Below are 66,184 nucleotides of genomic sequence, written 5' to 3'. Positions count from 1 at the left end.
ATAACTCTGTTTCTTTTTTCCAAACAATGATTGCTAGACTTTCATATAACTTATGCTCTTCATAGTGAATTAGCCCTTAGATGACTGTCAATCCGATTAATTGGACTTTCATTACTCTATAAAGTGATACACATATTTGTTCTCGACACAATGTCCTAAAAGGGGTTACAAAACTGATACAAAGGGAAAAAAGGAAAAAATAGTGGCATGCTGGTTCTTTGTATGAAGCTTAAGCTACATAATAAAATGCATATTATGATCATGGCATTACTTTTTATGAGGCAATTAATTAACAATCAAACGATATTTGAGTCACAATGTATCAGTGTTGAATGGAATTTGGAGTGACGAGATTCATACTCTTTTAATTTTCGCTATTAATTAACTTTGTATCTCATGGTGAAGCTAAAATAGGGCTGAATGGCCTTAAGATTATTGTATTTGCATGTCTCGCAGTTGGTCAGAAAGAAAGCCTTAAATTAATCAGCACCATTCTAATAGAGGTCCCTGTCAAGTATAAGCATTTTAATTATTTGTTAATATTAATATAACACTCCTTTTTCTCAACACTTATTTAAGCTGTTTTGTGTTATGAGCTGTAATAATTAGTTTCTTTTTTTAAATTTCTCTAATGGTTAATCCGGCTCATCGAGCCAGGTAGGACATAAATGTTGCAAAAAAAATTTGGAGTTCACCCAAAAAAATTTAGACTTAACTCTAATTATCTCTTTGAGATGAGTTGGCTCTCCCCAATATCTCCATAAACTTCGACTTTTTGTGCCAGCTATGAAACTAATCTAGAGTGCGGTGCGGATAAAAAATGAAGATATTTAAATCCCTCCAAAAGTGACATGTGGGGATTAAGCCGATACCCTTTTCTTTTCACTTACTCAACTGATTGCTACCAAATGACCTACCCCAATTTACTTAACATATATAATAGAATATATAGGACTCGAACTCGATGATACAAACCCATGATCCCATGAATATGTAACTGCACTTCCATGTTTTCTATATTGTTTAGTTGGGTAGTTATTCTCCATATTGTTTAGTTGGATAGTTATTTTCCATTTTGTTTATTAGTTGGGTAGTTACTTTCTATTATGTTTCTGCTTCAGTTGTAATTTTTATTTAAAGACCCATTATGAATGAAAAAATATTAGAAAATTGTTTCATTTAATTGATTTTTAGAGAATTCCTTAAGCTTAACTTTTTTTGGCTAAAAAGTAACCTATCACTCGAGGAGGTTAAGGAGGAACTAACAATTAATTTTAATTTGCTGTTCTTATCAACACATGGCTGAAGAGAAGTCATGGGTGGAGGTCACCTCACCTATCCACAAAAACCATCTCTTTCAGTCGGCCTGTGACTGTGCTGCTCGACCAACCACGTTGTATCGAATATTCGGTGAAAAAAAGTTTAAAAACGAAAACCAGTGCCTAGCTAAAAGAACACAGCTACTCCTTATTATGATTATTAGTACACTCCCGTAGAGAAAAAGTGTTAACTGTAATAAACACATGGTATCTCGATCTTTGTCGGAAAGTGTTTTGTTTATCATGGGCCAACCAGGAGCGTCCCCGTTTTAGGGATGCTATAGCTTTTGAAAAATGAAGACGGAGTGGGAGAGGGAAAAAGTATGATGAACAAGGCTAAGCAATTAGTGCAATGGTTGACTAACGATAAAACAAGGTTCCTTTTTAAAGAACCATGATAATGATACCCATGATGATGGCAATTGGCAAGCAGCTATGCATGAGAAGCAAGGATAAGGAAGGAAAAAAGAGTCCAGCCAGTACTCACATTCTAAGGATCTATCCAACTCAAAACAGAGGAGGAGTATGCGTGCACATATATCCTTGTTTACTCATCGATCGATCTCAGAAGTCAAAATATATAATAATAAAACAATTCAAGACAATTGACTATCTCTAACTAGGATGCTCTTTCTTAATAAGTCACTAGCGACAAGAATTAACATTTTAAAAAGTTACCGGGATATATTTAAGGATCCAGAGCCGATCCCGTGGATTGCATGAGAAATAGAGGAGGAATTCAATTAATTTTAAACTCAAACCTTGCAATTATATCATGGAAAATACATCTTCCAAAACTCCGTTTCAAAACTTACAAGGTCTATAAATGGCAAAGTTGGTTTTTATTCAGTGAACGCCATATGAAGAAATATTCTTTCCTTATCAAGCTGTGTCTCTATAGCTTTTGGGTCTTGAAAACCCCCCACCCTAAAATGATTTAGTTAATTACTTATAGGGTTAATATTTTCTAACGTTACATGAGAAAATATTTTTTTTCCTATACACACAATTCAAAAAGTAGAGCTCATTCTATATTTTTTCTCACTCATTTATTCTCTTTCCTCTCTCTTCTATTTGTTAGTTTAGGAAATTAATCTTTTCTCATGTAACATGAGAAAAGATTATCCCTTACTTATATAAAATAACTATTAAATATTTTGTGTATTGTATGAGAATTTTAAATTTGTGCAAAGGTTTAAAATTATCAATTAAAAGATTTTTGACAAATTATAAATTGCAAATATATGCACCGAAGGTGTGGATTGTTGTTCGACCCAGGATTGCATTTTATGTAGATAGGTAGTCCACCACTATGAATCAAACTCTCTCCGATCTAAAGGCCTCTCGGGTTCCTAGAGTTAGGCAAGTCTATGAATCTTTTGGGAGATGATCATTCTCCGTTGAAACCAATGAGCTTTACAGTGCAATCTTTGGGGTCGTCCTTATCCTAGTTGAGCTTCTTGAAAGCGTCCTAGAATAGGATCTCAAACGAGTTGCCGTTGTCCATCTACATCCTCCATACCTGACAATTAATCAGGTTATCAGTGATGACAATGACGGTCTTCGTGGCCTAGTATTGTGAATACCGCAAGTATACAGATCATTTCCAACTAATAAAGTGATGAAAGAGTATCGTTACACGACTAATTATAAGCAATAATTCACTATTTTTATCTAAGTTAGACAATTCAAAAGTTGGTTTGAGAAAAATAATTTCTAATTGATGAAAAGCCAATTAAAGAAAGCAATTAAAGTTGAGTTGAAAATCAAAAATGAAAAACGCAATTAGAGTTTACTTAACCTCAAATCCCCCTTAAGTAATTTAACTTAATTCAATAATTATAATCCTATTGTTGCCAAACAATTCATTATCTAAGTGATAATTGGCTAAATCTCCAATGCCTTAGTTGTTTAACCCTTTAATCTAATTAGAATCTTAGTTGTTTGAAAAAAAAATTAGATTAAGCCTTACGCGCGATGAATCTCACACGTTTATAATTCCTACAAGCCTATGTCTATAACATGGAAGAATTGGTGTTTATCCATGTCTAGGTTAAGATTCCAATATCTCAATTTAAAACCCCAACCCTCTTTATTCCTATATGAGTGATCAGATCATTCAAGAATTTAAACAAGTAATTCAAGATAAACACATAACAATTTGAGACATATTTTATTGAAAAGAAAATTAAATCAACTTAAAGTTTCACGTTGGATTCGTAACCCTAACTACAAAAGAAAACTAGCCTAACATAGTGGAATCTAGAACACAAGAAATCCAGAAAGCTTCCCCAAATTTCATTGGTATGATGGCATAGCGGATCTTCAAGAATTCCAGCATAATATTGCCTCCGGCTCATTTTCGGCTCTCAAAAGAATGAAGAGCATGTTTCTCCGACGAAAACTATGCCTCCGATATCAAGTTGTCAAGAACTCGTGAGGAATAAGCTTAAATACACATTGGAATTCTTGTTTTAGGTGAAAATCACGTAATGGCCTTAATTGGGTCGCAAACAGGCGTTAAAACTCACCAGAGCCTGTTAAAATGCACTATTTTTTATAGCAAAAATATGATTTCGTATGTTGGGCATAACTTGAGTTATACTTGTTTGATTGATGTGATCTTGATCTCGTTGGAAAGATAAAAGAGACATCTACACCTTCTATGAAAAATAAAAGATCCAAATAAATCATCTTTGATACAAAAAAATTGGACAGAAGACAGCTTCAAGGAGATTTTCACCAAATCGTTGCTCCTCATCTATAACTTTAAGTAATTCTAGCTTAACCATTGCTCCAATTCAACTTAATAGTCCTACAAAATAAGCAAAATTCATTTACATGAGTTAATAATTCAAAGTTAATATTTTCTAGCCAAATAACTCTAAGTTCTCATACTTTTGACTGGATATAAGAGTAATTTTTTTTTTTTTTTTGATAACAATATAAGAGTAATTTTAGTCAGCTAAAACATGATAAACTATGAATTTATCACCTGGTAGCACTCTTTCTATGTCTTTTTTAGTGAAAACTAGTGATTAATTAATTAGTACATGGTCATCCTGGGGATCCTTCGTTTCATCATACTAAGTCAGGTTAGGTTAGTTCCAACTTTGGGGGGAAGGGCACTATCATCACGCGTTCCGTAAGCGAGCTATAATCTTCTTCATCCTGGCAACGCTGGTGGTAGGCTCTTGTGTTTTGGTTTATTTCCTTCCAACTTGGCCTTGCAAATCATCTTGGCCCCCTGTTGTGCTCACGGCAAGTATACCGATCGAACAAGTAATAAAGTAATGAGAAAGATATCGTTCCTACGAGGATTAGGGACTCCAAATACTATTTTCATTATTCCCCTTAATTTGAACAAATCAAAAATTGGTTTGAATAGAGTAATGATTAAACTGAATGAAAGAAAATTATAGAAGAAACAATTAATGACTACTAAGTAATAACGAACGCAAACATGCAACGAATTAAAGGATGGATTAAAAATTGTTAATGAAAACTGTAGCTAGGATCAACTTCGCCTTTGATTTCCCTTAAATTATTTAATTCAATTCAACAATATTTTATACCAATTGTTTCAAACCATTAATCATCTAAGAATTAATTGGTTAAATCCTAATGTCTTAGTTATTTAACCCAATTGAAACCCTAATGTCTTAGTAATTCCCTATGGATTAAGCCTTAGGCGCGATGAATTACACAAATTTGCAATTCCTATAAGCCTATGTCTAAATCATGCAAGAATTGGTGCTCTATCCCTGTCAAGGCTAAGATCTCAATATGTCTATTGTGAACCCTAACCCTCTATATTTTTATATGATTTATCAAGTCATACAAGAATTTAAACATGCAATTTGAGGTAAACACAAACAATTTGAGATTTCGTGTTGGACCATCCGGAGGGAGAGGAAGAGTTTGGTTTTCGACAAAGTTCATTCTTCCGAGTATGCAGAGATGCGAAGAATTGTTTGCTTTAAACAATCACTAGGCTTTTTTCACCCAAAAAATACATATAATCGTCCAAAGATATATAGGAAGAAGAAAAACATTAATTGAAATGAGTTTATCCCTTCCAGTGTTGTCAATTTATAAGGCTTAATTTCAAAGTGAATATTATATTTTTCATTAGTAATAGGTTCAAAATATATACAAGAAAAACAAATCTTATAAATATGAAATAGGTTTGTACTTTATTTTTAAGTAAGATTGTAAGTTGAGATTTGTAAAACAGAAAAAAGGAGATATAAATAATTACGGCTGTAAATGAGTTGAATTATTTAAATTTGACTTGTTGAATCCTCCACCGTAGCTAATTTAAATTTACTTCAAGTTGCATGGAAGATTCAAGATTGTGCTAGGTTGTATTAATTATAGCCAATTTTAAAAATTGTCAAGATTTTTGGCAAAATCAAGCTAATTACCGCTTTGTGCGCTGACCCGGGGGCGAGGGATTAGTCTCATGGCTATCGGCTGTGGGGATACCCGGATGTAATCCAAAAAAAAAAATTTGTTTGCTTGACCAATCCAATGAACCGCTAGATAACAGCAAAAAAATTAAATATTATTATTTTAATAAATAATTACGAATACATAGCTGTTTCGAAACTATCTACGGATCTATTGCACTCATTCACGCCCAAATTAGGCGTCACTATTCACGCCTAGGTTAGGCGTGACTCCCAAGGGATTTACGCCTAATTTAAGCGTGACTCGTCTCTGGTATTGACACGTGGCACAAAAAATTAATAGTTTAACTGTAAAACTTTATAAAGCCATAACTTTTGACTCGGGTATCTGATTGAGTTAATTCTTTTTTTGATTTCACATAACTTTTCGAGATCTAAGCAATGACATCTCATTTGATATATTTTATCTCTCACAAACACAATTAAATTTGCAACAATGATACTATAAAGATAGCACCAAAGTGAATTAACTCATCTATAAATAAGATGGCACCAAATTTCTTATTAAATACAAAACGCAATCAGCTTCTATTAAATACAAAACGCAATCAACTCCTATAACATTAAATTCAAAATTCAAATAACTTCCAGCAAATTTATTTGAATCGGCGACAATCTGTAACCAACTCATAAAATTACAACGCAATCAGCTCCTATTAAATACAAAACACAATCAATTACTATTAAATATAAAAATGCAATCAACTTATTGGAGGTTATTTGAATTTTGAATTTTGAATTTAATGTCATAGTACCATTATTGGGCGTGAATGAGTGCAATATATTCGTAATTAGATTCAAAACGGCAACTTATTCGTAATTATTTATTAAAAAAACAATATTTTAATTTTTTTTGCCTCTAACAAGTGTTTGAAAAAAAATAGTGTACAAGATTATTTATTTAATTATTAAAATATATACAAATTTATATAATATTCTATCAAGTGTTTAGAATATTTATTTAATTATTTTCTTTATTAATACAGATTTTTCATATTGATTTTTGAGTTCAAATCACAAATTAAATCTTTATTTTGTTTTTCTTATTAATAATAATTTTTTAAATTTTTGGGTAATACACTATATAATACAATTATTACAAATTTGAATTGTGTTTGTGAGAGATAAAATATATCAAATGAGATATCATTGCGTAGATCTCGAAAAGTTATGTGGAATCAAAAAAAGAATTACCTCATTCGGATACCCGAGTCAAAAGTTGACTTTTACAGTTCGTAAGTTGACTTTTTTTTGCCACGTGTCAACACCAGATGATTCACGCCTAAATTAGACGTAAATGCCTCGGGAGTCACGCCTAATTTGGGCGTGAATAGTCACGCCTAATTTGGGCAGGAATAAGTACAATAGATCCGTAGATAATTTCGAAACATATTCGTAATTATTTATTAAAATAGTAATATTTTAATTTTTTGCCGCTAGATAACACATAATGTCTAATACATTTTATATTTAAATTATCTTTATTGATTAAAAATTTAAATTTTGATAATTTATTTTTTAACATCTACAGTATTAATCACATGATTCTTTTTAATAAAAAGTTTATTATTCATTACCACAACTTAAATTTATAACTTCTCTACAAAATTCCAATCTCATCCACCTTTACTTAGTTCAAGTAGCTCAATAATATATAAATTAAGCAGTTCAATATTCCAGCTAACAAACATAGTCCGGCTTTCTTCATTGGTGAGATTGGGTGAGTTGCTTGCTACAAAATGAATTGGCAAATTAGACTGGCTAGAAGTAGAATTAGTCTTGGGCTTTTAAGAGTCTAATTCGCCTCATAAAGATAATCAAAATTAGTATAAAAAAAAAAAAAAAAAGTTTGTGAGGTAATCCCGGTTTGGCATGTTGTTCTCGATTGATAATGGAGTTTTTCCAAAAATTTAGCTTGGCCTTCATTCCTATAGAGCTTACATGTGTCGACTTTTGGGTTTTAAGACATTCTCGAATAATTTTTAGGTGCTCATATTTTTAATGTGTGATAAATATAGCTTAAGAATGCTAAAAAAATTCCATTTCCAATAGCAATTATCAATTTTTACAAGTTAGTAAATACCATACCAAACTTGACGCAAATCGCGAGAAAGTCCTGATCCAGCAATTGATTTCAAATGAAATCATACATGCATCACGCTTCTCCAGTTATTAGGTACATGCAAAGTAGTCATCAGCATACAAACAGAGAATCCGACCAAAAGTAAAGGTCTTATTCTAAAGTCATTGCATGGCAGTGGTGAGCCTAACGTGCAGTCATGTGTCAAGTGAAACAGTGCTCACATAGCAGGCTCCATAATCCAAATATAATCCACGTAATTAAGCCAAACCAGAATCACATGTGGCATATGCATCATGAGACAGAAATCAAAATCACAGCTTCGAATACTGCCATATGTGCAGGGGAAAATGGCAAGACATAGCCCAGCAATCATGTCCACACAGTGTCATGATCTCATAATCAGGTGCATAAGATCAGTTTCCGTAACTTAAAACAGACATACAGGTTAATCCATAATGCATTATAGGTTTCAATTCACTCCCAGCAACCATCAGTAATTGCCATAAGTAAGCTAATCAAAATGTACCCATGCATGGACCAAAATCCAAATACAATCATGTCTCAAGTGTATAGCCCTCAGTAGGTACAACTCATGCAAATCAAAGAATCCACCCGAACCCAAACATCCATTCAAGACACATGCAAATCAAACCATTCGGAATGATCATTGAATCAGTAATAGCAGCACACCACAATGACTCCTGGGTATTCAATTCCATGTGCAACCCACCAACTTCATCAAAATAAGAAAGAAATCACCGAAATCCCCAAAATTGGTAATTAAAAACCCTAGGTTTCAATTTATAAGCTTTAAGCACAAACGTTCGGACAATCAGCCAATTAAACATGATTGCACAATGGTAATGCATTCCAAACAATAGCAAGCATGCTTAATTTCATAAAAAAAATGCACCAAAAATAAAACCCCCAATTGAAACCTTAATCTCACATGTTAAGAACCCTAGGTTTACAATGAGAATTCTGAAATTACCAATGCCCGAATCAAGATACCACGGTCATTCTAATATGTGTGGGCTCAGCCATTTCAGAATAAAGAGCATGGGAGAGAACTTACCTTTGGTGCTTCGTGTAGAGAGAGAGTGACGAAGGTTGAGAGAGATGAACCCAATGAGCTCCTTCGGTTAAATGGAAAAATGGGATGTGGCAATCCCTTGAGTTTTCAAACTTTCTAAATAGAAACAATTTTTTTAAAAATTAAACAAAATCAAACTTTCTAAACTTTTCACACTGAAAAAAGAGTAATTATCCTGTGAAACTTTATTAAATTATTTTTTTCTTTTTTTAAATTAAAAACGTATCTTAAAAATAACTGGCTTGATTATAAATAAAATCTTTTCTATCTTCCTTCCTAATTTTTAAATTTTATCAAGAATCAAGTTCGAAGAGTTGAGGTATAAGCTGGGAATGTTGAATATTTAGGGTGTGCATGGCAACAATTCTGTTCTCTAGAAAAGAAACAATTTTTTTCTATTTTTGCGCCTTGAAACAATTTTAGAGAAAAAAAAGTGTTTGATAACATGTTTTATTTTTATTCCGAGAATGAGAATTGTGTTTGATAACACAACAAATAATAGAAGAAAAAATCTTTGCTATTAAGCATAAAAAAATTTCGGATCATCACTTTTCTTTTCATATGGTGTGGTGGTGGTGGTGGTGGCAACAGCGACGGCGGTGGTGATGGCATGGTGGTGACGACGATGGCAATAGTGGTGATGGTAGTAATGGCATGGTAGCAGTGGCAGTGGCAATGGTGACAGTGGCGGTGGTGGTAATGGTTGCATGGTGATGGTAGTGGTGTGATGGTGGTGACGGTAGTAGCAGCGACGATGGTGGGGAGTTGGTGGCGGTGATGGTAATAGTGGTGGTGGTGGTGATGATGGCGGTGACGCAAAGGTGGTGGTGGTGGCGATGGTGGCAGTAGTGATGGTGATGTTGACAACATGGTGGTGGTGGCGGTGGCGATGGTATAGTGGTGGTGGCGGTGGTGGTGGCAATGGCGTGATAATGTTAGTGGTGGCAGCGGCAGTGGTGGTAATGGTAGCATAGTGGCGACGGCGGTAGTGGTGGTGGCGGCAGTGGCTGCGACGATGGTGATGATGATGACATGGTAGTGGCGGTGGCGGTGGTGTAGTGGTGGCGGTGGCGGTGGTGTACTGATGGCGGTGGCGGTGGCATGATAATGGTAATGGTGGCGGCGGCGGTGGTAATAATGATGGTGGCAGCAGCGGTGGTGACAGTAGTGTCTATGACGATGGTGGGGTGATGGTGGCGGTGATGGTAATGGTGGTGGTGATGATGATGGCGGTGACGTAGAGGTGGTGGTGATGATAATGGTGGTGGCAGTAGTGATGGTGATGTTGACGACATGGTGGTGGTGGCGGTGGCGATGGTGTAGTGGTTGTGGCGGTGGCAATGGCGCGATAATGTTAGTGGTGGCAGCGGCAATAGTGGTAATGGTATCATAGTGGCGACGGCGGTAGTGGTGGTGGTGTGACGGCTGTGGCTGCGACGATGGTGATGATGATGACATGGTAGTGGCGGTGGCGGTGGTGTAGTGGTGGCGGTGGCATGATAATGGTAGTGGTGGCGGCGGTGGTGATAATGATGGTGGCAGTAGCGGTGGTGGTAATGGTGGTGGCGGTGGTGACAGTAGTGTCTATGACAATGGTGATGGAGATTACATAGTGGAGACGGCGGTAATGGTGGTGGCGGTGGTGCAGAGGTGGCGGTGGCAGTGGCATGATAATGGTGGAGTTGGTGGCGGTAATGGTGGTGGTGGTGGCGGTGGCGACGATGGTAGTGGTGGTTGTGGTGGTAACAACAGTGTCTACGACGATGGTGATGGAGATAACATGGTGGCGACGGCGGCAGCGATAGCGGTAGTGGTGGTGGCGATGACAGTGGCTATGATGATGGTGGTGATGGTGATAATGACGGTGGTGGTGACGTGGAGGTGGAGGTGATGGTGCGATGATGGTAGCGGTGGTCGTGTCAGGATGGTGATGACGGTGGTGATGATGGTAGTGGTGGAGAGTAACTGTGAGAGATAAGTGTTTCTCTTTTTATGCCCAGGAACAAAAAAAGTATAAATTTTTTTATTCTTTTTTCTGCTCCCCCGTATAAAAAATAAACTGGTTCATCCCGGGAACAAAAAATTAAACCGATTTTACCAAACGAATTTTTTATCCATTTCTATTCTTGGGAGCAGAAATAAATAAATAAAATTCTGGAAAGGTTATCATGCACAGCCTTACTAGCCAGCTTGAGGGAAAGTGGTATTATATATTTCTAGAAATGTAGAAGATTCTATTTCATTATTTCTATATTTTTATTGTTCCCCAAATTATAGTGATTAGAATAATTTGTTAGTCAACTAATTAATTGGGCGATTACAATCCTCTCTTACTCAACTAATTAATTTATTTCCATATTTTTATTATTTATGTTTTTAGTTCCTAATTTTAAGGTATTTCATTGAAATTGATCAATTCGGTACTAGGGAGAAAATGTGATCCATTTGTGGACTCTGCACAAAAATAATAGGCTAAATTACATGAAAGCAATTTATAGTCAAGCGCTCTTTCAAAAAGCCACCATTTACTTCCAATTCAATCAATTAACTCCCTTATACTTTCAAAGGGTCACAATTAAGCATATTTATTAGTTTTAGGACAAAAATACCCTTATTCTTATTTTATCATCCGCCCTTGCTATTGCAGACCTCTACCCATTTTGGTGTTATGTTGGTTTCGTTAGTGTTTCCGCCACCTACTAATATGCAAGTGTTATATGCTGCTACGCACGGACACACAACTTTTTGAAAAATATGCGTGTCGGACACGTGTCTGACACGTTCCGACACGCGATCAATATTCCGACTTGTTCTGACACATTTTTTTTTACAACTAAATTTTATTTTATTAATTAAACATGAAAAAATAATTTCTAAATTAATTTTTTTCTGTTATGATATGTAACATGAAAAATTAACAATTTATGAAAAATTATTTTTGCTTATATTTATGTTATAGAATTTGAAAATTTGATTGATTAAATGACTTATTATGGGCTGTTATATGTATTAAATATAAATTATATTATATATACTAAAAATATTATTTAACATGAGAACATGTCCCAACGTGTCAAAATATGACATTTTTTAGAATTTACGTATCGGCGTGTCGTGTCGTATCGTGTCGCGTGTCCTGTGTCGGTACATCATAGATTATATGTTCACAGGATTGCAATAATACCGGTGACAGATGAGAGAAATCTCAAGTATGCAAATGTAATAATACTCACCAATATTGCAATATCAAAATATCCAAAACAGTGAATTTAAATCAACAAGGCAGAGAAAACAAGATTGGACGAAGCAACTTCATTTAGTAGATTTAAAACTGGATCAAGTTAATGCATGGTTGATGTTAGATGCAACACAGTAACTACAAATTAGAACCAAAACATACAGTTAAACAACAGTCAATAATACAGAAATTTTTTGAACAAGATTAGTATTTTATCTCAAATCAATTTTACAATATTGCCAAGTGTTGATATGGATGAACTGCAATATTGAAATGGCAGGGTAACTAGTATATTAAACCAACTCAAGATACACGAGAATTTAGATTGTTCAGCGATTAACCAAAAATTCAGTTTTGAGAGTACAATAGTTAGCCCAATATATCCAAGTGTATGATATAGATCAAAATCTAAATTGTGTAATGAAATATATACAACATTAAGGACAAAACGAAGGTACTGTTTTAGCTGTTATATTGTGCAGAAATTATGCTAAAATCATAATTCAATGATAAGCGATGCTAGTTGACAGATTCAGAACTTGATATCCAATTTCGAGTTTCACATTAAGAAGAAAAATGTATAACTTTGTTTCAGCCGCCAACAATCCAAATCATTTCCAATAAAAATCATCCCTTGCAGCTAAACCCTGAGCTCATCTTTGATACAATAGTAGTATGTACTACAGCCATTGAAAATTAAACACTTGTTTTTAATATATATTTTTTTCTTTTCCATGTCATCAATCAGCGTAGGTGTTTAATTTGTATTGGAAGGATGTTTAGAAAAGTGGGTAAGACAGTAGTATTGTAGAAATTTCCCTAAACCCTGCTTTGTTATAGCTCCGCTCATGCGTGGCACTTCTTGATGGGTTATAGCAAATTCGAATTAATTTAAAATTTTCCCGGTGAGGGACGACTGGCAGCTAACAATGTGTAGTGGACAATAATAGATGGTGTCTGAGGGTGATTGTTAGTGGGTGACGACATTACCAATGAGTGATGGCAGCGGCAGTGGTCAATAAGGATGGTGGGATGAGATAGGGATATTTCGATCTTAAAATTAATAAATATGCTTAATTGTTAGTATTTGAAAGTGTAAAGGGGTAAAAAATTTCAATTGAAAGTGAAAGGTGGTTTTTTATAAAAATACATAATTTTGAGGTGATTTTATGTAATTTACCCAAAATAATATTTTGTGTAAAAAGGTAATGTAACCAGAAGATAAAATGCAAGTTTTTTTTTAAACAAATGCAAGCTCTTTTAAAAGCTACACTCTGTTTAGCAAAAAAAAAAAGCTACACTTTTTAGTTCTATTACAATATATATTTACCTTAGGTATTCAACACTAAAATTTTAAAATTAGTATAGATATTTTTAATTCAATAATAAAGAAATTAATTTGCCGACGTGTCATTTTATCCTTTAATTTCAGCTTTGTGTTCACGCTTGAAATCATTTTGAAATGTTTCATCTTTTAGTAACTTTTAAAATTCGAATTTTAAAAATAGGGGGTGAGAAAAGATTTCAAAATTCTGTTGTGGCAGATAGCTGTACTACTTTCTATATGCGTAATAGTTAATTAAGGATATTAATTGTTAGAACCGATTATGAACCGTTTAAAACTGATTCGGTTCAATTTTTGTTAAAACCGATTATGAACCGCTCCATGCACATCCCTAGCTGATACAACATCTCTTTTGAAGCTTAAAAGAAATACAATCCCTCAAATTGAGATGGTGGGACAAAAGGCTCAAAGGGTTGCGGTGTCCAACATATGAAAGGAAATACTTGTATAGAGCAAACATATTTTACTATCTGTATATCTTTAACATACCATAACTTTCCAATCTATCTTGAAATATGCCAAAAGTTTCAATAATGAATCCTCACACATATTCATATGAAATTATTTTGTAACTCTCCATCTTAATTTGCTTTCCATAAACATTGATTTGTATATGAACCGTTGAAATCATTTCACATGAACTTATGTCACGATAGACGTTATTCTCATATTCTATTAAAAGAAATGATCATTCAATGTTTTACAATATATCATTATTTTACTGAAGTAGTATTTACTCCAAAATTTACTTTTCCTATTCTAAGTATTATTTTCCCCAAAATTCTCTTTTATTTTCTCTTTGATTTTCACTCAATTTTGTTTTAAAATAATGAGGTATGAGTCATTTCCCTTTATTTATATGGAAAACAACATTATCATATCAATGATAAATATAATAATATAATAATAAATTATTATCTACATAATAATCATTAAAAAAATATTAACATGTGTAATATCTTTGTAATAAGTTATAATTTATGTTATGTTTATTGAAATGTTATTTATAGTAATATACCATTATATGATATTTCTTGTGGTGTAATTTGTAATAATTTATAATTCATGTTATATTTGTTGTATTGTTGTTTGCTTATAATATGTCAATAATATTGTATAAACAAACAACAATAATATTCTTTTTCAAAAAAAATGGCAATAATATTCGTAATTATTTAATAAATACGAAATCATTTATTTTATACAAAATAAATTATAACCACTTATTTTATATTATTTTAATGTAACATGAGATTTAAATAATATATATTTATATATATAATGTCTAAAAAGTAAACCAAGAATACGTCAAATTCTTGCTATAATTAGAAAAACACTCAATTTTGTTCATATTTTTTTAAAATATTTTAATTGCATTAAAACATAATGTTTTTATATAAAAAAAATATTCGCCATTCAATATTAATTTTGCGTCATTTATCCGTTCTCTTTACAAATTCAAAAAGATGCATGTCTATATTATTAATGCATCATTTATTTATAATTTAATTATAAATTAATTTCTATAAAGACGGGATGTCCAGGTGCAGCTCCTCACCACGCGTCGTTCCTGCTTTAGAATAAATAACTTGTTTTCCGTAGTTTTGCTAGTTTTGAATGTTTTGCCACATGATCGGACGGCGAAAAAGTAAAATAAAATCGATTGCGCGTCATACCGTAGTATTTATGGAGATGACGTAATTAACAATTTTTAACGAAAAATCTCTTTAGCCTTCGGAACATGCTACGAGATTGGGCGGTGAAGAGATACCATCAAAATTTACCTCAGATTAGATGCACTGTAATGACACCTACGATAGTGTCCGTAACACAGCTCAGTAAATATATTCCAACAACAGTAGCAAATGATCATAGATAAGCCAGCGCATGAAAACTAAACAGAGATGACAAGGAAAGTACGTTGTTTGAATCTCTTCAATATTACAAAAAAAAATTAAGTAAATTTTACTATACCCGCTTTAGTCCCTAACAAATAAAAAGACTTATCGTAATTCCTAAAAAATTCAAAATAGATCTATTTTAATTCTTTTAGAGATAGATCTTCTTTGAATTTGTAAGGGACTACGATTTCAACTAAATTGTTCCATTTTGAATTTTTTAAGGACCACCTTTTTATTTGGTAGAAAGGACATCGTAAATTTTCCGACGAACAAAAAAAAATTTACTCAAAAAGATATATTCTACGGTGACGTGCACGAGAGCGTTCCACGTTCCAGAATATTCATCGCAAAGCCAAGCGAGAAAAGAAGGGAACAAGAAGCAACTCAATAACAAAAGGATGATTCAAAACAAAAACAAACTAAGCTCCATTAGATCCCATATTACAGCGAACTCTACATTAAGATTGTGCAGTAAAAGGGATAGGACATTACTTTTCATATTAACAGCTGTATGTTATATAATAGACTATCCCTAATCAAGAACCATATCATAACCCAACATCAAGCGGCAACAGCAGTAGCTTTCCTAGCCCTCTTGGAAGGAGACTTAATGGACTTGGGCTGCTTGGGCTTCGATGGTGTAGACACCTTCTTCGTTTTCTTCGGCCCAACCTTCTTAACCGCCTCGGTTTTCTTGCCCTTTGGAGTGGCGGCGGCGGCAGTTGTGACTTTGCTTCGTTTTGGGCGCTGTTTCTGTTTCTGTTTCTCTGTGGTGCCCCTCGTGACACTGGCTCTGCTTTCCTTCTTCGCAGCTTCAGATAGCTTGTAAGAAGCCTTGATCTTCACAAGCTTCCCTTTCGCAGCTTGATTCTTCAGCTGCAAGCCCAGAATCTTCTTGAAATTCGCAGGGAGCACCGACTTGTGCTTCTCTTCCATGTACTTAGCTATGGCGTGAGGGCTTGAACCACCCTTCTCGTTCAGAGCCAACAAGGCCTCCTTAATCATCTGCAAAACAAATAACGAACCAATAAATAAAAATCACACACTCATCGTGAATACAACAAAGAATTTAACCCTAAAAAACGATCGCAGCAAATCATGCGCTATCAATTTAATATGCAAGTAACCTGAAAATATGGAGGATGTGAAGCTGTTTTGGCCTGCTTGGGCTTCTTTTCTTTAGGAGCCTTGGGTTTCTTCTCCTTCACTGGCTTAGTCTCCTCTATCGCTTTGGTCTCCTCCACCCTTAGTTCGACGGCGGGACCATCACCTTCTCCGGCAGCAGACATCTCCGATAATAGACACACAGAGAGAATAGCAGCAGGTTTTTAGCGTAAACTTTGAGTTCTGAATTCTGATAGTTCTGGAATGTGATCTCTCTCTTATAAATAGAGAGGGAGTGATCCCTGCTGGAAGTTTTGTTGAGTGCTATTGGTGGGGACAGTGGCACGAGGATTGCCAGCTTGTGCAGAGAGATATCTTGAACGTACACGTGGCGTGAATATTAGCGTTGTTTTTAGAAAGTGAAAATGTGGCTGTGGCTATGGATTGGAATGCCAACGGTGCTATCTAATCCTGACTTTTGGCCATCTCAGCCTAAACAGGAAACTAACTAAGAGTGTGTTTTCTTGCTGATTTTATTCTTCTATATTCTTCTCAGGTGCTTCGCTTCTCACCCAAATTTTTTTGTAGGATTAATGCTAAGAGAGAGTTGATTACAATGTGGGTTAAATCATATCAAACGGTAGCCATTAAGAGAAAATATTTTCGGTGCACGCATCGTGCTGAAGTTGAGTGCAATAATAGTACATTTCTATTATGATATATTGATAAATACTGTATAAATTTTTAGAATCCCAAAATTTATTTTTGTATCTTGATAAAGATACAATACTGTCGTGCTGAGTTCAATACAACAATTACATGCAACGGATGTATCCTAAATTTTTTACCACCACCAACAAAAATAAACAAATGCAGGTCAATGTTTCGCAAAGCCTTTCCTCGTCTTGTATTCTGTAGAACCTAAAAAATTGTAAAGGAAGTTGTTTAAAACATATATGCATTACTTGTGTTAGAAAAAAATACCAAATGAATCAAGACCAAATAAAATTCTAAAAGAACAGAATAAAAATTCACCCCCCCCCCCCCCCCCCAAAAATAAAAATGAACATCAAGTTTACAAAATAATAATAATAATAAAAATCCAAAAGCATGGGTTTTGACTCTTTACACAATTACGTATTTATTTAGGTTCGATTAATAATTAATTTATTACAATATAATAAAAAATTTAAAACACAATGCACTGTATCTTTTATTTTTATTTTTCCTCATAGTTGTTGTATTGGCAAACCTCTTTTGGACTTAATTCATTGGGTCCAATTAGGGGTGTTCGCAGTTTGGATTGAATCGGTTTTGGAAGTAAAAATCATCCGATCCAATCCTTTCGGTTTGATCATATAATCATCTATTCGGTTTGGATTTTTTTCCAAATCCGATCCGATCCAATCCAATTTTTTCGGTTTGGATTGGATCGGTTTTCGATTTTTTGAAAATCCTAAAATTTATTTCATGATTATTGTACAAATAACATCTTTTGTATATGTTGGCTTTGTAAAAAAAATTGAAATAAAAAAGCATTAGTAAATTATAATATGATTTTTTTTCTTCCAATGAGATATGAAGCTCTACAAAGATAAAATTTTATTGATGAGATGTGACTAGATTTTTTCTTGGGTTTAGATAATGGGTTAATGGGTCTTGGGTTTAGAAATTTTTAGACTACGATTAAGGAAAGATCCAAGTAGGTAGAGGGAAATTAATATATTGGATCAGTTTGGATTGGATCGGTTTTCATCAACCCATCCAAAAACCAATCCAATCCAATTAAAATTTGCGGTTTTTTTTTGGTTTTTTGTTTTTCGGTTTTCGGTTTATTCGGTTATTGGTTTTTCGGTTCGGTCACCGCGGTTTGAATCAGTTTGGATCAGTTGTTGAACACCCCTAGGTCCAATATCTAAGCTCGCATCTAGAATCTCCTAGAGGGCTCTTCCATTAGTATAAGATTCATTCCCCACTGCACTGCTACTTCTGTACATGGACAGTGGATTCAGCATGCCTAGCCTAAAAATGTTAGGCTGGCTAGGTAACAACTCTTGACATTCTCTCTCCCACACTTGACCGAGACATCCTTCTCTAAATACCATCTCACACATGGAAGAATGATCTTCTCTATTCTCCAAGAGAGCTATTATTATGCTTCTATGCAGAGACATTCTAGCAACTCACACACACTCTCCCTTGATGCACATACATGGAAAGCTTCTGCAAAACCTTGGTCCATACAGAGTATCCCTAAATTGACATATTTTACCCTCTACAAAACACATTTATGAACCCTTCGGTTCAATTATTAATATGAAATTGATTCATCAACACTGTTGTAATTGTGAAGATCACTCTACAACGTATAAATTATTTATTTACAAAATAAAAAAAATAAATTTAGCACATATTATTCCATGCAAACATTTTTTTAGAGTAAATATTATTTTTGGTCCTCAGCAAATTTCACAATGCTCGGATTAGTCCCTAACAAATAAAAAGGGTTATTCGTGGTCCCTAAGAAATTCAAAATGGACCCATTTAATTAAGATCGTGGTCCCTCACAAAATTAAAAAAAACTCATATTAGTCCCTCAAAAGTACTAAAATGGGTCCACTTTGAATTTCTTAGAGACCACGAATAGCCTTTTTATTTGCTATGGACTAAAGTGGGCTTCGTAAAATTTGCTGAGGACCAAAAAGGGTATTTACTCTTTTATTTATAAAGATAAAGTGTAACATTTTATATTGACTATATATTAAAATAAAAGTTTTTAAAATTTTATTTATTTTATACTTTAAAACAACAATATAAATTCATCAAACCAGTTTATTTTTGGCGTAAAAATATGAAAACAAGAATATATTTTAAGGGAAATATTACTCTCATTTCACTTAAGATAACTTCTCTCATGTTCTATTACTTCGATTTTTGCACCCCCACCTTTTTTTTTTCTTATAATAGTGGGACCCACTCATCTTATCTTTATAACATAAGATAATTATCTTATGTAAAACGAGATTAATAAAACCCGTATTTCAAATAGAGAAAAAAACTAGATATTGAGTTTGGACATTTCCCCGCCGGTTGAAATAGCAAGCAATACTAGTGGCGTCACTACCCAATTTACTAGGACAACTATCACTCTCACATGTTTTCAATATATATATATATATACGGGGTTTATTTTTTTTTATGTTATATTAGAAAACAAATCTTTCTTACGCACATTATAAAAAGGTGTGTAACTCTTTTTTTGTTTTTTTGAATAAATAGATCCCACACTTGATGTATCTATGACATGAGATTAGAATTCTCCTACAACATAAGATTTATTTTTCCCTATACGTATATATATAGATATAATTTAAAATTGAATTTTGTTATTTCAATTGAAAAAAGACATAAATAATGAAAATCATAGGAGAGAAAATTAATATTTTTTTAACCTAAACTTTAAATAAAAAATACTAAATTATGTCTTTTACTCACTTAGTGCCCGTTTAGATGGACTTTTATTCCTAAAAAAGTTGTTTTTTTTTTTTTATAAATAAAAGTCATTTTGAAAATTTTTAGGGTGTGCATGACAACCATTCTATTTCCTAGCACTGTTTTTGAAAAGAAACAATTCTTTTCTATTTATGTTCCTTGGAACAGTTTCTGAGAAAAAAATATGTTTGATAACATAATCTATTTTTATTTCGAGAATGAGAATTGCGTTTGATAACACAACAAATAATATAATAAAAAATAATTACTATTAAATATAAAAAATTTTCAGATCATCACTTTCCTTTCCATATGGTGTGGTTGTGGTGGTGGTGGCGGGGGTAGCATGGTGGTGGTACTAGTGGTGGCGACAGCGGTACAACAGTGGTGGTGGCAGTGACATGGTGATAATAGTGGTGGTGGTTGTGACAGCAGTGGCTGCGGCGATGGCAGTGATAATGGTGGTGGGGATGGTGGTTGGTGGCATTGGTGACGGCGACAATGGTAGCGATGGCATGGTGGTGGTTGTGATGGCATCATGGAGATGGTAGTGGTGGTGGCAGTGGCTGCGGTGGTGGTAGGTGACAGTGGTGGTGGTGGTAACGGTAGTGGCTGCGACGATGGTGGTGGTGGTTGGTGGCGGCGGCGATGTCGGTGGTGGCTGCAGCAATGATAGTGGTGGTTGGTGACAATGGTGGTGATGGTAGCGGTGGCGTTGTGGTGGTGGTGGTGATGGAGGCGACGACAGTGGTTGCGACAATGGTGGTGAGGATGGTGGTTGGTGGCATTGGTGATGGTGGTTGTGATGACATCATGGAGATAATGGTGGTGGTGGTGGTGGTGGTGATGGTGGCGGTGGTGGTAGTGGCGGGGTGGTGTAATGATGTCGATGGTGGTGGTGACGGTAGTGGCTGTGACGATGGTGTTGTGGTTGGGGCCGGCGACGATGACGACGATGTCGATGGTGACTGCAACAATGATAGTGGTGGTTGGTGACAGTGGTGGTGATGGTAGCGGTGGTGTTGTGGTGGTGGTGGCAGCAGTAGTTACGATTATGGTGGTGGTGGTGACGGTGACGATGACAGTGATAGTGGTGGTGGTTGCAGCGGTGGTAGCTGTCGTGGTGGTGATGGTGGTAGTAATGGGTGGATGTGGTGGTGATGGTGGCGGTGGCATCGTGGTGGTGGGGGTGGTCACGACAGCACTAGTGGTACGACAACGGCGACAGTGGTCGTGTTGGGATGATGGTGGTGGTGGTGGTAGTGATGATGGTAGAGATGGAGAGTGATTAAGGGAGATAATTGTTTATCATTTTGTGCCTGGGAACAAAAAGGCATAAATTTTCTGATTCTTTTTTCTGTTCCCCAGCACAAAAATTAATCCGGTTTATCCTGGGAACAAAAAAATAAACCGATTTTACCAAACGAGTTTTTTATCCATTTCTGTTCTCAGTAACAGAAATTAAAAAAAAATTGATTCCGGGAAGGTTGTCATGCGCACCCTTAGATGCTTGGATATTAAGAAAAGTAAAATTTAAAATAAAAGTTAAAATGTTACTTTTTTTATAGCGAGTAGTTGGTTGCTTTTTAAAAGCATAAATTAAAAGATAATATAATTTTTTTTTGGAAAAAGGATAATATAAATTTTTAAAATACAATTTTAACATTATCCTATCATATCCTTTTTATCTCTCCTTATCCTACGATCATGCTATTTTATCTGTCCTTTATTGTAATTTTATATATAAAAATTGTTTTTTTATTTTAACATTCAAACAACTTTTTTATGAAAAAATGATTTTCAGATCATACATCCAAACGTAAAATAACTGTATCTTTTAAAAAAAGTTTTTTTAAAAAAAGCGATGCATAAAAAGTTATTTTTTTAAAAGCTCATCCAAGCGGGCCCTTAAAATGACACAATTTTATATTTTTTAAAATAAAAAATATCTTTTCCATTTATATATATATTGGTTATTAAGGATGACTTAATACCTATGTTTTTAATGATTTATATTTTGATATTTTGAAATAGAATCAATTTCAATAAAACTTACATTTCAAATCTTATTTATAATATAAAATTAGAGTTCAAAGCACTTAAATAATATTCCTTAATTAATAATCGCCTTACGATACACGGGACACGTCTAGTTACATAGAATTACTTTCTTCTATTCAAGGGTGGAGCCAGAATTTTTTCCTGTGGAAGGCAAAAAATCAAGTGTTCCTTCGTGTCTCAAATATTTTTTTTGGTAGTTAAGGGAGGATTTGCTTTTTTCATCTTAACCATCTACCTCATTGAAAAACTACTCTAATTGCCAAAAATTGCATATATAATACAAAAAAGACGGCAATACAGAATTGAATTGAGCAAAACAAACGTAATAGTATGAATTCATCCATCCAAGACTTTCATATGCACATTCAAGAATCAAGAAACAGATACCAAAAAATAAAAAAAAAATAAACTGATTTGAAATGCGTATATACACAAAGGAGCACCTAACTGGTAGACGATAAAAAAGAAAAAAAAAATGACAGATGGGTAAGAAAGAAAGAAAGAAAGCGGAAAGGACCTGGTGGAAAGAAGTGTGATGAGAAGCAAGGGAGGGATGGGGTTGAAAGAGGAAGCTGTGTGTGGAGAAACTTCCAAGCGACGGAAAAGAAGTGAGAAACAAAGTGGTGAGCGAGTTCGACGGAAGGGAGAGGAATAGCGGATCTCAGAATGCTCCCTCACCTTCTTCCTTGCTTCTCTTTCTTTCTCTTCTTCCATCTACTCCCTCCATGCCCTTCTTCCAACTGCCTAATTTATTTTCTCAAATTTTAGCATTTTCTAAACTAGGAAGATGCCTCTGTTGAAGTAGCAAGTATTAGAGTTTCAAACTGAGTTTTGATTTTCTAGTCAAAAGGGGTTTACCAGATCGGAAGAATCTTGTAGCAAACGGGATTGAGCCAAAATGTGTTCTGTTGGGCCGATAACAAACTTTAAGCGTGGCAAGGGAACAATTCTAGTTGACGCGACTCACATATTTTTGTGAGTTGACAAGATAACACATAAATAATCAGTCAATCACAATGTCACTTATTGTACGAATAAATATGATAGGACACAAATAATATATATATTCAATATTATTTTAATGATGTTATGTTGATATAATAATACACAAATAACTTTTTAAAAGATTAATGTGAATCAATTTTTTTTTCTTCAATTTTTACCAACACAAATTGAAATAAGATTGACCCAAATATGAAGTTTCCTTACGAAGTTGGTGTCGTATTAGTGGGTTATCTTAAAAATTATCAACTCTTGGCATAACAATGTGAAAAATAAGACTAAATACTATTTTTGGTCCTGCTAATATCTACGAAATCCTTTTTAGTCTCTGACAGTAAAAAAGGACCAGATTGGTTCCTAACAGTATGTAAAAAGGGCCACGTTAGTGACGGAGGAGTTGACATAAGGACTAACGTGGCTCTTTTTTTATAATTTTAGGGACCAATTTAGTCCTTTTTTATTGTCAAGGACTAAAAAAGATTTCGTAAATATTGCCAGAGACAAAAAGGATGTTTACTCGAAAAATAATTTCCCTAACATTTTTGACATTTTTTTTTTGTCTTGTCAAGAGGTGTCAGACGGGTGTTCTCCCAATCTTATTTTGTCGATAAAAATTGTTAAAAAAGTTATTATAAATATTTAATAAAGAATTATGATAAGGAGATAAAATAAAAAATATATAATTAATTAATAAAAAGATGGATTTATATTTACAATTTATTTTTGCTTAGAATTATTACAATCATTTTTTTTTGTTATCAAAATTAAATAAACATCTCTTAATTATTTTATGTCATTTTACAATTGTTAATTCAATTTTAATTGAAGAAAAAAATAGTTATAAAAAATTAGTAAGTGAAAATAATTTGTGAATATAATCTCTCCCGTAAGAAAATATAATATTTTTGTTTTAAATTTTTATCGTGAGGCTTTCCCGTAAACTATTGTTTCAGTTCACTATTTTTCGCAGCACCCCATTCCCAAATTCCCCAATCTGTGAGTGAGAGCTTCGGTTTAAACTTTGATTTATGAGCTCAATTCCACACCGCATTACAGGACATGGGCGCTTCAGAGTCTACTTTCTCAAGCGGACAGGTAAAACTCTTTCAATTCCATCAGTTTTTTTGCCGCTGGATTCCAAAAAAGTCTTTATTTTCTAGTTAATTGTTTACTGATTCACTGAATTTTCTTAATTTGTCATGGCTGAAGACGCCAGATGACAAAATCACCACCGTAACCGAGCGATCGGAAGCCTCTGACCCCATTTTAGAGCGGCTCAAATCTCTCAAACTCGTATGTTTTTTTTTTTTTTTTTTTTTTAAATATGAAAAAACCAATCCTTATTGTCGTTTAGAGGGTTCGTTGTTGATTAGTTGTCTATGTGGTTTGAATCTCTTAATTGTTTCACTGTAGACACCGCCCATATTAACGTCTCCCCCAACAGAGGGTACCTTAACTGATATTTTAGTGAGGAAGCCTTCATCGTCGGTTCCAGGTGATCTCTTATGCCTGAATGATTCTATCATTCCTTAGTTTCTGATATTTGCAACTTCTCAGTACATGGACTGTGCTATTCTTTTGCATCTTCAAATGCTATTTCATTTTATTCTAATCACTTATTATGTTATGTGTTCTTACATTTTTCAAGTCTTATAGAGCCCCCCCAATCTCTGAATCATTGCCACCATTTGGCTTGTTGCATCTTGATATCCTCTGCACCATATTTGCTCCCAATTGAAATATTCTCTCTCTCTATTTTTTTTTACTAACAATAGAATATTTTCTTATGGGCATCGTTTATGCATCTAGCGCTGCTCCTTTCGGTGGAAATTTCTCTTCCTAAAATGACTGAAGTAACGAAGATATCATTGCCCAGGCTCAAGCCATCTTTACTTAAACAATGGGAATTTTGTTGATGTGGATAGTTGTTTTTTTAAGAAAAATGAACATAGAGTTCTATCTTCTCCCAGTTTATATATTGATTGGTTGTCACTTAAATATATTCTAGATAGCTTCTGTTGAGATACAAAAAATAATTATCTCTTTGAGGGGTTTTCGTGAGCTTTACCTCTTAATACACGCTATTAATTAGTTAATGGACATTAGTTGGGGAATATATAACCTCAGAAAAAAGGTTTCAGATTTTAGGGTGCCTTTGGATAAGTTTTTGAAAAAAACACTTTATGAAATATTTTTTTTTCCAGAAGCTACTCTTTGTAGCTTATGAGAAAAGCATTAAAGCTACATGGGTTTTAACTTTTCTTTTTCAAAATACTTAAATTATTTAGAAATTTTGAAACATTTTTTTAAAGTGCCTTTTTCTTAAAAAAGCACAAATAAATAGTCATGAGTTATAACATTGGCAAGGATATTTTTCGGCCCGAGATGGAGTGACTGGACATGGGCTGAATCTGGTCTCCATGGTGTCAATTTGAGGTGCTCAAGTGGGTGTTTTCCACCATGTATTATGGTAGAGAGGGGGTGGTGGGTTCACCTGCAAACTGTGGTGCTCAGGCTAGTGCATGCAAGAGGTGAAGAGTGTAAAAGACCAAAGATGTGAAGTCCTCGCCTTATGGCGTGAACCGTGCATATATAGATAGTTGTGACGATATTCTGCAATGTGTGTGATGAATGAACGGTTACTGCAGGTGAAGATTGTGTGGGTGTGTAGTGTCAAGCACATATGTAGGTAGTGGAAGGTGGTTGTACGGAATAGGGGGAGAATATTGGTGATAAGGATATTTTGTCCTATAGTAGGAGTGGAAATGGGCTGCATAAAAGGCCTAGACCACCAGTCCAAAATAGATAATTTCCCAGTTCATGCTTCAAATCTACCAAGTCTACATCTGTAGAAGTTTGAGGAATCTCTTGTTTCTTATGAAACCTTTTACCAATAATTATCCCATCGTAATTCACAGATCAGAGCTGACAGCATCGATATGTCATGCTAGATTACAGCTTTGACAATTGCTCATTATTGTGATGGATGACTTTTATAGTTTTCGTATATAAGTTTGTTGGTTTTCAGAAACACCGTGATGCACTTAAGCTTCAGGTTTTTCAGTCACATTTAAGTCCTAATACATCCCTTTGCTGATATATCATGTTAGTTGTGGTCATTCTGTTGTATGCTATGGGTCACGTTTGATAATAACGGTTCTATTTGGGCCAATACTTAGTTGCTCTCTCTTCATGTCTGAAACAGCTATAGTGAATCCCAATGTCCTTCTGGAGCTCTTCTCAATGTACCGTGATTGGCAGGAGCAAAAGGCCCAAGAGATAAGCAAAAGACAGGTCTGTTTAATACAAGAATAGTTCAGTGATTTTACTGATTTCATGTAATATTGGATTCAACTTCTTAGAATACACTCACACACCAAAGGCAACTTTTTCCTTGCACATGTAAAATTCAATTAAAGTGAATTACTTAACCTTCCCTACCCGAACTCATACCTACACTTTTGGCCTCTCTGTTTTCAAAACCTAAAACTCCTGCTCCGCTATTAGAAGGGACCAGCAGTGTTAATTTATAATGAAAAGACGAAAATACCCTCAAGAGTGTCAGTTAAGATTTTGAGTTATATGATAAACATTGCTGGCATTTACTTATAATAAAGTGAATGTAGTTGACTTGTACTTAAATATAGTATATGGTTGACCTACATTTGTTAGATATAACATAGTGACTTAAGGTATATTTGCTATTTAGAATAGGCACTGTTCAGTTATTCCAGCAGATGCGCATGGTGCTAGTTAGTAACTACAACAAGGGATAGACATGTCTCTAATATATGTGTTGATTTCACCGTTGGGTTAACTTTTTTAAACAAGAAGTTAACTTAAAGGGCTCTTTAATTTAGCATGTGAAATTTAAGCAACAAAAAGTTTAATTTTGGAAAGGGGAGGCATATGTAATGTATACTCTTGAATTTGTGTTCAAGTTGGGTATTTTCATGCCAATAAATACATAGTACTAGTGGGATTAACAGAATCCAGTACAAGATTCATTTTGATGTGTTGTTTATGGTGTTACCTTCTCTTTTCAATTTGTGAATGGTTAGTATCTCTTAAAAAAATGGTGAGACGGTAAGAACTGACTTCAAACACATTCTTAGATTTCAACCTTAGTGGAATTTTTGTATATAGCTAAAACTACTAGCCTGTTTCCCCCTCCCACGCTGGGTAAAACTGATTCTGCCATATTTCTAACTATTTTACTATGTAAAGATTTATAGTGAATGATTGTGAACAAGATATGTATAATCAAAACCATTAATATGGTTTTTCTAGCAGGAGATTTTGAATCCTGAAGCTAATTCTCATTATTATTTTTAATGAATTGGTTATATACTTGGAGAATAGAAAATGAAAATGCTAAAGCCTTATTTGGTGATAACTGCCTGATCAATATTTCTAGTAAAAATTGCATTAAGTGACTTGTATAATTAATTTGTAAAAAAAGTTATCAAACTGAAAGAAATAACTTCAGAATGTAAAATTCCTATGTTGTGAATAACCTTCAATAATTTTTGTTATTGTATTAATGTTGTTTTATAATATTAGATAGTGTCAATTGTTGTTTTGATATGTAAGACATTGTTGACTCCTTAAGAAAATTGACATGTGTTCCTTTTTTCTGATTTATGAAAGTTATGATATATGCCTTGAAAATGGAGACAATTCTTGCAGGAGGAGATAGAAAACAGAATAGAAGTTGCAGATGCTTTGGCAATCAAACTTCTTCAGCGGTTTAATTACTCAATGTCCACAATGAAGACTACTTCACAACATCTATCAGGAGGTAACTATCAGACCCAGTCCTAACAATGGGTTGAATACCTGGCTTCTCAACTTCATAGGCCAGCGAGTAACACTGTAACACATGTTTTCCTAATCTGCTAAATTGAAAGGGAATATTCCCTCTTTCATGGCTTTTCACTGCTCACGAAATCGTAAATCTTGATTCATTTGCATGTCTGTCATGATGTTTGCATTGGTATGGGTGAATTACTGGTTAGATAGGGGACTACGGACTTCTGTGATTCCTTGTGAACATGTGTTAACTTTGTGTTGGAACGTGCATGCAGTTCATGCATTGCAGGTGGAAATAGGAGAGCTCAAAGGAAGGCTGACAGAAGTTATCAGTAACTGCGATGCATTGTGCAAGAGAATTGCAGCGGAGGGCCCTGAATCTCTCCGTTCATCTATCAAACCTTTTGCAATTGCTACGGCTGATCAAGAAATCGGCTTAAGTTCATCTAGTTTGCAGACAGTGTCAAGAACAAGTCAACCTCCTGCAGAAGAATAGTTAGATTAACAGGTTTGGTTCGTGCTCATATTTTCAGAAGCCTGCTGCATTCTTATCTAATTTAAGATACTTGAGAGTCTGAAGAAAGGTTGGATCACATTCACATGGTTGACTAAATTTGTGTGGGCCATAGTTTGGATGGTGGGCATGAAGCTTTTCATTAATTGAGATCTAAGTCGTGGCAACCTTAGAGCAATCCCCCCATGTTACAATGCTTGTATACAAGGGAACTTTGATGCCCATCACCGACACGCACACATTAAGCTTGGTTGCTAATTGGATTGAAAAAATTGAAAAGATATCATAACACGACACATGATTAGATGTAAAGTGATCATTTTATATAATCGTTGTCTTTTTTGGGTTGGGGTTTTCGAAAAGTTCATATTATAGTTTTCGACATTTCAGTTGCAGAAAATTGTAATTTCAGCAAAAAATGCGCGCATGGTCTTGTCATTGTGCGACATTTTGCTAATTATGTCTTTAACAATGTATGTTAAAGAAATAAAGATGTATCCTCTTGTGTGCAAAACTGTACCTAAATAAATATGTACACAATCACATCTATAATTCCAAAGGTAGATCCAATAAAAAAAGAAGAAAAAAGTAGTACATGTAAATTATCAAATATTGCGTCCGAAACACATCAATACATGCAGAAGATTCTCACAGGATCCAGATTGTAAATATGATGATTCCTAAAGCCATGAGAATAAGTGTCACACAAGAAATTGTAAATTAAAGGTAAACGTCCAAGTCATGATCATTAATACGAACCGGTCTGTTTTTTAGCGTATAATTTTTATGGGTGTTGATGGAAGAATAGAATCAAATCGGCTTGGTTTTATTATTATTATTATTTAACTAGATAGCGCGAGAATAAATTTTCCCTTACGATGGTTAATCTCTCCATTATTGAAATTATTCGCATTTCATCGTGAGATTGTTCAGATAATATTATCATGTTAAAATAAGACATAATTATAAAGAGATTTTAGGTGATAAAAATTCATAGATCAAAACCAAAAGAAACAAATAATATTATAAAAACAAGTGCAAAGCAGATTACAAAAATCATAGCACATGACAAAGCCATGAAGCAAATCAGATTCAACTCCCCTATCATCCAGATCAGATTCAACCCTATCTCGAAGGACAAGTAGATCAAGCAAACTCACATGACCCACAACCTGCGTCATCACCCCAAATTCAAACCCAGAAACCCCAACTCGAAAAACACAAGCCCCAACTAGCACTCACTAAACCCCACTCAGCCGATTTGGCTTCGATAAGAATTAAGAACACCCGTACAATTTGAACACGCACATATTATGTATACCGCAGTGGTCCATTATAGTCTATACTGTTCTATTGAAGCCTATAAAAAAATGCGGAAGGAGTAGAAAGAACAGGGATTAATTACCCCCCAAAAAAAAGAACATAAATGTTAGCACTCTAGCTTCCACACAGACAATGGATGTAGAGATATTGAGATTTAATAAATTATCGGGCTTACACAAAAATCTGGCAACGAAAAACTACAAAACAACAACTCCAACACCAACAAGTAAACTGCTCATAGATGTCAGCTATGATGAATCATTTAAAAGAACAGCATTGTATGACAAAAACAGTAAAACCCATCTTTGATTGAAATTCTACGCAACATTTATCTAAAAACCCAAAAAACAAATTTATTTTATTTTTTAAAAAAAAAAATGGAGGACCCAAAAGAATTTGAGATCAAGGTTGTTGGTGAGCATCAATGTAGCCAGCATCAACAAGCACCTTCTCCTTCTTAGCCATCTCAATGTCATGGTCAACCATCATACTCACAAGCTCTTGAAAACCCACCTTGGGCTTCCACCCAAGCACCTTCTTAGCCTTGCTAGCATCCCCTTTGAGATTATCAACCTCCGTAGGCCTAAAGTACCTCTTGTCAATCACCACATGATCCCTCCAATTCAGACCCACATGCCCAAAAGCCACTTCCAAGAACTCTTCAACTGTGTGTGAATCTTCCGTGGCCACAACATAATCATCTGGCTTCTCCTGTTGCAGCATCAGCCACATAGCCTCCACGTAATCCCCAGCAAAACCCCAATCCCTCGACGCCTGCAGATTCCCCAAGAACAGCTTGCTCTGAAGCCCGATCTTGATCCGACCCACCGCCCGGGTTATCTTCCGGGTCACGAAATTCTCGCCACGACGGGGCGATTCGTGGTTGAAAAGGATCCCATTGCACGCGAAGATCCCGTAGGCCTCACGGTAGTTAACCGTGTACCAGTGCGCAGCACATTTCGACGCCGCGTAAGGGGAACGCGGGTGGAAGGGGGTGTTCTCCGATTGAGGCGGCGGCGTTGACCCGAACATCTCCGATGACCCGGCCTGGTAATACCGGATGTGGCTGCGTCCCGCGGCGGCGATGTGGGAACGGACGGCCTCGAGGAGACGGAGGGCGCCGGTGGCGACGACGTCGGCGGTGTAATCGGGGATCTCGAAGGAGACTGCGACGTGGGACTGCGCGGCGAGGTTGTAGACCTCGTCGGGGAGGATGGTGTCGAGCCAGCGGCGGAGGGAGGAGGCGTCGGAGAGATCGGCGTAGTGGAGCTTCATGCGTGCCTTGTGTGCGTTGTGAGGATCCACGTAGATGTGGTCGATGCGTTGGGTGTTGAAGTTGGAGGAGCGACGGATGAGTCCGTGCACCTCGTAACCCTTGTTGAGAAGGAATTCCGTGAGGTAGGAACCGTCTTGACCGGTGATTCCGGTGATCAATGCCACCTTGCGCGGCGGAGCAACGTCACCGTTGGTCACTGTGGGTGTAGATCCGGATCCGGATTCGGCGGTGTTGTTCTGGGAATCCATCTTGGTATAATGATAGTTAGATGGATGGAGAACTGAACAGAATAGAGAGATAATGAAAGAAAAAGACGAAGAAAGATATCTTAGCGTGTCTTAATTTATGCAGGCACTGCAACGCGCTTCTCCTTCTATGATGCACAATTTCACACTGGAAAGTTACTAAGATTTGTAATCAAAATAAGTATAAATTGACTAAGATGAGATCACATCACATGAATTGAATTAGGGATCGATTTTTGTTAGTATGAAATAAAATTATCTTTTATATATAAATAAATTTGTGTGAGACTCATGTGAAAGAAGATAAAAAAAATATGAAATTTATACATTGTTTTATACGAAGAAACTATCAAAATTTTTCACTACCAATTTATTACCTATCTAATTATCATTAGATTAACATTTTCTCTCTCTTCAAAAACTTTTTAACATTCTAATCCAATGGTGATGTGATGGGTAGTAAGTTAGTAGTGAGAGTTTTTGGTAGTTAGAATATCCCCATTTTTTTTATACATATATGTAAAAGATAATTTTATCGCATATAATATAAGAGATATTAAAATCTATTAAATTATTATTCCTCGTTTTTAGTGTGAAAATGATTTAAGAACGAAAAAAAAATTAAGATCTTCTTACATTGGGGAGGAAAGATTGGAAATAGATCACTACAGTGAAAATAAAATGACATCGGGTGAAATTATCTCCCAGTCAAATTGTTTTTACTTTTCAAATTAATGAAAAAGAGAACAATTAGTGGTGTGACAAAAATAAACTTCTAAGCTTCATTGTATTGAGATCTTAAAATTTAAAATCAATGCTAATTAAGTAATAATTCGGATAATAATATATGAGTAATATTTATAAAATAAAAGAAAAAAATTTATACTATTATTTGATCGACTATTATTTTTACCTAAAGTTTTAATAAGATGAGTTTAATATATTTCATGTTACAGGGAGTAAAATTATTTTCCTATAAATATATAAAAGTGTGTAAAATTCATATAGGATCATATCAGATAAAAAAAGAAAAAAAAAATATGAGTGTCACATATTTTTATGTATGTGTAAAAAATAATTTTATTTTTTATAATATAAAAAATATTATATTAAGTAAATTTATTAAAAATAATAATTTTATATATAATATACAGCCACGAGGCGAAGCGAATACTATTGGGTGTCGGTGAGGGTGGTTCGGAGGTGGAGGGTGGTTCGGAGGTGGAGGGAGTGCAGATCTATTGTCATCCTGATCAAACATTTAATTGTTCCTGCTCTACGGTTAAATTATGTTTTTTTTTTTTTTTTTTTTCATTTATACGTTTTATTTTTTAAACTAATTTATATATATTTTTCATTTGATTCTCCTCGTTTCTAATATTATAATATTATCAAAACAGAATTATAATATAGTAAAATACTAAAATCAAATTAGAATAATAATTAAGAGTTCTGAATTGAAAATAATAATATTTATCAAACTATCCGAATTATTTTAATGTTTTTTTTTGTCTACCTACGTAGTTTTTTACAACTTTTGTTATTATGTTATTATTTATTAAATTTTGAACCATTACTTTTCTTGATTTACTCCTTTTAGTCATTCAATTCACAATTACACATGAAAGATAAAAATATATATTATTGTTATAAAAAAAAAAATTATATATATATATATATATATTATTTCTACACGTAAGAATTATTTTTAATATTATTTTTACATTGTATAATAATTTGATGTCAGAGTTACAATATAACAATGATAAATAAAAGAAATAAAATTTTAAAAAGTTTCTCCTATTAAAACCCAATAAAAATAAGGAAAAAATGTTTATCCTTTTAAATGACATAATTTATATCATTTCACTCTCACAAAGAGATGAGACCCATACTTTTATATTTTTTTATCCACTCTCTCTTCTTTTTTATCTATCTCTTTCTCTCACTTAAAATAACATAACTTTACATCTTTAATATGATATACACTTTACTTTAATATGTTTCTCCAAATTTACGTTTTAACCTAATTTGCACCTGCCGATTTAGTATTTTACGGATTTACCTAATCTTTTTCTTTTTCAATTTCTTTAATATAATCTTCCAGCTGTTCATTTTAATATTTTGCCGTTTTTAGTCTGTGAGGTGGTCTCATCAAGGATTATGTACAAATTAATATTTACAGGAATTCGTAGTTGTCGTGGTGTGTTTTAAACAAATTTTGAAAATTTTTAAGGGATGCATGACAATTTTGTTGGAATTAATTTTTTTAAAATTTTATATCTGGAAATATAAATGGATAAAAACAGTATTTGACAAAATTAGTCTATTTTTTTGTTTTCAACAATGAACATATTCAATTTCTGTGCTGGAGAATAGAAAAATAATCAATTTTTTTTTGTTCCCGAACACAAAATGAGAAACACTTATCTCTCTCAATCACTCTCGACCATTATCATTACCATTACCATTACTATTACCACCACCATCCTGACACGACTATCGCTAGAAAATAGAATGGTTATTATGTACACCACCATATCTCTCAATCAAATTAGCATAACATGTTATCAAACTCTCTTTTTTCTCAAAAAATTTTCTAAGGCACAGAAATAGAAAAAAATTGTCTCTTTTCAGAAATAGTGCTGAAAAACAGAATAGTTGTCATGCACACCATTAATGTTTTTTGAGTAAATACCCTTTTTGATCCCTGACAATATCCATGAAGCCATTTTTGGTCCCTAGCCATAAAAAATGGACATCGTGGTCCCTAAATTTTACAAATTAGGCTCACGTTAGTCCTTCTGCTAGTGGAGCTCTAACGTCTCTAACGTGTACCGTTAAATTGCTGAGTCACCATGGAGGAATCCACCTAGATAAAACACGACGTCGTTTGGGACCTTACTTTTTCTTTCTTTTTTCTTCTTCTATCCAATATAGGTCCCCACCAACACCACCCATGTTCATTACAGTTCACCATCACCATGGTAAATGAAGGCTGGTCAACAAGACTTAAAAATGGTAAATGAACACCCATTTAGTCGAGGTTGGCAATGACAGTGTCAACAATCTCCTGAGTAGTGTTGTCTCTGCCAAAATCTTGTGTCATGTACTTGCACTCTAAAATGACACGATTCACAGCAGTCTCAAGTCTGTCAGCAAAAAAGAGAACCGAAGATGCCTTGACATCATGGCCGAGGAGAGAAGCAAAGCAACTGGATTAGCCTCACTATCATGGTAAAAGCACAAGGAAGAGGGTGCTAGAAGATAGAGCTGAATAATATAATGGAATATTTCATAAAACAGAGCATTAGAATGTAAATGAAAAAAGATGGTTATGGTACCGTAAATTTGGTAGTTAGCTGCTAGCTAATGCGTAAATGAGAGGGGAAGGAGATGAGATGATGCAAATACAAATATTAACACCAAAGTGTTGTGTTTATTAAGAGATAAGAGAATGTGTTTTGGTATTTGCAATAATAGCATTGGAGGATCTAAGATTGTGATTGAAACCAACAGAAAGAGAAAAAGGGGTCCATTGGGACATACCATGAATGCCACTGGAGTGACCACACCCACCTTCTTTCCTTCTTCATTTTCAACTCTCTCACTCTCTTCTATTTACTAATCACATCCAAGGCCTCCACACAACATGGGAGCTTGTTTCAGCGCCCAAATTAAAGCTGAAAGCCCATAATATAACGCTGGTAAATGGATTCAGATGCAGTTCAAAGTTGATTTATAAAACCAGGCTCTCAAAGTTTATTTAGAAAAATACAATTCACTTAGCATGGGTGCTGGTCCCCTAAAATCAACACTTCTTTGTATGAGAAATATGACTAAATAAATGTTACTATAAGATGCTATTTTTTAAAGGATCCCCTTATTCAGAACTTCTCGTTCCAGTATTAACGATATGAGCGGAGAAAAGAAAAGTACATGGTTTTAATGGTCACACATTTAGATGGTCTCAAGATGATCCACTTTGTGGAAACTGTAGGACGGAGGCTGAGACAAAAGCTCACGTACTGAGAGACTGTAATACGATGTCCTTAAATTGGTAGACCCATACTTTCAATAATGCAATGTAGACCCTAGCATAGTTGTTCTAATAACCAAAAGATAGCAACGAAAAAAGTGGGGAAAAATGTTAATATTTACATAGTTCCAATAATGCAATCCACCTCAACTAATCATCCAAGTTCAATCCTGTCATTTCCCACCTTTGGTTTCTCAATTTTAATATTTACATAGTTTCATTATACCATTACCATGTTTTGATGTTTTTATTGCTAATTTATTTCTTCCCAAAATGTTACAAGTACTTCCTATGTGGCCTTAAGCTTAAACTTGAGGCTGTGGAAAAAAAAATCTCTGTAAATGTGATCCTTTACATTGTATAGACATAATTGAAGATCCAGTTGGATAGTTGAGTGAGTGTTACAGTTGATATGATATTGGTGAAAGTTTAACTGTAATGGATATATCATTCGATTTGGCAGGGTTAAATTCAAAGTACTGAGTAATTATGGAAATGATCTCAGCAACACAAACAGTAAAGGTTCAGCTGTCTCAGACTACTCGAAGTGAGGGTGGGATCTTGCAGTCATCCAACTTAACATAATGATGGAGAGGCAGAGGGTGAAGTTTTGCATGGAGGCCGTAATGATGGCGGCGAAGAATGGTAAACCAAGTGAACTGTAATAAACATGGGTGGTGTTAGTGGGAGACCTATATTGGAGAGAAGAAGAAGAAAAAAAAGCAAGGTACCAAACGACATCGTTTTTTATCCAGGTGGATTCCTCCATGGTGACTCAGCAATTTAACAGTACACGTCAGAGACGTTAGTAACAGTGTTAGAGGCCCACTAACAGAAGGACTAACGTGGGCCTAATTTGTAAAATTTAGGGACCACGATGTCCATTTTTTATTGCTAGGAACCAAAAAGGGTTTCGTGGATATTGTTAGGGATCAAAAAAGGTATTTACTCTTTTTTTTCATGTTTTATCTTGTTAGAGAATATATAAATCATTAAAAAACCTTCACTCAACAACTTAAGCTTTTTGGTTTAATTATTTTTTAAATTATATCAGAGCTCGAGCGATCATAAAGTCAGGAATTCGATCCTCATTACCTTTCACTTTCAAGTGAAATTAAATAAACACAAGGTAAACCAAAAATTACGTTTCAAGCTCAAAAGGCTATTGCGTGAGGAAAATATTAGAGAATAATATAAACCATTAAAAATACTTTCATATAACAACTTATGTTTTTTGGTTGAATTGGTTCTTTATAGTCCTAGTTAATCATATTCAATTATTTCCAATATTCTTACATGAATTATATATGCTTAGTTGTGTACGTCATAATATAATTGACTCTTCAATTAATCTTTACATGGTTTTTCTAACAAAAATAATAGTTTCAATTTAGCAATATTTTAGAGGATTTTATTAATCTCATGTTGTAGGAAAGTAATTTTCTTCTACCATAGACACAATCATGCGTGGGGCCCACTCATCATAGAAATAAAAAACAAAAATTGAGCTACACATAAATCAATAGATGTGTAGGAAAAATAAGTAGATAACTACTCTTCAACAACATCAGAGTAATTTTTTTTCATTTTAAATTCACAAATTATGGTTTTTTCTCGGAAGAAAAACTACTATTGGTTTTCCCAAAAACTAATATTTATATGGGTCTCTTTTTTCTTATATTGCTGCAAAAAAAAAATTGCAGCAATCGATTATAACTATATATTCCCGTGAATACATAATTATAATCTTAAAGTTATTTTTTTTCTCTTCAAAAGTTGTCTACTGACATGAAAATGAAGAAAAAAGTTTTACAGTTATAACTATGTATTCTCGGAAATACAGAATTATAATTGGTTGCTATAATTTTATTTTATTTTGTTTTGCAGCAACATAAGAAATACATTGCCCTATTTATATTCGCAAAACCTCCTTGCATCTTCAAAAGTGGTGAAACTGGGCCCGGCCAGCCTACAAGGATTTACGGCTTGGCCTACGTCAGGCCAGATCTGACCTAGAATATTTCATAAAATAGGCCGAACTTGGGCTTGAAAAAACTTGTTTAATAAAAGGCCGTAGACCCACTTTCACAAGGCCTGGCCTATAAGCCTACATGCCAGCCTATATTGTACTATTTATTTTAAAAAAATAAAATAGAATAAGTATGCATTGAAGAAAAAATAAAAGATATACATTTAATCAATTATAAATATTTATAACTTAATTATATTCGATTGTATTTTAATAAAAATCTGAATTTATTTCTTATATAGGAGGAACCAATATCTCAGCATGTTAGATTGTATATATGAATATATTAAAATGTTTTTGGGAGAGGTTATACCTACTACAAGCATCATGATGTGTTTGTTGGATTCATGTAGTTATTTTAATTTACATAGTATGAATTTGTTTGTTGGATCTGATTAAATACATGTTATTTAGTTTGAGCATTTTACTTTTGAAAGTGACTTAAATGCAGATTGTATGAGTTTTGTTGTGATTTATGATTCTGTTTGGATGTTGAATTGAAATTATGATTTTTGGTTTAGTAACAGAATTTGAATATTTTGTAAAGTTGATTCATGGTTATGCTTGGAAGTAACAAATTAACAGGCTAACGGGCTAGGTCAGGCTATTTGTTTTTTTGTAAACGGGTCAAGCTAGGCTAACAGTTAAACTCGTATGAGGCTTGGGCCAGGCCAAATTGAAATTTTTTGGCGTAGGCTTGAGCTTTTCAGAGCAAAGCTTGACCCAGTCCAGCCCACTTTCACCCCTAATCTTCAGCGAGTAATATACTACTTTTTTTTTTTAACAATAATATATCATGGGTTTCTTTTTTCCTCATGTTGCTGAAATGAAGGCCGAGCAAGTATGGTATCAGGCCCAAGAGATACAAATGGGCTAAACCCTTTTCAGGAAGGATAATGCCCCACACCTTTCAATTAGATATGCTCATTTGATCCCATTTTGGATTGTATGAAGCACTGCCCAAAACCATAACGAGTAATATTTTGTGGTTTCGAATCAAATTTTTAACATTCCAAATCGACTATTCACTTAAAAACCAGATTTTCAGAATGTGAATAATATTTTCGTTAAAACATCTTCATGAACTAAATGGACAATAACAGTTTGAATGACCATTTTATTTTCTGTGTGCACTTTAACCATTATCCATCCGATTATAAATGGCTTAAAAAAAGTGAATAATATTTTATAACTATTGCTCAACTTATATACAGAGCCCCTACACTCAGAACTTTAGAATGCAAAGTTCTTATAAACATTATGTACAGTCGAGATGACGTGACTAAGTTTGCAAAACTTGTATATATGAAGACTGGAGTGATTGAGTGCTGGAGTGTGCTTCTAGTAAGCTCGGTACCATACTTGCAACTTTTCATTTTGCTGGGTCTCTATATCCCAATTAACAAAGTCGCATTTTGTATAAATAATTAAGATCCATCACTTTTTTAAAGTAAATCTCTTGCTTTAGAATAATTTAATTCAAAATAATATGATCTGACCATATTATGGTAAGTAAAAACAAGTCAGCCAAAATTTATCTCACTATCACTTTACACACACACACAAATATTAAGTAAGCAAATTTTAAACTTATGCTCTTGTTCTTATGTTAGAATAAAATTCAAAAGGGTTTAACAAATATACGAAGAGCCAAATAAGTATCAAGATTCTCTTGTCTCATTTATATGAAATATTTAGTTACTATAGCTGTTAACAAAAGAGAATGCACAAACGCCCACATATATACTACCTCTACATTGAGAATAGTCTAAAGATGTAGACATATCATAGGAGCGTTGTAAAATAAAAGTCCATATGACAGGAAAATATTGTGTATCCTCACATTTTAAAGGACATGTTTTATGTGAGTTGTTGCATGCAATGAAGGACTCAATTGTATAAATTGATTTAAACTTTTCTTTTGCTTATCTTGCGTTTCTTTCCTATACGTACATATAATGTAGAAAATTAACCATAAAAAATACTATTGAAACTCAAATATAATCCGGTGGTTCATTGAGAATATAAAAAGTTTTAAAAATTATATAAGTTCATTTGTAACCACAAATTTTAATGATTACATTCAATTTCTAAATAAATTGGAATTAAATTTTTAATTTTTTTAAAGGTTCGAAATGGTAGGCATGCATTGTGCAAATAAAGTTTCTATTCTCAAATATTTAAATGACATATAGGTTACCTCTAGACAGCGCTTGACCAAAGGAAAATTCTTTTCCTCAAACACACATCAACTCATGTTTTTTAATTTAATGTAATATTCATCCTAAGCAAAGATGCAAATAATATAATAAAAAATAGAAGTGGCAGATAGACAAAAAGAGAGGTTATTTTTATCTCATTTTACATGAGATAAACAATTCTCCTACGTACACAAAAAGAAGTTGAGTCTCACCACTCTTTTTTCTCTCTCTTCTTACCTGTGGGTCTCTCTTATACTTTTATTCCTACAATACGAGGTAATTTTTTCCTACAACATAAAAAAAATATATAAAAAAAAAACAATGTTTTCTTGTTATAATACTTAACATCTTTATATGTGATATCTCCTGTTTAAGATAGGATGGATCAAACCAGATACAATTGAAAGTTAAAGATTGTAGGCCTCAAGGATGTTGCAAGATAGTCTAGCGCGATGGTGGAATGGACTTCTCCTTGAAGTGTTTGTGTTGTAGCTTTGACGTAATAAGAGTGATTGAGGATGGTATCTACAAAGACACTTCGACGATCAAGTTAGTATCAACGCAAGGTATATAATGTTTGTAATGGAGAGATGTCTATACGTGAGCTTGTACCCTCCATTATTTATGGTGCGCTATATGTTGTCCTTTGTGGGCGACATCTCTCTTTATTGGTTATTTAGGGTGGCTGTCATTCTGTCAATGTTGGTATTTTTCAGGCTATTTCTTGATGAACAAGTCTAAATACTAGTCTGTCTCCTCAGAGTAGTGGCAAGTTGGAGTCTTCTTATTTATACTGACTCTTATGTGAGGCCGACTTTATCAAATCACTATGGCCTTCCTCCTTAGAATAGTGGCAAGTTGGAGATGTCTTACTTATACTGACTCTTATGTAAGGCTGACTTTATCAAATCACTACGACCTTCCTTAGTCTTTAAGTTTTATCCCGCGATTTAGCGCAACAGAATGCACAACGAGAACATTACGCCCATCACCTTTGGGCCCTTCCAGATTCTCTAACTGTTGGATCCGTATTTTATCTGGATCAATATAAATATTATTATTTAGGGTAAATTGTCAGATATGTATTAATTAATAATTTTGTAACAAATAAATATTGATAAAATATAATTAATATAATACTTAACAATTTATAATATCAACATCCACAATAAAAAAAAAATTTGAATACAGATGAGTCACGCTCAGTACTAACCCAAACCTTAAACCGTATCGTACTGGGCAGGCAAATAGGCACAGCTTATATATCCAAATAGGAATCATTTGGGCCCCAAAAGACTCGGACACCGTTGCTTATGCGCTGTCACACGTGGACCCCACTCTAATTAGATCTCCTATTTCAACGCACACCATCACCAAACGTTACGTAACCGAACCCATCACAGACCCTTCTAGTTCTAGGGTTTTCAAAATATCTCTTTTTCCCCCATACGCCTCTTTTATCAACTCCCTTTGCTGCGCTTCTCGAGCGAAGCAGGGAAAGAGAACTAGAACGAGAAGCCGAAAAAAAGAAAGAAAAAAGAGAGAAAATTAATTTTCGTTAGGGTTTTTTGGTTTTTTTTTTTTCAGATTTTCTCCCATTGTTGGTCGATTAGGATTTTTGAAAGCATCTTCCCCTGATTCGATTGCATATCTGTCTGTTTTCTGTTTTTGATTTGTGAGAGTTAAAAGTGCTGGAAATCTGAGATTTAATATGAAGCGGGCAAGGAAATCGAACAGGGTTTCGTGGGCTCCTGGATCTAATCTGTGTCAGGTATAACCATAACATTCTTTCAATATAATTGTTTAAGGAAGATTTATGTTTTTCGTTTAGGGTTCTACGCGATTCGATCTTTTTTAAATTCTTATTTTATTTTATTTTTTGTTTCGTTCGACATTAACAAAATCCCCTCTTCCCTTGAATCTGTAATTTTGGTCCCTTTGCAGCTACCGAAGAAACAGGGGACACCGCTGTAAAAAAAAAACAAAAAAAAAAATATTATAAAAGGATGATTACTCAGATTGGAAAAAAAATAATAAAATATTTTTAACCTGTTTATTTATTTATTTTTAATAAAGATTGTAAATGCATAAATAAATCTATATATCAATGCATAATAAAATTTAATTGTTGAAACTTGAAAAATAAATATGATGAGTGCTCAGATTGGGAAAAAAAGTTAAAATATTTTTAACCTGCTCATTTATTTTTACTAAAGATTGTAAATGCATAAATAAATCTATATATCAATGCATAATAAAATTTAATTGTTGAAACTTTAAACATAAATATGATGAGTACTAAGATTGGAAAAAAAATTAAAAAATATTTTTAACCTCATTTATTTATTTTTACTAAAGATTGTAAATGCATAAATAAATCTATATATCAATGCATAATAAAATTTAATTGTTGAAACTTGAAACATAAAAAATATGAAATATTATTATTTTTATATATCGATGTGCTTTAAAACCACCAAGATAAACCATTTTTCTGGATCGGTGGCGGTGGGCAAATGAATAAGGTGCTTATCTTTTGGAAACATTGACACCTAGCAGAAATGATGGGCATACGAGTTATTGCTTTGTTGGGTAATACTAAGGGCCTTTGGTACAAGGTATATGTAGAATTTTTGAAAAAATTCATTAAATTTTTAATTTTTATCATATTTTTAAAATCGAGATTTTCAGATAATTTATTTTTTTTTCGTTTACCAAACGGCTCCTAAACTACTTTATCCGATGCTTTTATCTTAAGAATAAGAACTGGTGACACAGCCTTACTATTGCCAGTCACAACTATTATTGAAACCTTCAAATGTTTTTGCAGAATCAAACTCTTTCTCCAGAAGAAATTTTTAAATACCCTTTTATTCCCTAAATATAATTTTTATTTCACCCGGTGAATAAAAGTAATAAAATAACTTAAATTGCATATTTCATAATTGCAAATTAAGATGTATGCATATATCTGATAAGGAAAAACCTGAAGTACAGGATATTGTAGCTGGGATGGTGACCGGAGCAGTACATAAATTACCTAATAAATGATCTTTGAAGTTGCCCATCGTTTTATGCTTTGGTTGCCACGTCTTCAAAACTACCTAAAAGTAATATTCTTAAATATTCTTCAAAGCATATTTATTAGATATAATATTAAGTAATAAATAATTGACTATTGGAAACTAATATTCTTAAAATAAAAGAAAAAAGTAAGAGGCAATACTGTCATAGAGTAATTTTCCTTCCTTAAATTTCATACCCCGCTCTAAAGAAATGAGTATACAACGCGAATATTGTGGTTGGTATTATACATGTGAGTGATGATTTACAACTTTTACCATGTCCCACAAGTTAAAATAATAAAAAGGAACAAAGAGTTGCTTCAAATCTAAGACAAGTTTATTTCAATACATGTCAAACTATTAAATTTGAATCTGATGCTTTGTTGCCGGCATAAATACAATTTTTTGCTGGTTAGCTGTTTAAAAAGAGAATGTCATACGAAGAAATTCAAATTTGAGAAATAGTATTGACAAACGTTGTACCAGCCCTTCTGTCTTTGATTTGGCAATACAAAAAAAGAACATGAAAGATAACAACAAAAAACTATCAATAACAAGAACAAATAGTGCCCAAACTATGCACCCGAGTGTTTTGATTGTTTCTTCTTGTTAGAATGAAACACTTTGCCGGGACATGTTTAAGGTCTATCATCCCTAAGGCATTTTCCTCATACAATATTTTATATTCACTGTATTATGATTGGAGTAGATCCATAATCTACCATTATGTGAGTGAAACTTTGCATGCATAAAAGAATGAGGTTCTTCAATTTTTCCTGAAACATGAATTATATATGGATCAAATTATTTTGCTTTTTTTTCATGAACATCGTGTAGATGCAACTTCCTATCATGATCAATTTGACAAATTGTTTTATGTCATTATGTTGTGTCAAACAATGTTGGTACTGCTAAAGTATTTTCAACTTGCATGAATTGTTATTAGTTGCAGAGTAACTTAGATTGACATGATAGAAGAATCTTGTATCTATATGGTCATGATGGAATTTCACTAAATTAATAAAGGCGACTGGTGCTGTGTGGAAAATGCTGATATTGTTATAAATTTATTATGGAGAAAAATCAAGCAAAATGTTGTCAATATTATGAAATTAGGACTAATGGAAGATTGGCTTTCGGTGAAGGAGCTAATTTTTTGTTTGTTTCTTGGGCTATTGGTATGAAAGAGAAAATGATGAAAATTGCTATCACTGTATTGTTTCTATTGATGAAGATAAAGTACTTAAGAGTTGGCTTCTGATTTTATTTTTAAGAAAAAATGTTAAGAAATATAGTCCCACATTGATTGGATGTGCAACTAATATGGCATTTATAAGGTCTTGGGCACTCCCACCCTTTGAGCTATATATCTCAAAAATAAAATCAGCATAAAACTCTTGAACTCAATTAAAATGTAATATGATGTGGTCAAGCTGTTATTTTTTTTCTTTGAATTACAATTCTATAAATTTGCTAATGTAGAGCATGTCGTAACTTCTATGAATTTGTTACAAGTGGCATATAGTTGATGTTGGCTTTGGTGGGATAAGAAGACTTTATAAATCTATTAATATTGGAAAGACTGATAACTTCATTAACTTTGGTTAAAGTTGCTAGAAATGCTGTCTGAATTCAGCTATACAAGTGGCCCAAATGGCCTTGAAAAATTATTCCAATAACATTATGATAAGCAGTTCCCAACATAAGCTGTGATAGATAAAGCTCATAATGGAACTTAAATGTTTTTATTTCCAATGTAAATCTGACTGGTGGGTTTAAAAATTGAACTGCAATATGAAGCTTCTTTGCAATCTAAATTTGATTGCTGGCTTTGAAAACGAACCGCAATATGAAGCTTTCCATGTAGGTTGGACTGATTGTAATGCCGAAGCAATAACCAATTGGCTAAACAGAAGTAAAAACAAATACAAGATTGCGAGAAAATACTATTCTCTTTTCTTAATTTTCTTTAACCAAAAACAACCAAATAACAATAGGGTTCTCCAAGCCTTAAATAGGCAAAAACAAAATAACAAAAAAAGTAAATAACTATAATCATGCGCAATCAAAGGAGATAACGCACACTCAACGCACACTCAAACATAATCTTAAATAACAAAAAGGAAATAACTAATAATTATTAAAATCCCTAAATAAAGAAATAAATTTTGAAAAAGCTCAATCCAAGCGAGTCACCCAGGTGCATCATTCTCCCCTGTCAAAAGAAGATTCGTCCTCGAATCTAACAGATCTTCATGGTTATTCTCGCACGTTATGCCCTCTTCATCATCATGATAAGGAGACAAGTCAGCAACATTGAAAGTACTAGAAATATTGTATTCCCCAAGAAGTTCAATCTTGTAAGCTTTGTTATTGATCTTCCCGAGCACCCTGAAGGGATCATTAGCTCTAGGTAGTTTAACAATCCTACTAGCCAGAAAATGTTCCTTCTTAAGGTGGATCCATACCATATCGCCTTCATTGAAAATGGCTTGATCTCTATGATTGTCAGCTTGCTGTTTATATTTCACATTCTGCTTCTGAATATGATCATGAACCTGTGAATGTAACTCTTTTTGTTCCTCAGTGCTCATCCTACATGTAGCTTTGTTGGAAATAACAGCTCCTGGCACAAGGTCAATACAATACTGGATGTCTATCATAGGTGGCAATTCCAATGGCATCTCCTCAAGAACCACATCAACGAAGTCCTCTAGCAATGGCTTAACCTGCAAAGGAATGTTAGAAACACCAGAATTTTGTTCTATCACCACACAAGCACATATCTCAACGGCATTGGTAGATTTCTCTTGGGAACCTACTCTAGACAACATAGTGTTCTTCGCCTCCTCCTTTAATTCAGATGGACCCAAGGTAATAGTTAGTTTGTCCTTCTTGAAAGTGTAAGTATTTTTGAAGCCATCGTGCTTCGTCTTCCTATCAAATTGCCACGGCCTCCCCAACAAGATATGACACACATCCATCGAAATCACATCGCACCACACCTCATCAGTGTACCTTTTTCCGATAGAAAATTGTACGAGACACCTCTTGTTCACCTTCACCTCACTTCCTTTCTTCAGCCAAGCAAGCTTATATGGTTGTGGGTGTTCCTCTGTTTTCAATCTTAGCTTCTCGACCATGGTATTAGAGACTACATTCTCGCAGCTCCCTCCATCAATGATCATATTACACACCTTACCGCCACTGGTGCACTTTGTGCGGAATATATTGTGTCGAAGCCACGACTCATCTTTAATGATGTCAACATTCAACACCCTTCGGACAACCAAGGCTTCGCCTGAATCACTGAAAATAATCTCACATTCTTCAGACCCTCCATCCACCTCATGTTCTTCATACTCATCATTGGTGGGGCCTATATCATGGGCTTGAGTATCCGCAAGAGTAACATACTGTCGGTTTGGACAATCAGCAGCGAAGTGTCCTAAACCCTGACACTTGAAACATCTCTTTGTCGTAGTCCTTGTCTTGCTTGCTTCACCATTGATTGCTCCCCCCTTGCTCACTAGTTTCGGGTTAGAAGGTTCCATCCCCGCACTAGTGTTGGCTGTCGAGCTTGATAACTGTCCTTTGTCACAAAATCTGGGTCGGAATTTTGAAGTACTCCCTCTTCTCTTACACTGCTCCTCTACCTTCAAAGCTAGTCGACATACGTCCTCATATGACCAATATTGTTATAGGTATACAACATCTGAGATCTCAGTTCGCAGTCCTCCTAGGTAACGAGCAACCAGTTGTTCGTCCTCCTCTGCAATATCACAGCGCATCTGTAAACGATCAAACTCAGTTGTATACTGTTCAACTGATAGGTCTCGCTGCTTGAGATTATGGTACTCAATAAATGCCTCCTGCCGGTAGCGAAAGGGTAAGAATTTTTGTTGTAATAGTTTCTTCATCTTATCCCAACTCTTGATCTTTGACTTCCCTTATTTGTTTCGCTGCTTCTTAATATGTTCCCACCAAATTGAGGCATGCTTCCACAGTTTGATAGCAACCAGTTTGACCTTTTGGTCTTCTGTCAAGTCTCTGATATCAAAGACTCTTTCGACGGTGTGTAACCAGTCGATGAACTCATCTGGATGAGTGGTGCCCTCGAATTCCGGGATCTCAATCTTCAGCCCAATATTGGCAAAAAAGGATTGATTTCCAGGTTGAGTTCGTCCTCGTCGCTCCTGGTTCCATTCCCAGAATGGGTTTTCGCTCCTTTCCTCCTCATGAGATGATCTTTCAGATTCCCTTCCTTCATCTAACTCGTTCAACTGTGTTTGGGCTAACCGTTGTTCGAGCTCCTGAATTCGTCTACTTTGTTCTGCCATTGTAGTAGCCATTGCTACCATTGTGGCGTCTCGCGCGTCGATGTGTGGTTGTTCGCCGTCGCCATAAAGGGTATTACCACGCCCTCTACCGCCGCCGTCGCCTCGACCCCGTCGTCCACGACCTCGACCTCGACCGCCATTGTTCTGTTCAGCCATTTAAATGACAACCAGAGCTCTGATTACCAAATAATGTCGAAGCAATAACCAATTGGCTAAACAGAAGTAAAATCAAATACAAGGATTGCGAGAAAATACTATTCTCTTTTCTTAATTTTCTTTAACCAAAAACAACCAAATAACAATAGGGTTCTCCAAGCCTTAAATAGGCAAAAACAAAATAACAAAAAAAGTAAATAACTATAATCATGCGCAATCAAAGGAGATAACGCACAATCAACGCACACTCAAACATAATCTTAAATAACAAAAAGGAAATAACTAATAATTATTAAAATCCCTAAATAAAGAAATAAATTATGAAAAAGCTCAATCCAAGCGAGTCACCCAGGTGCATCAGATTGATTCTTTAGAACCGTCTTCCATTGAAAGAAAACCTTTTCTTTGCCATTTTTCTTCTTACAGTAACTTTATTTATCCAACTGGTCAGAGTGGTTAAGTTTATATTTCTTTTATGTGGTTTGGGCTTAGGAAATTATTGTGGTATTGGTTATTCTTTAGTAATTTGGTCTGTCATGCTTGTCAAAAGTGAGGGCGTTTGGCTTTAAGTTTTACAACTATCAAAATAGTTTATGTTTTTAGTTGTAGAACATGGCCATCCAACAGGCTTCTGAGGAAGCTATAAAACACTTGTTTGTTTTTTTTTTCCCCTTCCTCCATTGCCGAGAGGGTTAGTGTGTATTGCCGCTGGATTATGATGCTAGAGGTGAACTTATTAGGACCTTTTTTTTCTTATTTGTTGTCCCAACGTCCGATAGTACATATTTCTCTGACTACTTTTTACATGATGGTATACCTTCATTTCAGCCTATTTGTTAAGTATGTTTGCCCTCTTGACCATAACAGGTAAAATTGTTCTTATCCGAGGACTACCCTTCAAAAATTGGCCACAAATCTCAAGATCATCTTCAGGAAAAGACTTCGTCAATGTTGCCTTCAAGTAATAATGAATGTATTGATTTACCACCTGGGTTTGAAGGCAATCATTTCCTGAACCAACCAAAGGCTGAAATCTCTCACATTTCTCTGATCAAATGGGAATGCTCTCCTTTGGTAATGAGATATTAGAAATGTATTAAAAGATGTTGGATTTTGATTATTTCTGTACCGTCTGTTATTTAGAACTTTTCTTTGTAAGTGACCCACCCTGTTGCAGTATCTGTTTTAAGAGCTTTTCCATAGTTTTTATTTTTCTTTCATGTTTTATACTCACCCTGTTTCTTTCATGTTTTGTCTAGTTTGTTGGTTCTATATTCTTTGATCAAGTTCGTTGATTTATTTACTTTCAACACAGTTTGCTTTGAGTCAGCGTTGGTGCGTTGCAGCTGGTGAAGAAAGTCGGGAGAAAGAGGATCAGAAGCTAAGAGAAATGAGAGTGCTTGAAGCAGTTTATCCACGTCTTTCTGCTATTCCTCCTAAGTAAAATGTCACATTTATTGAGAATGCATTGTGGTACTTCATTTCTCCCTTTTTACTAAATTTAATTGTTTCATTTGGTTGTGCAGCCCTTCTGTTTCTCTTGAGGTTGAGGAGGAAGATTATGATGATAACCTCACTCCTCTAATCCCTATCATTCCCATTGAGGAAGAAGATTCGATGGATATTAAACCTGAAGTGGCAGTCACAAAACTTGCTGACACCCCCACCAATTTGCAGTCACAAAACCTGCAGCAATATATACCGGCAACACCTCCCATTATTTCACAATGCAATACCTCCTCTACTACTGCTCCCTCATCTGCCTGTGGAAAGCCCGTTCCCGGTGTATCTCCTTGTTTGGAGACAGATCTAGCTGCAGCAGCTTCTGCTGTCGTAGCAGCCATCATGAAGAGTAATGAGCAAGGAAGCTTGATTGATATGGATCTACTTCTTAAAATATTTAATGATCCAATCATGATTGGGAAATTAATTAAAGAACATAGAACTGCATCCAGCACTGTTAGTGCATCCCCAAATACTGTGGGTTTACCCACTTCTGGATTGAAACCTGCAACTTCATCAGTTCCATTGTCTAAACCTACATCCGAGGCGGTACCTTCTGGGACTACACCCACAAGTACAGTAGGTTTATTATTTCCTGCTTCTGGGCCAAAGCAAGCAACTCCATCAGTTGCATTGTTTACACCCGCACCTGTTAAGCCAGCAGTTCCGTCTGTTTCCGTGTTGACATCTACACTTGATAAGCCAACAATTCCATCTGTTTCAGTGTTGACATCTACATTTGATAAGCCAGCAGCAACTCCATCAGTTCCATTGTCTAGGCCTGTAGCTGGTATATCAGCAGCAACTCACTCAATTACCCTGCCTATAACTCCAACTCTATCCACACCTATGCCTCATATGCACTGGCCTGTCAACAAAAATATTTCCCATATGTCAAATGGAATGCTGCCATCTTTAAATACTTCTCTTCAACAAGATGCAGTTCTGTCATCTGGGGTAAAGCGATCAGCATCGTTGGCTTTTGTTTCCTCTGGTGAATTGAGCACGGTGGCATTTCCTTCTGCCACTGTGAACTTGCTTGCCGTTGCAAACCAGGTGCGACCGGCTGCTAGTACAGTGCCTTGTCAATCAGGTACTGGTACATCATTTCCTAAGGATGCCAACTATTATAAGAACCTTATTAGGCAACATGGTGCAGATAAGCAAGATAAGCAGGACTCACAAATAGGTATCCGTCATAATAATTTCCAAGATTTGAAATCGGTACATAACATCATTAAACCGGGGGAAGTGATATTCAAAACTCAGAAACCTTGCATATACTTTAATAGCTCAAGAGGGTGCCGGAATGGTTCCAATTGCCCTTATAAACATGATATGTCAGTTCAATGGGGAGCTGGTAACGTCCTTGTGGCCGAAAATGCAAAAAGATTGAAACTAGGACCAGAAATTAAGGGGAGGATATAGTCTTTAGCGCCATATTCCAGTGTTAAAGACTATATCCTCCTGTACAGAGAACTTGTACTGACCAAGGGGGAGAGAGATAGAAAGTGAGGAGTGGGACACAGTTTTAGATTTTATAGGATGTTTGCAAGTTTTTTTATTCTTTTTTTTCTTCTGAAATTGGTGACAGGATTTTAGATTAATATCGGGCAACTCCTTTACAAGACCTTAAACCTTGGGTGGCTGGTTTGGTAGTTTTTTGATAGAGTCATGTTGGCTTTGGATTGTTTTGGACAAACTGGTGTTTTCATTTGGTCATCACCTGCTTTGATGGCCAATCCGTAGAATTGGTTGGGGGATGGTAGTTAGCCACCCATAACTTTTTTGAGTATAAAAGGAAAGAAATAACAAGAAATCACATAAAAACACACACACACACAGGGGCAAAGAAGAAAATTCTTATTTAAAAAACTTCATCTGGGATTAATGTTCTTTTTGGAAGTATGCTGCACAGTATTAAAATTTTGTACTAACGAAGGCTGAACAATTGAATAACAAAGAAAGGAAGGTAGGTTGGAGCAAGACAATCCAATGTTCAATATACAATTAACTGATTGTAAGTTAATTTCTGAGTAGTTTAATAAATTATAATACGAAGATGAGAAAATTTGGAATTAATGAAACAATCTTCCTATACAAATGTCAACTATAAGTTTAAGTTTGACTCTGAATATTCCTACGAACAAATATAACTTTGTACGCGTGACTGGATCCATCTGCATGAAATATGATTGAGTTGAAGTGAAAATTAATAAGGAAAAATGAAATTAACAGAAGTCTTTTTTACAGTGGCTTAAATTTTGGGTAGATCATAGATAAAGCAATATTTTGTCTTGATAGTGACTTAAATTTCTTGTTAAGTCTTTAGATATCTCCTCCTGAATATGGTTGGAATGATATGCTGATTGTGACTATAATACAGATAAAAAATTGCTGCCCACTTCTTTGCATTTGGATTTATGCCAATCTCCAACTGTAATTCGAATATTCAGTACTAAATTTTAAATAAGGAAATTTGTGAAAGAAAACAAACTGAGAAAACTTCCCAAGCCCAGAACTTAAAAAGAAAACAAGCAAAAATCTTTTGCAGATAATAAAAGGGTTAATTTTTTTTTTTTTATGTTCCTACAAAAAAGTTATTTGGAGCAATTTATTATAATTATGTATTATGGGTAGTTAGAGGTAAAAGTGGACTGGGCTGAGCTAAATTTTGTCCCGAAAAGTTCAAGTCTATGTCAAAAAATTCAATTTGACCTGACTCGATAGCATATTACGAGTCTAACTATTAGCCTAGTCTGACCTATTTATAAAAAAAATGGTCCTGCCTAACCAGTTAGCCTGTTAAATTTTAATTTTTAAGCAAAACATGAATCAACTTCACAAATTCTATTGTTAAAACAAAAATCACAATTTCAACGTTCAAACAAAATCATTAAAGCTTGTATGGTATCTTCAGTCAAGTTAGAATGATAAACATCAATAACTCTTCCTCTAGCACTAAATGTTGATTCTGATGCTACTGAGAGATTGGTACAGATCTTATGTTACTCCCAAATGTAGTATTGGTGGGGATCGAACATAAATTCTTTCACCATCTACTCAGTTGATCACATGCATCAATTGAACTATCACAATTTGGTATTATTATGAATAATAAAATTTTATTTAATTTAAAATAAATAATATGATATAGGTCGGCCTGAAGAATTATAGGTCTGCCATGTAAAAAAAAACTATGGCCTATTTTTTAAATAAATTTTTTATAAATTCGATCATGTTCTATTTGACTATATGTAATAAGCCGAGCTTGGTCTGATATAGGCTAAGCCGTAGGCTCCTATAGGCCAGCCTGACTCACTTTTACCTTTATGGGTAATACATAATTATAATGATAAAATTATATTTTATTTTACCGTCACGTTAGCTGAGAATGTCGAAGGAGAGAGAAAAAATAGTTTTAATATTATAAATATATATTATCTGTAATGGGTTGCTACAGAAAACTTTTTCTTGTAGGAACATAAGACAATATTTTCCCATAAGAAATAAAATTGATTAATCAAGTCTGTGCATTTCGATAAATATATAACCTTCAAATATTGGAGTAAACAAAAATATTTGAGAAAAAAGAGAGAGGTGGGAATAAAAAGGAAGATAGCCAAGTTTTGGGTTAGACTTCCAATCTTAGTAATGAAATGAGGCTTATGTTTGGTGCGAAATCTCTCACTTTTGGACGAAGTTAAGGGCTTTTTAACTCCTATGCCCCTTCTTAAAATTACTAGCATGTCCTTATTTTTATACCATTTAAAAATTTGAATTTTTACTAAAACTTAGCATTAATTTGTCCCTGTTGACTAGTTGATGTAATTGATTACATGACTCAAATCTATAACTTTTAACTCGATGGTTCGAATTAAGTATTTTTTTATTTCTATGTAATTTTTTGAGATTTACATGCTAAAATGATTAATTTTTAGTATTGGAAAGTGAAAATAAGAATAAAAATTAAATAATATCATTCACAGAAATAAAATGTGTCATTAGGGGCGCATGGAAGTATTTTTAATGATAGGTGTCAGGTTCAAGCATTAAAACAGACCCATCAATTTATTCATGTTCGTGTTACATTGGCAGATCATCAAGCTTTTCTTTATACTGTTATCTATGCAAGTCCTAGAGAAGAAATTCGGAAGAGACTTTGGGATGATTTACTTCAGTTATCAGAAGATATCTCGGTTCCTTGGTTAATTGCAGGTGATTTTAATGAAATTGCCTTTCCAGGTGAGAAACGTGGTGGTGCTCCAGTTGATACTAGCAGATGTAATAAATTTGCTTCTCTTCTAACTGATATAAAGATGATTGATCTTGAAGGAATAGGTTCTAAATTTACATGGCGAGGACCAAGATTTCTTCATTTAGATAGAGTCTTTAAACGTTTAGATCGAGCTTGTAGCAATGCTGAATGGAGGTTGATGTTTCATGAAGGCCAGGTTCGAGTGCTTCCTCGTATTAACAGTGACCATAATCCTATCCTTATTACCTTAGAGCCAAGCAAAGTTGATGGGGTGGAACGCCCTTTCCGTTTTCATTCTTTTTGGTTGGATCATCAATTTTTTAACAATTTCATCAAGGAAAACTGGCGTCAGGATCAAAGAACAGTTGATAGTCTTCGTGATTTCACTCCTCTATTAAGCAGTGGAATAAAGATGTGTTTGGTAATATCCATCATAAGAAGAACAGGTTGATTGGTAGGCTTGAAGGTATCCAGAGGGCAATTTCTGAGCAGAATAAAAGCCATTTGGAAAAGATTGAAGGCAAGATAAGGGGTGAACTTGAACAAGTTTTAGAACAGGAGGAACTTTTGTGGTTTGAAAAGTCTCGTGCTACTTGGATAGCTCAAGGAGATAGGAATACAAAGTACTATCATACGAAAACAATTGTTAGACGTAGAAGGAGCAAGATCTTGGAGTTGAAAGATGATGCTGGAAACTTGATTAGAGAAGATCACAACATTGCACGGGTAATAAATGCTTACTTCTCTAAACTATTTTCTGAAGAAAACCATGATCTTCCTTGGGTCCAGACTCTTTGGCCAAAGGTGGACGATGAGACTGCTGTTAACTTAGGTGCTCCAATTTCAAAAGATGAAGTCAGACGAGCTTTCTTTTCTATGAAAGATTCGAAAGCTCCAGGGGAGGATGGCTATACCGCGGCATTCTACAAAAAGAACTGGGAATTTATTGGTGAACAGATTTGGAGAGATATCAAGTATTATGCAGAAAACCCTTCCAGCATTGAGGAAGTCAATGGTACTCTGATCACTTTGATCCCCAAAGTTCCTAAGCCAATGTATGTTTCTCAATTCAGGCCTATTTCTTTGTGTAATGTCATTTATAAGGGTATGAGCAAGATCATTGTGGATAGGCTTAAGCTTACAATGGAGAATTTAGTTTCTCCTTACCAAGCTAGCTTCGTGCCAAATCATCAGCTTCAGGATAATATTATAGTAGCAAAGGAGCTGGTTCATTCTATGGGGAGAGTAAAAGGAAAGAAAGGTACAATGGCAATCAAACTGGACCTTGAAAAAGCTTATGATAAACTCAGTTGGAGTTTTATCTATAAAGTGCTTATTGAAGTTCAGTTTCCTGATTGGATGATTGGTGTTATAATGGCTTCTATAACTTCTAATCGTTCGAGGGTCTTGATAAATGGTGTGGCTTCGGATTGCATAGTTCCTCAGAGAGGAATTCGTCAAGGGGATCCAATATCTCCTTATATTTTTGTGTTGTGTGTTGAGAAGCTTTCCCACTTGATCGCTGAAAAAGTGACTATGGGTTCGTGGAAGCCTATTAGAGTCTGCAGAAGAGGGCCGAGTGTATCCCACCTTTTATTTGCAGATGATATCATTCTCTTTGCGGAAGCAGATATGGAGCAAGCTAAGGTGATTATGGATTGTATTAATCTCTTTTGTGAGATGTCGGGGCAAAGTGTTAGTGCAAATAAATCTTTGATTTATTTTTCCCCGAATACTGATACTCAAGTTGCTACAAGGATTGTCAACAGAATGGGCTTTAAGCGCACTTCTAGTATTGGCAGATATTTAGGCTCTATTGTTAAACAAGGGAGATATATTAAAGCAGACTATGGAGCTATCAAGGATAGGATACGTTCAAAACTGAATGGTTGGAAAAGTCATTGCCTTTCTTTTGCTGGTCGAGTTACTTTGGTGAAATCGGTCATTGCTGCAATCCCTTCTTTCCATATGCAGAATGGTCTTTTACCAGTAACGTTTTGTGATGAAATTGAGCAGATACAAAGGGCTTTCATTTGGGGAGATCAGGATAGCAGAAGGCGGGCTCATTTAGTAGCTTGGGATCAAATGTATAAACCCAAAGATAGAAGTGGTTTGGGAATAATTAACCTTCGACTCCAAAATGAAGCTTATATTCATAAACTGGCGTGGAAGGTGTTAACTAAGAAAGATGATTTATGGGTTAAGATTTTAGTAGCCAAGTATGGTAGAGGTCAAGACTTAAGGAGAGGTATAAAGGCAAAATCATATGACTCTAAACTTTGGCGTGATCTTGCTAAATGTTGGAGTAATTTCCTTGCTGGTCTTAGATGGGAAATAGCAGATGGTTCTGAAGTAAAGCTTTGGACTGATAACTGGTTGGGATGGGAGGAAAATTTGCAGCAGGTGTCGAGCAATCAGGTGCCGTGGGAGGAGAGTCAGAAATCAATTGCAGATTACATGGTGGATGATGGTTTCTGTCTTGAAGTTGTTCATCAATTTCTGGAGTCAGATTTGGCTGATGCAGTAACAAATCATCTCAGGCTTATTCCAAGGAATGGGGAGGATAGATTAGTTTGGATCAATAATCATCACTCAACTTCTTTGGTTAAGGTCGCTTACTGTAATCTTATGAACTTCCCAGCAGATGTTCACACTAGCTTATGGAAAAAAGTTTGGTCGTGGAATGGACCAGAACGAGTGAAAGTATTTATGTGGATGACTTTGCTTGCTAAACTTTCAGTGCGCAGCAGAACCAGTAAGTGGAGCGGAGGTTCAAATGTCTGTCCCAGTTGTCCAAATCATGAGGAAACTGTTATTCATGTTCTTCGTGATTGTAGACATGCTAGGAAAATTTGGCAATCTTGGTTTACAGGTTCGATACCCAATTCCTTTATGAATTCGAATTTGCAGGATTGGTTGACTTTAAATATCGATAACATGTGGTCCTCCAATAAAGTGAAGGACTGGAGGGATATTTTCTTTACTACTTGTTGGTTTTTGTGGAAGTGGAGAAATTTGGAGATCCATGAAGATCATTTCTGTCATGATGAGCAATCACAGGCTTCAATTTGGATGTTTGTCCAACAGATTCTGCAAGCCCGAATTTATCAGCGCCGTGGTGATTCCAACGATAGCGTTTGGACAGCCCCCAAGCAAGGGTGGGTTAAGTTGAATTGTGATGGAGCTTCTTCTAGTGGCATGAAAAAAGCTAGTTGTGGTGGTATATTAAGAGATCACAATGGATCCTTTTTGGGAAGCTTCTATTGTAATTTAGGTTCCTGCAATCCTCTTGATGCAGAATTATGGGGATTACTGAAAGGTTTGGAACTGCTTTGGGGAACAGGATTAAAAAGAATAGAGCTAGAATGTGATTCTAGCCAAGCCATCCAGATGTTAAAGGAGCAGCATGAAGATCCTAGGGACTCTCAAGTCACTAGCAAATTGAGATTATGGTTAAAAGCAGATTGGACTATTCATCTTGTTCATACCAAAAGAGAAAACAACAAATGTGCTCATTGGTTAGCTAAAGCTGGGCAGACTAATAATCTCCATTTCAAGATTTTTAAAGATCCTCCTCCTCAGTTGATGGAACTTATAGTTGCTGATGCTAGAAATATGTCTAGCTTGTTAGTTTCTGATTTGTAATTTCTTTCTGTTTCTGGGGCTTAGCCCCTCTTTATTTACAAAAAAAAAAAAAAATATGATTTTCTTAAAATTAAAAAATAACGACAATAAAAAAACTCACAAAAAAGGAGATATATAAGGGTGTGGGGAACGACTAGCAGAAAAGTATATTATTCATTGCTTCTACAATTTGTTTATTAATTTTTTGTAACGGTTATTTTTTTTTTTGTGTGTATATAATTTCTCTTTCTTTAGGTCATCCACAAGACCACAACCGTGGTTGAATGGCTAGTTGTGTTGTGTCGGTAGAAGCGTTCCCACTCTCATTTGTGGAGTTGCAGAGTAACCGAAGATCCACAAATTAAACAGAAATTAAATTTATTTACAAAAATATCATTAACGGATCTTCATATATGCCAGACCTGAAGAGAAAGCCAAAATCTTCAATTAGTTTTGTTCTTAACAAAAAAGCGTACAAGACAAAAGCTGAGGTAAAAAAAAAAAAACACTTTCCGGATTCAAACCTTTCAATTACAAAGAACAATTTTACTTCAGACTCAATTTGATTGTATTCTCAATTTTTTTTTTGTTTTTAAAACTATTTTGTAGAAAAAGAAGAACATAAATCTATTTTATTATAATTATCAGATTGCCATTAATGAGGGGACAATGACCATTTTGTCACGCTTCCCCAAATTATTTACTAGACTGCCACGTCAACAATAAAAATTTCCAGAATGCCACGCGGCATAATTTGCTACACTGTGCAGCGAATTATGCTTGCAAATAATTCGCTCCACAGTGTAGCAAAATATGTCATGTCAGGCTGCACAGTCAGCAAAAATGACACATGTCAAGCTGGCAGTAATTCGCTACACTGTGTAGCGAATTATGCTTGTATTAGTGCCTGCTTGATATGTGTCATTACTGCTGACTGTGCAGCCTGACATGGCATATTTCGCTACACTGTGTAGCGAATTATGCTTGTGTAGCGAATTATTTGCAAGCATAATTCGCTGCACAGTGTAGTAAATTATGCCGCGTGGCATTCCAGAAATTTTTACTTTTGACGTGGCAGTCTAGTAAATAATTTGGAAAAATGTGATAAAATGGTCATTGTTCCATTAATGAGATGTTATTTGTCGTATTTCTATATCTTGTAAGGGCAAGTCAGGAAAAAAAATAAAAATAAGTAACAGTTATTCTCTATTTTCTGTTTTAAATGTTGAAGAACAGAGGTTGTTTTTAGATCAGCAAATGTAGAAAACTCATACCAAATAGTTTTTTTGTTTTTAAAATTAAAACACTATTCTATAGAACAAAAATCAAATAAACCCTTGTCTCTGTGTTTTTCTGTGTGCATGTTTTGGTGGGAAAAGGGGAGATGATGTGAGAGAAATGTCTAGATATGAGTTTTAGGTTAAGGGTTAAAATTGAAAATGAAAATTTAAAATAAGAATATAAATTGAATGAAAATACTAACTTTCTAAAAAGTTAGCGTGTCTTTTTTTTTTTTTAAAGAAAAAAAAAATTATAAGCTGAAATATCTTCTTTAGAATTTCTTATAAAAAAATTATTTTTAAGAACTTCTGTAAAAAAAAAGTATTTGGCCTAATTTTTCCCCGTAAAAAAATATTTTGTCCGACTTCTCCTTTGAAGAAAAAAATGAGAAGTTAAAAAAATAGCGAGACAAGTCCTGCTGTGTAAGTGTCCTATTAAACCTAGTAGTAGGACTTTAATCATGGCAGATTGTAAAATAGTTTCTCAACTGTATATTTTGGTACATAGTTTACAAAATGTGACAAAAATTGTCATTTCCCCAGGATCGCTATATCCTATGCACGTCTAAGTCTACACATTAGAATTGTAATGGATCCGCGCAGATTATCTATTACCATATAACACCTTTTAGAGTAAATATCTTTTTTGGTTCTCAGTGATTTTACGATGTCCTCTTTAGTCCCTAGCAATAAAAAAGATAATTCGTGATCTCTAATTTTCTCAAATTAGGCCCACGTTATTCCTTCAGTTAGTGGGGTTCCAACGTCGTTACTAACGTCTCTTACGTGGACCGTTAAGTCGCAGAATAAGATTCTAAATAGGATATAAAACGACTCGTATCTTAAGTGGCTGTCTTTTTCTCTTTTTTCTTTATTTCTGAAAATATAATAACCCAATGTATCCATCATCTTCTCCACAACCAAATCCTGCGGCCCCTCTCCTTCTCCTCCATGCCTCCTGCCATGACTTTTCTTCCTCCCTCGTCATGTTCTCTTGTTACAGCACCTGTAAATGAGCCTCACGAAGATCTCGACCCAAAAGAGACAATGTCTGACTATTTGGAATAGCAACTCTTCTTAACCTGCGCCTTCTCTGTAAGTAATCCTCAGTTAAGGAAAACAATTGAAGTTTTCATTTTTCATTTGAGAAACAACCCATTATCTGAGCAAGCTAATTATTTTCAATCAAAACAACAATATAAAGGTGTTCCGGATCCACACCTCAGGCCCACCAGTTGGGTCCAATCTCTTAAGCTCACATCGAGAACCTTCTAGAGGGCACCCATGAGAAGCCATAGAGAGTCATCACTGAGGCATTCTCCTTCCTGCACAGCTGCCCCTGTACACTGACAGGAGCAGCATGTCTTGTCTAATGACAAGACATGGCTTGGAGACAGCAGAGGGAGGACCGGCGGTCTCCCCCAAAAGAGGACTCTCCTATCTAAATACCCCCCTCACACATGGAGGGGGGATCTTCTTCTCCACTCTCGACTATGCTGTCACTCTGCCCACTTGGTAGAGCCATCATTGCCATACACACCCCCCCCCTTTGCACACTTGTACAATGCATAATGACGTTGACAGATAATGATCCCTTTGGTGCTATGAGCCACCTCTAGACCAAGAATTTTTTTTAAGTTTCCCAGATTCTTCAACCGAAATTTATCATTTAAAACACCAGTAAGGGACTGAACTTCAAAGGGACTGTTGGAAGCTACAATGATGTCATCAACATACACCAAAATTGCAATAAAACAGGAAGCATCAGATCTTACAAATAATGAATTATCAGATTGGGATTGAGTAAAACCAAGCTGCAATAAAGTAGATAAAAACTTAGCAAACCACTTCCTAGATGCTTGGCGAAGTCCATACAAAGACTTATGAAGGCAGCAAACTGCATTAGGTGAAAGAGAAGGGAACCGTGAAGAATATCCAGGAGGTAACTGCATGTAAACCTCTTCAAACAAGTCCCTATGCAGAAATGCATTATTAACGTCCAATTGAATAAGTGTCCAAATAAAAACAGCAGCTAAAGCAAGAATAATTCTGACAATTGTTAACTTTCCAACGGGTGAAAAAGTGTCTATGAAATCAATACCTCTTGTTGAGTAAAACCTTTAGCTACCAAACGGGTCTTATATCGTTCAAGAGTGCCATCCGAATTGTATTTTACCTTATAAATCCTACGACATCCAACCACATGCTTGTCCTTAGGAAGAGACATAATAGTCCAAGTTTTATTCAATTCAAGAGCTGAAATTTTAGATTCCATGGCATCCTACCATTCTGGTAGTTGTGATGCTTCAGAATAGGAGGTTGGCTCAAAATGAGATGAAATTGAATTCACAAAGGTTGTATGAGATGCAGACAAACGATGGTAAGAAAAAAAATTGGACAAAGGGTGTTGGGTGGAAGAGGAACTTATATAATCAGTGAGGTGTGGAGGAGGGTTATGAGGTCTCTTAGGTCTCAAGGAGGGTTGGTTTGGTGGGGAGACATCCGAAGTAGTAGATGAATGTATAGAAGATGGTAAACTTAAAAATTCAGTATTGAATGAGGGTAGGGAAGTGTTTAAGACAAAAGGAAAAATGTGTTCAAAGAAAATTACATCGCGAGAAATAAAAGTAGAATTGGATTCTATGTCTAAAAGTTTATAACCCTTATAGCCAGTAGGGTATCCAAGAAAGCTGGCAGCAGAAGCACGAGGTGAAAATTTATGACGATGTTTGGGAAGGGTGGAACGATAACACAGGCAACCAAACACACGAAGGTGATCATAAGATGGAGCTTTGTGGGAAAGGAGTTCAAATGGTGTCTTAGAAGAGAGAAGAGAAGAAGGGGTACAGTTAATTATGTGGACAGCTGAAAGGACACAATCTTGCCAGTATTGTAAGGGAACTTGAGATTGAAAATGTAAGGCTCGGGCTACATTTAAAAGATGCTATTGCTTTCTCTCAACAACAGAGTTCTGCTGTGGACATTCTACACAAGAGTGGAACACTTGAATACCTTTGGACGAAAAAAAGGAGGAGAGATTGAATTCAGGAGCATTGTCACACCTAATGGATTTAATGAGAACACCATATTGAGTATGAATCAAGGTGTGAAACGCAGTAAAAACTGAAGAAAAATCTTATTTGCTCTTCAAAAAATATGTCCATGTGAATCGGGTGGAATCATCCACTATAGTTAAAAAATATTTAGAACCTTCCACAGATGGAGTATGAAAAGGTCCCCATACATCAAAATGCAGTAAATCAAATGGAGATGCAGAAAGTGTGGGATTTAAAATAAATGGAAGCCGTTTTTGCTTGGCTAGGGGACATATGGGACAATGATGAGACACATGCAAATTATCAGAAAATCCTAAAAAACTTTTCATTGAATTCAAAATATTTACCGAGAGATGACCAAGTCGAGAGTGCCATGAATGAGATCTCGGACATTTAAGGAAAAACAAAGGAGAGGGGAAATATCAACAGTGGGAAGGATACATTTACTGTCCAAAATACAGAGATCACCACAACGTTTAACAATCCCAATCATCTGAGCCGAAACACGGTCCTGAAGAAAACAATAAGAAGAGAAAAAATTAGCAATGATAGGAGAGTCTCTGGTTAATGCTCCTATGGATAAAAGATTGAAGAAAAAGGTAGGGACACAGAGAACATTAAGAAGAGAAAAAAAAGCAGAAAAGTAAACAGATCCAACAGCAGACACATCAACGGAAGTTCCATTAAGAAGAACAACAGAAGAGCTGGCCGGAGAAGAAGAGTGAAACAAGACAGTAGTGATGCATACATGGTGCGTAGCACCAATATGAGCATCCACAAGATGGAGGAAAAGGGAACGAAGGCTTACCACTGAAACTCGCCACGAAGGAGACGATTCAGCAACAGAGGAAGCGACTGAAGATGATGCAGAACTCTGATGTAAGAGAGAAAGCAACTGATTGTACTGTGTAGGTGTGAAGAAAAGGGAAGCATCGGAAGTGGAGGGATTAGGTGTCGAAGATGCAGTTGACCACAGAGACTTGGGGATAGGCTTGGGTGTGGGTTGTGGATCACGGGTAATGCAATCGACCGATTGGAGGGAATGGTCTTGAGGTGAGGATGAATAGTTAATGGGCCTAGGAGACTTGGGTTTGTAACCTGGTGGATACCCGTGGAGTTTGAAGCACTTCTCCCAGGTATAACCAGATAAATGGCAGTATGTGCATGTTGGTCGTGGACGGCGTTGAGCAGCAACGGCCATGGATGCCGGAGAAGAATCAGTTACTGAATGCATCAACAGAGTATCTGGAATAGCAGGAATCGATAGTGACACTGAAAGTTGACGCGACGTTCCTCTTGAAGGATCATGGAGAAAACCTTTGCAAGAGAAGGTAATGGATCAAGAAGTAAAATCTGAGCACGAGCAACATAGAATGAGTCATATAGTCCAATTAAGAACTGTAGAACATGATCTTGGTCATTTCTGAAAGTCATCTCGTGAAGAGTATCGCAAGTGCACCGCGGAAGAGGAAGATAATCATGGAGCTCATCGTAAAGAGACTTCAGCTTAGTGTAGTAACTGGTGATATCAAGAGATCCTTGACATAGAGAAGAAATTTGCTGATTCAATTGAAAAATTCTAGGGCCATTTGCCTGCGAATATCGAGTCTTCAAATCGGACTAAACTTCAGAAGCAATTGCAAAATATAAAAGACTATAAGCTATTTCTTTGGTAACAGAATTCAACAACCATGAAATGACCATGGAATTACATCGATTCCAAGCTGAAAAAGGAGATCAGTAGATGGGGGTCGAAATAAAGAGCCATCCACAAATGCCAACTTATTCTTGGCAGTCAAAGCAAGAGTCATGGCTCGAATCCATGAATGAAAATTAGATCCAGAAAGGGTGTGGGTAACAAGAACCAAACCCAGATGATCACCACTCTGCAAAAAACAAGGACTAGATGAATCGTCCATGGATGCAGAGGATCCAGATGAGGCTTCAGTAGTAGATGAACGAGCAACGTTGGTAGTGTCGCGAGCCATGAGAGAAGCAAGGGCTAGAAGAAAACATCTGAAACCATGTTAGTTTTGGAAAAGCATAAACATGAAGAAAACTGAATCATCTTATTTGATTAATTGTTCTGTAAAAAAAATACAGAGCTACAATGTATATATTAGTGACTAAAGGAGGCCAAAACAAAAAGGCCAAAAACAAAACTTTCTAACAAAAAGTACACGTACAAGCATAAGGCACGTAATACACACCTTTCACCAAAACATAAAATGGACACCTCTCACTAAAAACAGAAAAGTAAACAAAAGAATAAAAATATATTAATACATCTATGTGATTGACTGATTGCCGTCCACTTAAAATTTACACGAATACAACTTCCAACTTATACGCATTCATAGATAATCTCGAGTTTTTTTTTTTTGGGTAGAAATTTGAAAATTATAACTGATTCGGTAAAGCGGACAAGTATTGAATTTTGAATGCTCAAGATGAGAAGAAGCCTGCAGTGTGCAGAAACTTACAACGGGAAAAAGAACCGAGATTTTTTTTTCCGGATTTTAGAAAACAATATTATAAAATATATCATCTATTGAATAACCTTTAATCTATTTTCGCCTTCTGAGTTCTAACCGTTAATTGCAAATGTGCCCTCTCTTTGTAAATGAATACTGAAACGAACTAGCAGTCTTAATGGATGCCGCATGTAATTATGTATTCTGAAACAAACTAACAGCACAATTCAGCTAAACTAGTCACGGAATAACAAGGGAGACTCTACAAACACGCACTAACTCAAAATCCAGACTGAAAAAGTCTCCTTAAACAAACAACCATTCCTTAACCTCCACGAAAAGAGGAATAACACAGCACTTACCACCAGCAGACCAGCCTAACAATTGAATTTAATTATAGATATGGCATGGTACTACTGTAGTGGTCGAAAAAATAAAATAAAATTCAAGCACTAAAACTAGTGGAAATCAATTAACAGCAGGTTTGAATAGATCTTAAACAAATATAAAATACTGTCAATTAAAATCTTCATATTTATGGGAAGGAAACGATTCTCAAAATAGTACCCAAACAATTCAACATAAACTATGAAAGAAACAAAATTTGAAAACTTGCAATCAATGAAAATCCTAACAATCTCTTCAAGTAGTCTTATCAGCTTTAGCAGCAGTAGCAGCTGCTTGTCCCCTGAGACGACCAGTCCTCCTAGCAGCAATGAGACCAACCTTCTGGCCAGGAGGAGCATCACGCCTGACAGTACTAGCATGCCCAATATGCTGGTGGTTACCTCCTCCATGAGGATGCTCAACTGGGTTCATAGCCACACCACGTACCTTAGGCCAGCAATTCCTCTTCACCCTAAACTTGTGGTAAGCATTACCAGCCTTAAGAAGAGGCTTTTCAGTTCTTCCACCACCTGCCACCTGCCCTATCATAGCCCTACACCCACTTGGCACAATCTTCTTTGAACCAGAAGGAAGCTTGATCCTATGAAGAAAGTGCACATATATAATCAAACTCCACAAGTCACCACAACAAAAAAACTTCCTTAAGCAATTCAACCGCATTACTCGTTATCACACAAACGCACTTCAAAATCGTAATTATTTCAATTATATGCAGTATAATGAAAATTTACAAATCTATATCACAGTCAAATTCTCAGATTTAAGACTAGAACAGAATCACGAATCATAATTTTTTTTTTAAATGGAAACTTGAGAGTTGAATGGAAGAAGAGATACCTAGTGGTATCGTTATCGGGGTTGTGGCTGATAACAATAGCATAATCACCAGAAGCCCTAGCGAATACACCACGGTCACCGACATGGTGTTCGACGTTGCAAATGACAGCACCTTCGGGGATGGATCTGAGTGGCAAGACGTTACCGACGACGAGGGTGGCTTTCTTACCGCAGTAGATGAACTGGCCGGTGTAGATGCCTTCGGCGGCGACGAACAGCTCACTCTGCTTCTTGTACCTGAACGGGTGGCGGAACGTGACCTTCGCAAGGGGGGCACCGCGACCTGGGTCGTGGATGATGTCGGTGACCACACCTTTTAGGTAACCGTTTCGTTCACCGAAGTCCAAACTGCGGAACCTCGCCGGACCCTTGCGGTGGTGAGTGTGGGACTTGAACACCGACCCAGCACCCTTACGCTGAGCGCGAATGACCCTTCCCATCCCGATCAACTTCTACTCTAACTGTGCCGCGCCAATGGAAGGAGAGCTCAGAGATTAGGGTTTCTTCTTCACGTTATAATATATAGCAGAAGGCGACGCCGTTTTGTCTTTTGACCTAGCAGAGAAATTGGGCCCCGTTGAGTATGGACCCAATAAGCCCAAATAGGTTTGATGGACCACGTTAAATCTAGTCTAATGAAATGGTGAATCGAAAAGAAGTAGATTGGATTAAGGCCTGAAAATATTACCTGAGTTGGACTTTTATACAAATATTTTCATTATGTGAATGTCTTGCAGCAGCTTGGCACAGTTCATCATAAGTGTCAAAGACACTATGTTTTTAATGTCAAATATAGTTTAAATAATAATTAATATGATTAAAAATATAGTGTTATTTAATAAAATCTAAAAGATATTAAAATACCAACAACTGGATAAGATTCTAATCTATTTTCATATTGTTTTAGGTTGTTTTAAGTTTAAAGTAACAAATCACCAATTCTAAGGGATAAAGGCAATTGCAAAGAATAAAGATAAAGAAAAATAAAGAATTAATCAATATTAATTCTTGTTCAGCGAGCTAATCCAATTATTAAAAAGCCCAATTTATTTCTTTAAAAGGACACATGATGGTGTGTTCTATATTATTCGGAAGAGGAGACAGAGGAGCGCATTCAGAAGGCAGAGGAGCGAAGGAATGGTCAAAGCTTCACCGTGGAGACCGAGTTTTATTTTTCTTTTATGAATTTTAGTTTCTTTTTATCTATTGTTCTCGTTTTCCTGACTATGTCAGGCTAATTTTCTTTAAGTAGTTAGGGCGAGACGGAACCAATGGGCTTTCTTATAATTTATATTTATGATTTAAACTTATGCAATCAATCTGTTTCTTATTTATTAGCTTTATTTATGAACTGATCACTCGTAGATAAACATATGAGTCGTGCATGACAATAGGGATGTTGGTGTATGATTCTGATTGGTTGATTGGTGGAATTTGTATGATATAGGGATAGACTTATGAATTCTATAGGTTCTTACTTTAATGCTTATTTTATGAAAAAATACTAAGGGATTAGGCTTTTAAGTGAAATAAATGATTAGATTACCAAGTGATTGGGATTTAATCGAATATAGAAAGAACATTTAATAAATGGATCTTGAATGTAATTATACGAATAGGTAAACTAGTTTGAA

At 35.2% G+C, this 66,184-nt stretch overlaps 7 protein-coding genes across 7 annotated transcripts; 3 read left to right on the top strand and 4 right to left on the bottom strand.

Annotated features, from left to right (window-relative positions):
- Positions 1-15,835: 15,835 nt before the first annotated feature.
- Positions 15,836-16,819, bottom strand: LOC133291397 (histone H1). Its single transcript, XM_061489660.1, has 2 exons — positions 16,579-16,819; positions 15,836-16,456 (listed from the first exon to the last, which is right to left on the bottom strand). The coding sequence occupies exons 1-2, from the start codon at positions 16,738-16,740 to the stop codon at positions 16,013-16,015; spliced, it is 606 nt and encodes a 201-aa protein (XP_061345644.1). The 5' UTR covers positions 16,741-16,819; the 3' UTR covers positions 15,836-16,012.
- A 7,232-nt stretch (positions 16,820-24,051) lies between these two features.
- LOC133291406 (uncharacterized) lies at positions 24,052-28,929 on the top strand. The gene is made up of 6 exons (XM_061489671.1): positions 24,052-24,205; positions 24,320-24,403; positions 24,524-24,605; positions 26,316-26,404; positions 27,800-27,911; positions 28,198-28,929. The coding sequence occupies exons 1-6, from the start codon at positions 24,170-24,172 to the stop codon at positions 28,416-28,418; spliced, it is 624 nt and encodes a 207-aa protein (XP_061345655.1). The 5' UTR covers positions 24,052-24,169; the 3' UTR covers positions 28,419-28,929.
- A 1,007-nt stretch (positions 28,930-29,936) lies between these two features.
- Positions 29,937-31,389, bottom strand: LOC133291400 (GDP-mannose 4,6 dehydratase 1). The gene has a single exon (XM_061489664.1). It carries the CDS (start codon positions 31,281-31,283, stop codon positions 30,162-30,164), a length of 1,122 nt encoding a protein of 373 aa, XP_061345648.1. The 5' UTR covers positions 31,284-31,389; the 3' UTR covers positions 29,937-30,161.
- Positions 31,390-40,949: 9,560 nt separating this feature from the next.
- LOC133291386 (zinc finger CCCH domain-containing protein 30-like) lies at positions 40,950-51,161 on the top strand. The gene is made up of 4 exons (XM_061489645.1): positions 40,950-41,320; positions 47,978-48,184; positions 48,426-48,550; positions 48,637-51,161. Exons 1-4 carry the CDS (start codon positions 41,261-41,263, stop codon positions 50,039-50,041), a joined length of 1,797 nt encoding a protein of 598 aa, XP_061345629.1. The 5' UTR covers positions 40,950-41,260; the 3' UTR covers positions 50,042-51,161.
- A 784-nt stretch (positions 51,162-51,945) lies between these two features.
- On the top strand, positions 51,946-58,843 carry LOC133291367 (uncharacterized). Its single transcript, XM_061489622.1, has 5 exons — positions 51,946-51,949; positions 52,712-53,142; positions 53,274-54,132; positions 54,718-55,119; positions 58,779-58,843. The coding sequence occupies exons 1-5, from the start codon at positions 51,946-51,948 to the stop codon at positions 58,841-58,843; spliced, it is 1,761 nt and encodes a 586-aa protein (XP_061345606.1).
- Positions 58,844-62,064: 3,221 nt separating this feature from the next.
- On the bottom strand, positions 62,065-62,819 carry LOC133291366 (uncharacterized). Its single transcript, XM_061489621.1, has 2 exons — positions 62,544-62,819; positions 62,065-62,451 (listed from the first exon to the last, which is right to left on the bottom strand). The coding sequence occupies exons 1-2, from the start codon at positions 62,817-62,819 to the stop codon at positions 62,065-62,067; spliced, it is 663 nt and encodes a 220-aa protein (XP_061345605.1).
- An 853-nt stretch (positions 62,820-63,672) lies between these two features.
- LOC133291381 (large ribosomal subunit protein uL2z) lies at positions 63,673-65,050 on the bottom strand. Its single transcript, XM_061489639.1, has 2 exons — positions 64,551-65,050; positions 63,673-64,293 (listed from the first exon to the last, which is right to left on the bottom strand). Exons 1-2 carry the CDS (start codon positions 64,988-64,990, stop codon positions 63,948-63,950), a joined length of 786 nt encoding a protein of 261 aa, XP_061345623.1. The 5' UTR covers positions 64,991-65,050; the 3' UTR covers positions 63,673-63,947.
- Positions 65,051-66,184: the final 1,134 nt, after the last annotated feature.

Source organism: Gastrolobium bilobum, unplaced genomic scaffold, assembly GCF_033153095.1.
Source record: "Gastrolobium bilobum isolate Gb01-03AN ecotype WA unplaced genomic scaffold, APGP_CSIRO_Gbil_v1 utg12132, whole genome shotgun sequence".
In the NCBI taxonomy this organism is placed as follows: domain Eukaryota; kingdom Viridiplantae; phylum Streptophyta; class Magnoliopsida; order Fabales; family Fabaceae; genus Gastrolobium; species Gastrolobium bilobum.
This window is presented reverse-complemented; position numbering and strand designations above follow the sequence as displayed.

Coding starts and splice junctions, on each gene's coding strand:
- LOC133291397 (XM_061489660.1), bottom strand. CDS start 16,740: ATGTCTGCTGCCGGAGAAGGTGATGGTCCCGCCGTCGAACTAAGGGTG. Junction 16,457..16,578: donor CACATCCTCCATATTTTCAG/GTTACTTGCATA, acceptor TTTGTTTTGCAG/ATGATTAAGGAGGCCTTGTT.
- LOC133291406 (XM_061489671.1), top strand. CDS start 24,170: ATGGGCGCTTCAGAGTCTACTTTCTCAAGCGGACAG. Junction 26,405..27,799: donor AAGAGATAAGCAAAAGACAG/GTCTGTTTAATA, acceptor CAATTCTTGCAG/GAGGAGATAGAAAACAGAAT. Junction 27,912..28,197: donor TTCACAACATCTATCAGGAG/GTAACTATCAGA, acceptor ACGTGCATGCAG/TTCATGCATTGCAGGTGGAA.
- LOC133291400 (XM_061489664.1), bottom strand. CDS start 31,283: ATGGATTCCCAGAACAACACCGCCGAATCCGGATCCGGATCTACACCC.
- LOC133291386 (XM_061489645.1), top strand. CDS start 41,261: ATGAAGCGGGCAAGGAAATCGAACAGGGTTTCGTGGGCTCCTGGATCT. Junction 48,185..48,425: donor AATGGGAATGCTCTCCTTTG/GTAATGAGATAT, acceptor CTTTCAACACAG/TTTGCTTTGAGTCAGCGTTG. Junction 48,551..48,636: donor CTTTCTGCTATTCCTCCTAA/GTAAAATGTCAC, acceptor TTGGTTGTGCAG/CCCTTCTGTTTCTCTTGAGG.
- LOC133291367 (XM_061489622.1), top strand. Junction 54,133..54,717: donor GAGAGTAAAAGGAAAGAAAG/GTACAATGGCAA, acceptor ATATTAAAGCAG/ACTATGGAGCTATCAAGGAT. Junction 55,120..58,778: donor AGGTCAAGACTTAAGGAGAG/GTATAAAGGCAA, acceptor CTCTTGTTACAG/CACCTGTAAATGAGCCTCAC.
- LOC133291366 (XM_061489621.1), bottom strand. CDS start 62,819: ATGGCTCGCGACACTACCAACGTTGCTCGTTCATCTACTACTGAAGCC. Junction 62,452..62,543: donor TTTTTCAGCTTGGAATCGAT/GTAATTCCATGG, acceptor TCTGAAGTTTAG/TCCGATTTGAAGACTCGATA.
- LOC133291381 (XM_061489639.1), bottom strand. CDS start 64,990: ATGGGAAGGGTCATTCGCGCTCAGCGTAAGGGTGCTGGGTCGGTGTTC. Junction 64,294..64,550: donor CCCGATAACGATACCACTAG/GTATCTCTTCTT, acceptor CTTTCTTCATAG/GATCAAGCTTCCTTCTGGTT.